Genomic DNA, 72,089 nt, shown 5'->3' with positions numbered 1-72,089 from the left:
TTTGCTAGCACTAAATAGGATCGGAATTTGTCAAACGAAAAGACGATTGCAAGGAGTTCCTTCTCGGTGGTAGTGTAATTAAGTTGGGCTCCTTGCAGTGTCTTACTAGCATAGTAAATGGGCTTGAAATGTTTTTCTATTCTTTGCCCCAAGACGGCACCAATAACAAAGTCACTGGCGTCACACATAAGTTCGAATGGTATTGACCAATTCGGCGATATGAGAATCGGTGACTGCTTGAGCTTTGCTTTAAGAAGATTAAAGGCGGTAAGACACTCGTCCGTAAAGACAAATAGAGCGTCCTTTTCAAGAAGTTTGTTCATGGGGGTTGCAATTTTGGAAAAATCTTTAATGAACCGCCGGTAAAAACCGGCGTGCCCCAGAAAACTTCTAACACCTTTCACATTCGTTGGTGGTGGTAATTTGGCTATTACTTCCACTTTAGCCCGATCCACCTCAAGACCTGCACAAGAAATTTTATGACCCAATACAATTCCCTCTTTTACCATAAAATGGCATTTTTCCCAGTTTAGTACAAGATTTGATTCTTCACACCTAATCAACATAAGCTCAAGATTTTTAAGACATGAGTCAAAAGAATCACCGAAGACTGAGAAGTCATCCATGAATACTTCCATAAAGTCTTCAATCATGTCATGAAAAATAGCTACCATACACCTTTGAAAGGTAGCAGGAGCATTGCATAAGCCAAAAGGCATACGCCGATAGGAGAAAGTACCATAAGGACATGTAAAGGTCGTTTTCTCTTGGTCCTCGGGTGCTATAGGGATTTGGAAATATCCCGAGAAACCGTCAAGAAAACAATAAAAATTCTTTCCCGCTAATCTTTCCAACATTTGATCAATGTAAGGAAGGGAAAAATGGTCTTTTCGGGTAGCATCATTTAATTTCCTGTAGTCAATGCATACCCTCCAACCCGTGATAGTCCTGGTAGAAATTAATTGGTCGTCTTCATTTGTGACAACGGTCATGCCACCCTTTTTGGGCACGCATTGGACCGGACTCCCCCAAGGACTATCCGAAATTGGATAAATAAGACCCGCATCTAGGAGTTTTACAATCTCCTTCTTAACAACTTCTTGCATATTGGGGTTGAGTCGCCTTTGTCTTTGTACACACGGCTTATAGTTATCTTCCATTAATATCTTATGTGTACAATAAGAGGGACTTATACCCTTGATGTCATGAATTTTCCATGCTAGAGCCGTTTTATGGGCTTTTAACATGGAAACAAGCTTAGATTTCTCACTTACAGAGAGTTCGGATGAAATGATCACCGGGAGAGTAGAACCTTCTTGTAGGTAAGCATATTCCAAGTGATTTGGAAGTGGCTTTAGTTCCAAAATGGGAGGTTCTTCAATCGATGTTTTACATCGGTATTCATTCCCTAAATCCAACTTTCTGTACTCTTCATCATTTGGCTCATACCCGTTAGCCATCAAAGTGGTCAACATCTCCACTTCTTCCACCATTGTTTCATCATCACCTTCCGCAAAAATGCATTCTCCTGTACCTTGCAATTCTGGAAATTCCTGCAATAACTCCGAATACGTGTCTACGGTTTGCAAATAATAACATTGATCATCAGTAGACTCGGGGTATTGCAAGGCATGGTCAACGGAAAAGGTAACCTTCATATCCTCAATACTAAGGGTCAATTTCTGCCCATGAACATCTATCATAGCTCTAGCGGTATTGAGGAAAGGTCGACCTAATATAAGAGGCACACGTGTGTCCTCCTCCATGTCTAGAATTACAAAATCAGCCGGAAATACTAGGGTACCTACTTTTACTAACATATTCTCTAAAATTCCACGAGGGAATTTAACAGAGCGGTCTGCTAGTTGGATTGCTATTCGAGTTGGTTTCAGTTCCCTGGGGTTTAGCTTAACATATAATGAATAAGGCATTAAATTTATGCTAGCCCCTAAATCCGCTAATGCTTTAATGCATTCCAAATCTCCTAGGAGACATGGTATGGTAAAACTTCCAGGATCAGCTAACTTTTTCGGTATTTTGTTCATCAAAATTGCTGAACAATTAGCATTCATGGTGACGGATGAAAGTTCCTCCATTTTCTTCCGATTAGTAAGTAAGTCTTTTAAAAACTTAGCATACTTGGGCATACCTGAGATTACATCAATGAAAGGCATGTTTATGTTAATTTGTTTAAACATATCTAGGAATTTCGACCTTTCGGCCTCTAGCCTCTCTTGTTGTTGTTTTCTTGGGTATGGGAGCGGTGGTTGATATGGTTTTACTACGGGTTTTTCTCGTTCTTCCTTTTCAACCACTTTTTTCGGCTCCTTAACCGGTTCATCATTTTGGTTCAATGGAACCCTGAAATCAGAATTTTCGGGCATTTTTGGAGCATCGTATGCTAGACCACTCCGTGTGGTGATAACATTTGCGTGCTCATTTCGTGGGTTTTTACTGGTATCGCCCGGTAAACTACCTGGTTTCCTCTCGCTCAGTAAATTGGCTAAACCACTCATTTGTTTTTCTAAATTTTGAATTGATGCTTGTTGGTTTCTAAATTGATGTTCGTTTTTCTCGTTGGTTTGGTTTATATTTGTGACAAGCTGAGTTTGTGATGTAATTAACTTTTCCAACATACTCTCTAAATTTGACTTTTTCTCTTCCTGTTGGGGTTTTTAGTAAAAACCCGGAGTTTGTTGTTGGAACCCACTACTTGACCCTTGTTGAAAATTGGAGGTTTGACCTTGAGGGTTGTACGGGTTGTTAAAGTTCCGGTTAAATTGGGCTCTTCCCTGAAACTGGTTATTATTTCTTTGGCTTATGAAAGCCACTTCTTCTTTTTGATCCATGGTTAACCCGGCATCACAATCTTTTCCTAAGTGGAGACCTCCACAGTATTCACAACCTACTTTCATACTATGGATTTCTTTGGTGATTTTGTCCATGTTTCGGACAACACCATCTATTTTTACACCTAGGGAGCTTAAGTCATCATAAGCACCGGCGCTTTGGACTTGAGCATTTCGAGTAATTGGGCGTTCTTGATGCCACTCATGAGAATAATCGGCTAGTTTCTCGATTATCTCATAAGCCTCTTGCTCGGTTTTGTCCATAAGAGAACCACCGGCCGCTTGGTCAATTGAAATTCGGGTTGCTACATCACAACCTTTGTAAAAGATTTGGACCTTTTGAAAGGTATCCAAACCATGGTTTGGACAACCTCTTAGCATTTTGGAAAATTGATTCCATGCTTCGTACAGGGTTTCCATCGGCTTTTGACAGAATTGGGTAATTTCGTGTTGGAGTCTCGCGGACTTGGATGCTGGAAAATATTTCTTAAGAAATTTTTCCAACATACCATCCCACGTTTCTATCGTAGCCTCGGCCAATGAATCTAACCAACTTCGTGCTTCCCCTTGGAGTGTCCAAGGGAAAAGTCTTAATAATATGGCCTGGTCAGTTTCTGGTTTAAGTTTAAATAGAAGACATATCTCTTGAAAGAGACGAATATGTTCGTTTGCATCTTCATTCGAACCACCACCAAATTGACACCTGTTATTAATCATTTGAAGAATAGGTCCTTTTATTTCAAAAGTTACCTCACCAGTAGGTGGAGTAATAGCACTACCTTGTCCGGTCCGGGTTGCTTTCATCTTTGCTGCCATTGATTGTCGTGGTACCAACGGTCTTTCTCCTTCCATTTCAAAATTTGGGGGTTGAACGGGTTTACCAAAGTCTGAATATCGAGGCTTGGTCGTACTTGATTCTGAATCAAAGGTTTCTTGCTTTGATGAAGATTCAAAAATTTCAAGTACTTCTTTTGAAATCCTACCAAGCTTTCTATCAGGTTCTGTAAACGGTGTAAGTAATGGAGATTCTGAACTTCGGGTATGTGGCATATGCGACCTATAAACTATCAATCACACAACTAACAAAAATTATTAAACATACCGATTCTATAAGTTTAAAAATCAAAGATTATTAAAAATTTAAAATAATTAAGAAACTACTTAATCACAAATCAGTTAATAATTCTATTTTGACACAAAACTGTCCCCGGCAGCGGCGCCAAAAACTTGATGTGCGAAAAGTGGTATATGAATTATCGTATGGAAAATACCGGTTTTAGAGATTGCTACACACTAACGGGCAGTGTACCCGATCGTGTAGTAGTATAGTAACTGGTTTAGTTCCGTGTATCGTTCCAAGGACAGTTATATCAGTCAAACTAGAATTAGAAACTATATTATGATTAACTAAGTGAATGAAAGTTAAAAGTACAAGTTTTATGTTTTGGTGGCTATTTAACGATTTAGCCAAATCAAAGAAGGTTAAATGTAAAAACAATATTTTTGTCTTTTAAGTTTATGAAATGATAATAAATGCAAATAAAACAAGTAAGATAGTTTTGAATTAAATCAAAGAGATGAAATGCTTATCTAGATATTTTACCCTCGGTATTGGATGTATTTTTAGATATTAAGTCCTGATTGAATAATTATGTGTGTAGTTATCTAATAGGTTCACTAAGAGTTCTCTCGGATAAACACGCAAATACAATAACAAGATCAAGGGTTCCCTTTTCACTATGGTTCTTGTATTTGTAATCAAATAACTATAAGCATGCTAATCACCTAAATCAACTCACCAAGAATTCTCTTTAGCAAGTACTCAAACTATAATTACTAAGCGAGGGTTCCCTATTACTTAGATCTTTTCGTTTGTGACTAGTTGATCAACAAGATCAAAGACTTGAATAACAATTGTCTTTGCGTTCGCTCTACACAATTCATTCCTATTTTGTTTAACCGTTTTAATCTAGTTTACCCCCTTGGTCCGGTTTAGCAAACAATCAATCTAAGACAAGTTGATTGTAAATCAATATGATACATCAACAAGAGTTCTCTTTATCAACAACATATCAATTAACTAGATACAAATGATTTTAACAACAATAAGCATGGTTCTTAATTCAAGCTTCAATCTATCACGCATAATACATTCAATCAATAAGATTACATCCAATACCTTGGTTATTAATCTAGACAAACATTATAGAAACTAGCCAACAATACAATCAAATTATTAACTGAAATCATTGCTGAGAACAAGTAAATAACCTACAAGAACAAGAGTTCTTGGATGAAAAAGGTTTTGATGGATGATGCCTTGATGTTGACCCTCTTCAAAGAGGTTGGAGTTCTCCAATTTGCTCCTGAAAATCGCCTCTAAACTCTCTGGTTCGTATTCTCCTCTGAAACAGTCCCAAAAACTGAAGTTTTAAAGTGGAGAAAGTAGGTAAAAAGTCAAAAAGTCGGCCAAACCTACTACGGGACGTCGTCCCAAAAGGTAGGACGGCGTCCCGTTTCAAAGGTCAAGACGGCGTCCCATATGCCCTATACGGCGTCCCGATTCGAAAGACAGGACGGCGTCCCACCTTCCAGGACGGCGTCCTGTTGTGCTGATTTTGACTGTTTCGTTTTCTTTTTAATTTCCTTTCATTTGGACGAAGTCTAACATATCTGAAACCTTGTTTTATCATTTTAGAGTGCTATCTTGACTCTAACTCGTATCGGGATCAACCAATGTCATAAATCATCGAAATTCTTTGTAAATCATTCTTCCGATACAAATTTGTACATCTTGGCCTATAGCTTGTAGAACACCTTCATTATCTTCGATTCTAGAGCGTTTTTAGTGATATTGCGATAGATATATATGATGTTATTGAGCAATATCAACTTCGATGTTGTTTTATCATGTCCGAAGGATTTCCCGGAATGATAGGGGATATTCTTATATGCATCTTGTTAATGTCGGTTACCAGGTGTTCACCATATGAATGATTTTTATCTCTATGTATGGGATGTATATTGGAATATGAAATCTTGTGGTCTATTATTATGATTTGATAATATATAGGTTAAACCTATGACTCACCAACATTTGTGTTGACGTTTTAAGCATGTTTATTCTCAGGTGATTATTAGAAGTTTCCGCTGTTGCATACTAAAATAAGGACAAGATTTGGAGTCCATGCTTGTATGATATTATGTAAAAACGGCATTCAAGAAACTTATCTTTGATGTAATATATTCTTATTGTAAACCATTGTGTAATGGTAGTGTGTAAACGGTATATTTTAGATTATCATTATTTGATAATCTACGTAATGTTTTTTAAACCTTTATCGATAAAATAAAGGTTATGGTTGTTTTAAAAATGAATGCAGTATTTGAAAAACGTCTCATATAGAGGTCAAAACCTCGCAACGAAATCAATTAATATGGAACGTTTATAATCAATATGAATGGGACATTTCATTTTTCGACTTAGAAGACCCTCAATTATCAACAATTGGCACCGAAGACCCCGTCAATAAACTCTGTTAGTATTCTCACGTTAAGTTTGGTCACGTGCTTGACATGTGAGGGCAATTTAGTCCACTACTATTTTTTGTTGGATACTTGTGACGGACCAAGCACGTGACAGTTAACATAGTTAAAACAAATCCTGCAAACTAACCCAACCAAAAATCTTCTCTACTAGAAGCTGCAGACCATGAATTAAACTGTTAAGAAGCTGTGTGATTGCTAACGGTAGGCCGGTAACTATCTTGAAACCCCATCAAGAATTTTACAATTTTGTCCTGCAATTCCCATATTAGTGAATTATATATGAGACGACCCGCCCAAATCCATATGGACGAATACATCAACATCCGGTCTCATTGCGAGGTACTGACCTGTATATGATACGTTTTATAAACATTGTATTATTTTTAAAAGACACATCGTATATAAATTCAAGGTTTTTGACAACTGATGACTTCTACGTATAAACAATCATCATAAATAACATTTTACAACATAACAACTAAGATGATTTCCAAATATAATACTCGATAATGATTTTGAATGCAACATCTTTTGAAATTATGCCATGAACGCAGTGGCGGAACATTGTGGAGACTGGGCGGGGCACCCGCCCCAGCTGGATTTTAAAAAAAAAATTAAACTAAAAAAATAAAAAAATTACTAAAAAATAAGGTTTTTTTAGTGTTCGCCCCAGCTGTCATTGAAAAATTTAATAAAATTTTAAACGCGCCCCATCTGTGGTCGGGTTCAAGTTCCGCCACTGCATGAACGACTCCATGTAATATCTTTAAAATGAGCAAATGCGCTTCGGAATATTTCTTTAATACATGAGAATAAACATATTTAAAAGTGTCAACCAAAAGGTCGGTGAGTTCATATGTTTATCATAAACAATGATTTCAATAATTTTCAATAGACCACAAGATTTCATTTTCATAAACAACATACAGGAATACCCATCGGTATAAAATCATTCTCACGATAAGTTGTCTGGTAACCGACATTAACAAAAATGCATATAGAATATCCCCAATATACAGGCATCTCGCAATCTGTATACTAAAACTCGAAGTACTAAAGCATCCATACCCTGGATGTGGTTGTTAGGCCCAATAGATCTATTTTTAGGATTCGCGTCAATTAGTGGCCAGTTCACTAATTCTTAGGTTACCAAGCAAAATAAACAGGGATATCCGGTATAACAATTCAGTCGTAAAATGTTTTTAACGAACTTGTGTCTATTTCGTCAAACATTTATAAAAGCAGCGCATGTATTCTCAGCTCAAAAATATACATTGCAAAAGTATTTAATAAAAATGGAGCAAATAAACTCACGATACGATTTTTGTAGTAAAATATGCATACGACGAAACTGAACAATTGCATGGTTGGCCTCGTATTCACGAACCTATATCAGTAATATATATTAACACATATAATCTTAATCGAATAAATTTATATATTATTATTAGTGATATAATTGTTATATTAATAAATTATATGTTTTATTAATAAATTAATTAAATATATTTATTTTATATACTTTAAATAAATAAATAATATAATATTAATATAATTCTATTATATGTGATGCCCCGTACAAAACCATCGTGTACGAATCATCAACAACAGGATCATTACAAGGTTAAGTACTATATGCATGTTCAAAAAGAGTTTGCATTCATAAATAAAGTGATGTCTAAACCAACATCGAATGTTTTACAATTCAAAAGCATGCTTCACTAAGTAGAAGCAAATAATAAGTGTATGTGACCACAATGGTCGTTACAAGTCATAGTTCAAAAGTACTAAAGTTTGAATGCAAGGTAAAGTAGTTCATGCGATGACAACTCTAAGCAGTGGGTGTCTACAGCACGACTAGTACACAGCGGAAGCTAACCTCAAGCACCTGAGAAAAACATGCTTAAAAACGTCAACACAAAGGTTGGTGAGCTATAGTTAAAGTATAACAGTATGTAAGGTAGGCCACGAGATTTCAGTGCTACAAAGAGCGTTTCAAAACAGTATGATAAAGTATATGTTAACCGTGGGCACTTGGTAACTAACTTAACGTTTATACCCCCTAAAAGTACACTTGGCAAGTGCGTATGTCTATGAAGTATTAAACACTCGTTAAATGCTAGCGCGACTAGCCCGAGTGGGGATGTCAAACTGTAACGACCCGGAAATTTCCGACCAAATTTAAACCTTAATCTTTATATGTTTTCGACACGATAAGCAAAATCTGTAATTTTGAGTCTAGAAAGTTTGAAATCTATATTTAGATAATCAGTTACCCTTTGACCATGCCTGACGATTCACGAACAATTATGTGTATTAGATATATAATACTTTATGCGAACGTATTTTGTTTCGATAAAAAAATTTATCATAGTTATCATTATTATTAATTATAATTAAACTTATCAATTAAAATTTATCAATTTTTGTTGTTATTAATATTATCATATTATTATCTTTACCATTTATTATTAATAAAATCTTTATCAAAAATATTATTATTATTAATAATATTATTAATAATTAGTATTATTATTATTAATAAAATTTTTGATATAGAATAATGCAGATAATCATGACCTAGTGATACAATTCATTGTCAATATATATCCCCGTGAACTTTGATGAGTATGTTAAACAGTTAAAAACAAAATTAGTTATTGATCATTATCCAACTTTTATTTTCTTTTTATTTCTTTTGTTTTGTCGACTAAAGTAACTTTGCTGTCAATATCAACTAGCTATAGAACAAGCTGAATATATTTTTCAATCAATGTTCACACCTTTAATTTCTGTAACACGTAGAGATATTTACAAACATTTCAATTTAAATACACATATTTCAGTGTATCCTTTAACTTTAAGAACACATCTCCCATTTCTCTTCCTCATAATTCTACCAAGTACACTCAAAACAGCCATCTCCGGCCATCAAATCAATCACCTCCACCACTTCAAATTTTGTTATTTCCGTTTTAATGAACAACGACCAAGATCACCTTTGATCCCCGTCACCATAAACATTTCCTTGTTCCATTTGTGAATCACTACCATAAACCCACAACTATTAACCGCCACCTTCATCCTCCGTTTAATCACCACTTTCACCATCTCCTATAATAAAACCCACTTCCTCATCCGATACCACCTCAGAGATCATCGCTACCATTAACAATTTGTGTTTCTGTTTTCATCTTGTTCGAATAACAACAAACTACCATAGTCCACCGAGACCACCATCACAACCAAAACGACCTCCCTCAATCCCTTCTATCTCTTTTCTCTCTCACTTCTTTCTCTCTTCTATTCGAAACCGAGAACCACCTTATCTTTCCCTCTCTTTATCTTCAACCACAAAACCCACTTCTGTTTTCGAGTACCATCAAAGCTTGCTACTCCTGTTATTGGTTCAGGTCGCCAACCCAAATCATCATCATCGAACTATAACTTCAGTTTTCTATTCGATCACTGTTGCATGATATATTCTTGCTCAGGAAACTATCGAAAATAACAATTACTCCTACTCTCGTTACCTTCTTTACTTTCCAGTTACCATCGATCACTACTCAAACATACACTATTGTTAAACCTGCAACTATCCTTCGAACACACCGTAAACCATAACCGAAACCACCACCGCTACCTTAACACCTTCACACCACCACTTGTCGCCATCACCAACTAGTCACCATTATTTCTGTTTCAACCACCAAAACAATCAACACTCAGAAAGCCTATCCCTGCAACGTCTCTGTTTAGAATTTCTGTTTCAATCGCCAACAAACCATCTTATTTATCGAATGCTTTTTGCCTTAAAAGAAGGGATTAACATGGAAGAATATAATAATAATAGGTGGGACAAATTAAGGTTATTGGCCGACAAATTGCAAGTGGCAACGAAATTTATGTATCGAAGTGGCTGTACCTATTTTAATTGATATCTGTTTCCGTTTTATAACCCCACACCGATGTGATTACTATATTACGGAGTATTGTTTTGATTCACAAAGAGATAAATTAAACTTTAAAAAAAACGATGTGGCCGTGGATTAAGTGACATAAATGGGCCGTGATTTAGTTTGAACATTAAAACTGTAACTGGTTACACTATTGGGCCGAAACCCAATTTAAACTAAGGTGTTTATGATGAAGAGATTATGCCAAGATAATACGGGTTAAACATATTAATCTGTCATGTAAAAAAAAAACGTGACAGATCAGTTGGTTGGGAGTGTTATCTGCACTTATTCGAGAGGTCATGGGTTCGAATCCCGTTTTGGACATTTATTCTTAAGAGTTAGTTTTAAGGTAGTTTCCATTTTCAAATTTATTATTATTATCATTATCGTTTTAAAATTTATTATAATTACTATTATTATTATTAAAAGAATCATTATTTCTTTTAAAAATTTTATTAAATTCCCAATTTTATTAAAATTATTAATAATATTAAAAGTATCATTATTATTAAATTATTTTTTTAAAAAAAATTATCCTTTTATTAAAAACTATAATAATTATTATTAGAAGAAGGAACATTATTTTCTTATCATTATTATTTTATTTATCATTATTATTAACACTAAAATAATTATTTTCAGTATTTTTATTTAATGTATACATAAAGTAAATATAGCTAAATTAGTAATAAACCATATAACTTACTAAAGTAACAATTAATAATAAAAATAACTAAATTGTTCGATTACGATTATGTGCGCTAATATACATATCTGATATAGGTTCGTGAATCCGAGGCCAACTTATAATTGATTAATGATGTTATATGTATTTTTACTACAAAATACATTAGGTGAGTATATAGTCCCACTTTTAAACTCTAAATATTTCGGGATAAGAATACATGTATTTTATGTTTTACGTTATGGACACAAGTAACTGAAAAATATATTCTATGTTGAGTTGTACCACTGGCATACTTCCCTGTAGCTTGGTAACTAATATTTACAGCGGTATTGTAAACGCGAATCCTGTTGATAGATCTATCGGGCCTGACAACCCCAACCGGACTGGACGACCAGTATTCAACGGTTGCACAGTACTTCGTTTCGTGACTACACCTTGGTACGGTGTAGTAAGATTTCATAATAAAGGGAATATGCGACGTGATTAAATGTTAAGTATGGTTACCAAGTGCTCAACCACTTAGAATATTTTTATTAAAATGTTTATATATGAAATCTTGTGGTCCATAGTTATAACGCTGCTAGCATCAAACCTATATATCTCACCAACGTTATGTTGACATTTTAAAGCATGTTCATTCTCAGGTACGAATTAAGTCTTCCGCTGTGCATTAGCTCATACTAAAGACATTACTTGGAGTCGATCATCGCAATGGAACCAAATGTTGAAGATTTCGTCCAGGGGGATAAGGACGGGTCCTCACAGGTGGTATCAGAGCGTTGGTCATAGCGAACCAGGTCTCCCATTAGTGTGTCTAACTGGTAGTTGTTAGGATACATTAGTGAGTCTGGACTTTGACCGTGTCTGCCTGTTAAAAGTTTTGCTTATCATTTCTAGTCGGAAATCATCTGCTTATCATCCTTAGGAAATTGCCTGATTATCATTCTCAAGTCTAAACACGCTCTACTGCATTTAGTGCATCGATAGTGTATAGACGAAATTCATATCTTAGCGCATCTGTAGACTTGCTTGTCATATGCCGTAGGTTCCTCTGTAGGCTACGAAATCCTTAGTATTATATATAGATATTCTATGAGGTTAGAATATCATTCTATATTCGAAAATCATTTCACATCAAAGATCCTTCTCATTCACCAAATTGCCCACTTGGCGATGAACCGAAAGCACTTACCGGCGAACCTGTTCGAGAAACCATTTACTTTCTCATTTTTAGAATATCCCGTCACGATTATATAATACCCTATATTTTGAATCTTACTTACCTGCTCGTTTCAATCGTCAAACATCCCGACATAATATAAGAAGTTAACGAACTACATGCTCGAGTAATGGCTTTGGAAAATCTGGTGCGGGGGTTACAAATACCAGCAGCAGCACCAGTAGCATAATCCGTACCACCATCATCAACGCCGACAATACTCTTAACACTCAACCACAATCACGTCGTAAATCTCAACATCACGATCTGTATCTCGGATATCAACATCACACGCTTCAATATCATCATCTGTACTTCAAGTATACTCCTTGTTTTACATATCATTCTACATCGATTAATTTCGTTCTACGTATTGTTCTATCTCATTTATCTTCGTTCGACATGGCGATTATGTAATCTTTAATGTTTTAGAGATTATGTAATCTAGTATTAATGATAAATCAAATGAGTTTAATCTCCTATTGACTCATTGAATTCATAATTACATCCGAAGAAAATATATATGCAAGTATATTTTCATAAATATTGTAATTAAAAATTCTTTTGTACAAACTGTTAATGATGAAAATATTTTAACGGGTGGGTAGTACCCGAGAAATATTTAGAATTCACATTAATAAGTTACACTGTACCTTATTCGAATCTGATTCAATGATCATTTACTATCCTACTTACAACTATCGATATACGTATCCGTTCACCACAGAATAACCATTTCTATTCAAATTTCATATTTGGATTTTGATCTATCAGAATCCAACAAGTGGCATAACGAAGAAAACATTGGACAAAAATAAAAAGTGTTAGAAACAAACGAATTAATTAATTGGAATTGTGATAGGATTTCACGCTAACTGTTCCGGCTAACTGTTCCCAGCTAACTGATTAACATTTAATTTATCGCAATTTACATTCTCGCAATTTTATTTATCGTCATTTAATTTCTGTTATTTACTTTTACGCACTTTAAATAACGGGACACGTATGCAAGGTTTCGACTTATCATATCGACCCATCTATATATATATTTCGGAACAACCGTAGACACTCTATATGTGAAGGTGGGAGTTGGCTATACAGGGTCGGAGTTGATTCCAAAATATATATATACTTTGAGTTGTGATCGACACCGAGACCGGTACACGGGTCACGATACGTATTATTTAATTCGAATATTATATATTAATTTATATATGAATCATTGAACCATCGGACTATTGGACTGCTAACTTTGGACAATTAAAATGAATTAAATTAAAATATTGATTATAACATATGAAACTAAATAATTCTTCAAGCTTGCCACTTGATTTCATCTTAAACCTCATTTGTACCTCGACAATTATAATTCGCGTTCAAACATTTCATAATTCTTAAAAACATTTCGATCGAGAGGATGAACCAACCGCGTTTCATCTACGGAAGAAAAGACTTATGCTCCTGTAAGACTCTCGGAGACTGAGTCAACGTTTAACACGCAGCAGTGTTAATTTCTTTAGTGTCATTATTACCCAAAATAACTTTGCAATCCCTTTTCAAATTAGCCAATTTTGTCACAGCTCCAGCAAGTTAACCTCGATTTCTCAGCAAGATTAGTCTTATCATAACCTCGATATATATATATGTCGTTCTTTCGTCATCGTAACCGGAGAAGCTTTTATATTCCATCATATTAACATCAGCATTTAATCATCTAAAACACAAATCTCCTAAAACTACCTCGGTTCGATAACCGATAACCCATATCTGTTAACTTTGAAAATGTTGACGAAGCAGCATGTTGTAGATGGTCTTAATGGCCAAAAGTTGATAGAAAATTTAGTACCGAAAGGCGGATTATGCAAAACTATGAAGAAAGCCGTGGACAAATCACAAAGAATAAGTTTGACTTCAAAAAAAAAAAAAAAAAAAAAATCCAAACAAATTCAGTATCTGCTGAAACCGTTAGTAAGAACCCTACTCGTTATTCTAAACCTTTCCAGATGATACTCTTCATCATCATCATCATATTTTAGATATTATAAGACATCTTCGTATCTTCCGTTATACCTATTCTTCATATTTTTGGAGATATTCTCACAACTAATATTATCATTTATCTCTCTGTAATATCTGCGTTACATCATAAAAGAAACTATTTTAGTTTCTAAATTCCGAAAACCTCTGAGTTTAAAATATGAATGTTTTGAAGTAGTGTTGGGAACTGATACATGAATTAGTATAATATAATGACACTTGATCAACGTCATTATATTACAGTAAGTTATGTTAAGTTTCTAATGGAATGTGATGATTCACAGTACCATCATCATGTGCCATGTTACACGGCTCTTACATTCTATCCAATCTCCAAACATATCAAGAACATATTATCTTGATAGTTCTATCTTTCTGGATATTCTGGTAATTTGACAAATCAAAATCGTTCCATTTCCATTTCTTTCTAAGAGCATCAGCTATGTTCATTCTGAAATTTCATACCTACAAATTCCGGACCATTACTCGCTTGACTCGAAGTCGGGAACAGAAAACAAAAGTATGAGGCTCCGAAAAATAAGGGAAAATATAAAACTCAACAACCACCCAGGATCTACAAACCGTGTATATCAATGCAGATAGCAATATAGAGACACGAGAGAACTAGAAACACTATAAACACAAGAGTATAGTAGAAGTAAATAGATTCTTCTGGGGGTAGATGAAAAAGGAGAATGACAGATGTGAAAATTAGAAGTATAACAAGAATTAGAACGGGATGGAGCATTTTAAGGAATACTTTAAAGTATAAATTAAGGAGAAAAAGTAAAAGATGTGAGTTGCGGAAAATAAAGAAAATGAAGGGTGGATTTATAGAAAAATATCCGACAGAGAAACCAAAACAGATTGCCATATTAAATCAAAGAAGATTCTGATCGCTTAAGAACCAAATCTTATTATGTAAGATTTTCCCTGAATCCCTTAAAATCCGGCAATCAATTCTAATCACGTCATCGGTTAAAACAATTCCATATTTACTCATATCACTCTTTTGTGATAACTTCACTCGTGCGCTTCACATGATCGAGTCGTTTTATCTACATCACTCAATGTTAATAAAACTCCATTATCACCTCATAACTGTCATGAAAACATTCCTATTGTTATCCATGACAACATCTACCAAATTTCGAGGACGAAATTTTTTTAACGGGTGGGTACTGTAACGACCCGGAAATTTCCGACCAAATTTAAACCTTAATCTTTATATGTTTTCGACACGATAAGCAAAATCTGTAATTTTGAGTCTAGAAAGTTTGAAATCTATATTTAGATAATCAGTTACCCTTTGACCATGCCTGACGATTCACGAACAATTATGTGTATTAGATATATAATACTTTATGCGAACGTATTTTGTTTCGATAAAAAAATTTATCATAGTTATCATTATTATTAATTATAATTAAACTTATCAATTAAAATTTATCAATTTTTGTTGTTATTAATATTATCATATTATTATCTTTACCATTTATTATTAATAAAATCTTTATCAAAAATATTATTATTATTAATAATATTATTAATAATTAGTATTATTATTATTAATAAATTTTTTGATATAGAATAATGCAGATAATCATGACCTAGTGATACACTTCATTGTCAATATATATCCCCGTGAACTTTGATGAGTATGTTAAACAGTCAAAAACAAAATTAGTTATTGATCATTATCCAACTTTTATTTTCTTTTTATTTCTTTTGTTTTGTCGACTAAAGTAACTTTGCTGTCAATATCAACTAGCTATAGAACAAGCTGAATATATTTTTCAATCAATGTTCACACCTTTAATTTCTGTAACACGTAGAGATATTTACAAACATTTCAATTTAAATACACATATTTCAGTGTATCCTTTAACTTTAAGAACACATCTCCCATTTCTCTTCCTCATAATTCTACCAAGTACACTCAAAACAGCCATCTCCGGCCACCAAATCAATCACCTCCACCACTTCAAATTTTGTTATTTCCGTTTTAATGAACAACGACCAAGATCACCTTTGATCCCCGTCACCATAAACATTTCCTTGTTCCGTTTGTGAATCACTACCATAAACCCACAACTATTAACCGCCACCTTCATCCTCCGTTTAATCACCACTTTCACCATCTCCTATAATAAAACCCACTTCCTCATCCGATACCACCTCAGAGATCATCGCTACCATTAACAATTTGTGTTTCTGTTTTCATCTTGTTCGAATAACAACAAACTACCATAGTCCACCGAGACCACCATCACAACCAAAACGACCTCCCTCAATCCCTTCTATCTCTTTTCTCTCTCACTTCTTTCTCTCTTCTATTCGAAACCGAGAACCACCTTCTCTTTCCCTCTCTTTATCTTCAACCACAAAACCCACTTCTGTTTTCGAGTACCATCAAAGCTTGCTACTCCTGTTATTGGTTCAGGTCGCCAACCCAAATCATCATCATCGAACTATAACTTCAGTTTTCTATTCGATCACTGTTGCACGATATATTCTTGCTCAGGAAACTATCGAAAATAACAATTACTCCTACTCTCGTTACCTTCTTTACTTTCCAGTTACCATCGATCACTACTCAAACATACACTATTGTTAAACCTGCAACTATCCTTCGAACACACCGTAAACCATAACCGAAACCACCACCGCTACCTTAACACCTTCACACCACCACTTGTCGCCATCACCAACTAGTCACCATTATTTCTGTTTCAACCACCAAAACAATCAACACTCAGAAAGCCTATCCCTGCAACGTCTCTGTTTAGAATTTCTGTTTCAATCGCCAACAAACCATCTTATTTATCGAATGCTTTTTGCCTTAAAAGAAGGGATTAACATGGAAGAATATAATAATAATAGGTGGGACAAATTAAGGTTATTGGCCGACAAATTGCAAGTGGCAAGGAAATTTATGTATCGAAGTGGCTGTACCTATTTTAATTGATATCTGTTTCCGTTTTATAACCCCACACCGATGTGATTACTATATTACGGAGTATTGTTTTGATTCACAAAGAGATAAATTAAACTTAAAAAAAAACGATGTGGCCGTGGATTAAGTGACATAAATGGGCCGTGATTTAGTTTGAACATTAAAACTGTAACTGGTTACACTATTGGGCCGAAACCCAATTTAAACTAAGGTGTTTATGATGAAGAGATTATGCCAAGATAATACGGGTTAAACATATTAATCTGTCATGTAAAAAAAAAACGTGACAGATCAGTTGGTTGGGAGTGTTATCTGCACTTATTCGAGAGGTCATGGGTTCGAATCCCGTTTTGGACATTTATTCTTAAGAGTTAGTTTTAAGGTAGTTTCCATTTTCAAATTTATTATTATTATCATTATCGTTTTAAAATTTATTATAATTACTATTATTATTATTAAAAGAATCATTATTTCTTTTAAAATTTTTATTAAATTCCCAATTTTATTAAAATTATTAATAATATTAAAAGTATCATTATTATTAAATTATTTTTTTAAAAAAAATTATCCTTTTATTAAAAACTATAATAATTATTATTAGAAGAAGGAACATTATTTTCTTATCATTATTATTTTATTTATCATTATTATTAACACTAAAATAATTATTTTCAGTATTTTTATTTAATGTATACATAAAGTAAATATAGCTAAATTAGTAATAAACCATATAACTTACTAAAGTAACAATTAATAATAAAAATAACTAAATTGTTCGATTACGATTATGTGCGCTAATATACATATCTGATATAGGTTCGTGAATCCGAGGCCAACTTATAATTGATTAATGATGTTATATGTATTTTTACTACAAAATACATTAGGTGAGTATATAGTCCCACTTTTAAACTCTAAATATTTCGGGATAAGAATACATGTATTTTATGTTTTACGTTATGGACACAAGTAACTGAAAAATATATTCTACGTTGAGTTGTACCACTGGCATACTTCCCTGTAGCTTGGTAACTAATATTTACAGCGGTATTGTAAACGCGAATCCTGTTGATAGATCTATCGGGCCTGACAACCCCAACCGGACTGGACGACCAGTATTCAACGGTTGCACAGTACTTCGTTTCGTGACTACACCTTGGTACGGTGTAGTAAGATTTCATAATAAAGGGAATATGCGACGTGATTAAATGTTAAGTATGGTTACCAAGTGCTCAACCACTTAGAATATTTTTATTAAAATGTTTATATATGAAATCTTGTGGTCCATAGTTATAACGCTGCTAGCATCAAACCTATATATCTCACCAACGTTATGTTGACATTTTAAAGCATGTTCATTCTCAGGTACGAATTAAGTCTTCCGCTGTGCATTAGCTCATACTAAAGACATTACTTGGAGTCGATCATCGCAATGGAACCAAATGTTGAAGATTTCATCCAAGGGGATAAGGACGGGTCCTCACACAAACCCTATGGATCCATATCTAAGATTCGCGTTCATGGTTCAAAAACCAATGATTAAACGTTACCGAGCTAAAGGGAATGTTTATGCCTTTGTATAACCCACACATATATAAGTTTAAGTACTCGTGCCTAGTATGTAAAATATAAAATGCGCATGTATTCTCAGTTCCCAAAATAGTTAAAGTAAAAAGGGAATGCTATAACTCACAATGATAATGTAGTCGTAAAGTCGAGTCGGGAAAAGTGTGCAAGTAATCGGTCCGAAAGGTCCAACGAGTCCTCAACCTAAGTCAAATAGTACTAAGTCAGTAAATCGTCTGAATAGGTTTAAAAGTATGTAAATAAGGTCTTAAGGGTCATCATCATTCATCATCAAACAAAAGGCGTAAAGTAAGTTTTGTTTATGAAACTAGTTTAAAACAAAGGCTGATTACGATCAGTCACCACGGCCTCTACCCTTACTGAATTAAGGTGAGACCAGTGGCCATGGCTCCGTATATGAGTCCTTTAAGTGTGGTAAAATTTACAGAAGCAAACTCGTCTTCGTTTGACCGTGGCGACGGTCTAAGTGCGAGTAGGTCAGAAATTTATGCACAACGGTAAAGGACATAGTGACGATCGGAGGGCCATAAATCCTAAACCGTAACTCGGATTAAGAAGAGTCTTAAACGAAAAATTATCTACTCAAAAAGACCTATTTGAAAATCAAGGTTACAGCAGCCCAGATTTACTGGTATGTTACAGAAACAGCAGAACAGTAGGCTGTAAACAGAAACAGAAAGATAAATGGGTTCCGGTGGGTTTGGTGTTTGATGTTCATCATGGTTCTCATCCTTGATGCCTATAGCTTCAAGTGTACAACTCATTGATGTGTTTACATCATCTTTATCAAGGTTTGACCATCATAACCCAAGTGTAAGTCTAAGACATGAAGCACAACTCACTTAAGTGTTGCAAGTGTTTTGATGAACCAAAGTTTCATCAAAGTCTTAGATTTAGCACATACATGAAATATAAAAGTAATATTAACTAAGTTTTGACAATTATGACACAAGTGTGAGTCTAGGACATGTAGATCAACTTATTTAAGAGTTGTATGAAGTTGATGAACCAAAGTTACATCAAGGTCTTTGATCTAACACTTACATGAACTTTAAAAGTAAAAACAAGTTACAAACTTGAAGTAAACTTATGAAATCAAGATCTTAAGTAGTAGAACATAGTTCTTAGTTAGATCTTGAAGATCCAAGACTCAAAAGTCTAGATCTAACATAAGTGTACAAAGTTATAATAATAGAAAGTTTACTTACATGTTCTTGAACTTTTAAAGTTAACTTTAAGTTTCAAGAAAGTATGAGATCAAGACTAACTTGTAGTACTTGACAAACAACAACAACAAACATGAAATTAAAGTGTATAAAATGAAGAAGTAAACTAAGTAAACAAGTAATTTGTTTATGGTTGTTCATACTTTAAAGATTCAACCAAAGTTTGATCTTTAAGAAAGTAAACATTAAGTTCACTTCATGTACTTCAAGTATGAGTTACAACACAAGAACTTTCCTTCTTTAAACAAGTATTGGAGATCATAAACTATGAAGTTTAGGTCTTGTATGTTCTTATTATGAACAAGATAATATGAAGAATGAAACTAAGTAGTTTGATTCTTGAAACTAATAAAGAATAACAAGTAAGTAACAACAACTAGTAACTACAAGTAATCCAACATTAAACAAGAACAAGTAACAAAAGATGATGATGATGATACATGTAGCATATGCTACGGTTTTCATGAAGAATCAAAGAGAGAAAAGAGCCTTGTTACTTACTAGTTTAGAGAGAGAAATGAGAGAAGAAAGCTAGTAAGTTTTGTGTTTTGAAAATGAGAGAAACAAGCAAATGAAGTGATGAGAAAATGAAACAAAAAAAAATCCCTCCCTATGCACTATAGGGCCACAGTTTCTGCAGAAAAAAAAGGGAGGGGAGTTGTTTAATGGTTACTAGTATGTAAAGATGTTAAAAGGTGGTTAAAAGAGGTGGTTACATGGGGATTAAGAGCCAACTAGATTCCAAATGCAATAACTAACTAGTTCCTTTCACTAAATGATACTTACAAGTTCTTAGTGGGCTAACTAAGTCCATTAATAATGTAGGGTGGGCTTATAAGCCCAAAGTCATAAGTCCATAACACTAATAAAGCCCAAGTTCAATTAATTAACAATTAAATCCAATAAAAGTCCAAGTAATTAACTAATAACTTTAGTTAATTAAAATGATTAATAAACTTAATCATGAATGTAAATAATACTTGAAAATATTATTCGTGCAAGTTTCGTGTGTCATAAAGACGTTTCGGGCATTTAAAGTCAAGTACGGGCAATCATGGCAACATATAAATGTAATAACATACATTCGTTTAATCACACGTATTAATAATAATAATTATTAATAAATAAACGTTGGAAAATCCAGGGTCGTTACATTATATGTATTAAATATATTTTTGTATAACTAATATTTACTTGTTATAATATTAATAATAATGATACTTAATAATAATAATAATAATAATAATAATAATAATAATAATGATAAAAATATTAATAATAATGATAATAAAAATGATAATACTTATAATAATAATAGTAATGATAATACTAATAATAAAAATAAAAATAAAATAATAAAAATATTATATGTTAATAATGATAATAATGATGTTAATAATCCTTGTAATAATAATAATATCAATAATATTAAAAATAATAATAATAATAATAATAATAATAATAATAATAATAAAAATAATAATAATAATAATAATAATAATATTATTATTAATAATAAAAATAAGAATGATAATTTTAATAATAATGATAATTTTAATAATAATGAGAATTTTAATAATAATGATAATTTTAATAATAATGATAATTTTAATAATAATAATAATAATTATTATTATTATTATTATTATTATTATTATTATTATTATTATTATTATAATGATAATAAAATGTTATACCATGAATCATCATCGTCATTTCATTATCATCATCATCATCATTCACGTTCATTATCATCATCTTAATTCATTTCGTGATCATCATCATACACATCATCACCATCATTTTAACCATCATCATCATCACTTTTATCATCGACATCATCTTGCTCGTTATCATCATCATCAATCAACATCATCGTTCATCATCTACATGTAACATAATCATCATCATCATCTTATTCATAACATAATTATTATTCGAACATCACAATCATCAACATCATTGACATCATTGTATCATCAACTATCGTCATCACCTTCATGATTTCATGTATCATATTACTCATCATAACCGTTGTCATCACCTTCATACTTCACGATCATCATTCATTATCGTTATTACCATCGTTATCATCATCAATTTATCACCATGAACATCATAGTCACCATCATCGTTATCATTTTTGTATCACCAACACTATTCATCATCTTCTTCGATGTACAAGACAGAGATCAAACATAAGTAGCAGGTGGAATGGGTTCGGTTGGTGGTTTTCGTGTGAATATAAACAACGACAACAGATAGGTACAATAGCAGTAGCAGACAAAGAGAGTGATATGGCCAAAACGGACGGTTTTATTTGTGCGGTGTCGTTAGGTCGCAACACGTCAGAATCAACTATCAAAAGAGAGTAAGGGTTTTATTATTTATATTTAGCTGGGGTTTCCTAGCTATAACTCACATACTTGTCTTCCTTTTAATGATTAAGTGGTAAATATAACTCATGTTCGTATTTTTGTATGTTTGCTCAGTAACGTGGGACAAAAGTGCCTAAATAGTTAACCTAGTGACAAGTGGTGATAGTTTGAGATTAACTACTAATATTATAATATAACTGTAAAGATAAAGATGGATAGGTATGAAGAACAAAATCCTGATGGGGAATTATCACAAGAGTTGAACTTCCTAGAATAAACACTAAACCTCAATCAACTGGGCGATGAACCTAACTGATTTGTCACTAAGAGTTTAGGCCTTGAAGATTCTGGCTAAGACGGATATTCCTACTCCCAACGTTAACCTTAGAAGGTTTAAACGACCTTATGGATAGAATCATAGGTACATGAACAAAGTGGTATATCCCTAAAGGAAAGTCTCAGCTTTTCTTAATCCTAGTTAGTCTAACTAAAGTAATATTCCACCACTTAGTACTAAGTTATGCCTTAACATTATCAGATTTGCATTCTTAGATATTCTAAAGTACTGCTAATTGGATTAGAAGTCTCTCCTTTGCGATCACTTACTCAACCCCGGATCATCTTACAACATCTCAAGAACGTTGCTTCTGACGCAAATCATGCTTCTGAGCAAGCTAGTGTTAACTGAACTCTATATTGCCTACTCTAATCACAACCTAAATGGGCAGCTCTTATTTGACGAATAAATGGTTATTCGTACGTAGGTACTATATCTCTATTGTGACGTTAAGCACACATAACTACTTACCCGTATCCTAGGGTTGATCAAGTCCTAATACTAGGTTATAGCAACGTGAATAAGCGAAAAGGGTGATCCGTAAACTAAGCTTCTAAACCGTCAAGGTTTTAGCATAATAATAGCATAAGTTTCAGATAAAGTATTCAACACGTAATAAACATTTGCAACAGATAAATAAGAATGCAAGATGAAAGCAACTTAAAGTAACAAAATAACTTTATTAAATTAAGGAAAACGTTCACCGTTTACAGACGAGATCCGGACCATTACAAGTGCTGACATCCTCTAGACCGCTCCTATTATAATCTTCGGCGTTCGCCTTCGGGTACTTAATTTCCCACTCGAAGGTGAGAAGACCTTGAAAGCTCAAGTGAGAGAATGTTGTAGTGAGAGAGTGAACAGAGGTGTGTTGAAATTGGATGACAAAAAGCCTTTAAATAGAAGTGAAAATGGCCTGCAAACGGCTGGCAGGCCATTTGGCAAGCCGTTTGACAATCCGTTTGGTGAGGCCATTTGCCAGCCCAGCCCGTTTGTTCTGCACATTTCCTTTTGCCGTGTGGCAGGCCGTTTGCCATACTGGCAAGCCGTTTGGCTTGCTGATTTGCTGGATCGTAACTTGATTTCTTGTCTTTCACCGTTTTCGCTCTAGAATCTTCATTTTAGCTCCGATTCTCTTGATTATTTTTGCATCATCTTTGTAATTACTTTATGTACAAATTTAACCGAAAAAGCGATTATTTTACCGACAAAGTTTTGAACTTTAAGCTTTTTGGGACTCAATATCGGGGGTAAAAACGTGACTATTTAGCCAATATCAGAGAGTTAAAGGGTGGTCTGCAGAAGCGTAACAGTATAATCATAAAACATTACGCGGATCGCGTACTTCAACACACGAACCACGTAATCTCCTTCATCGTTTACTGTTTTAAACAGGAAAAATAATGGAATAGTAGCAGCAACATAAGGATCAAAAGTAGCAGCAGCAGTCGTTAGTTGCAGAAGAGAGAGAGAGAGGAGAGAGAGAGAGAGAGAGAGAGAGAGAGAGAGAGAGAGAGAGAGAGAGAGAGATGATGAGGTGGTTGTGTTGTGGTGGTTCACGGCTTAACCTGGACAGAAAAATGGAAACAGTTAACGAGCACCACAGTTTTGAGGATGCTTTAATTGGTGGTCGATGGTGGTGATTGTATGATGAAATATCCCGTTCATATTGATTATAAACGTTTCATATTAATTGATTTCGTTGAGAGGTTTTGACCTCTATATGAGACGTTTATCTTTATTTTACCGATAAAGGTTTAAAACATTACGACGATTATCAAATAATGATAATCTAAAATATAGCGTTTTCACACGACCATTACATAAAGGTTTACAATAATATTACACATCAACTTAAGTCTTCGAATGCAGTTTTAAAACAATATTATACAAACATGCAGACTCCAATCTTGTCTTTATTTAGCATGCAACAGCGGAAGCTCTTAATAATCACCTGAGAATAAACATGCTGTAAACGTCAACAAAAATGTTGGTGAGTTATAGGTTTAACCCATATATTTATCAAAACATAATAACAGACCACAAGATTTCATTTATTCAATAATCTTACACTCGCAAGTGTATAAAAATCATTCATATGATGAACACCTGGTAACCGAGATTAACTTTAATGCATGCAGAATATTCCCTGCATACTCGCAAGTATGCCATAAATTGGCAATCACAATCACCATATAAATTGAAGTACTAAATCCATTCATAACTTGAATGGGGGTTGTTAGGCCCAATAGATCTATCTTTAGAATTCGCGTCAATTAGAGGCCATTTCCCTAATTCTTAGGCTACCAGACTTGAAGGGGCAATATTCAATTTAATAATCCAACCATAGAATGTAGTTTAGCGTACTTGTGTCTATTTTGTAAAACATTTATAAAGCTGCATGTATTCTCATCCCAGAAATATTAGATTTTAAAAGTGGGACTATAACTCACTTTCACAGAGTATCACTTCGTCGGAAAGTAACACTTGGCCACTGGTCGATTCACGAACCTATAACAAATATATACATATATATCAAAGTACGATTGAAATATATTCATACCATATTTTATTACGTTTTAACGATTTAAGTTTGTTAAGTTGATTGTCCAACGTTAGTAATCCACAATTAATTGTCCACAATTAGTAGTACATAAATAAATTAATATATATTATCTCGAATCAATCCACGACCCAGTGTATACAAGTCTCCAGCTAGATCACAACTCAAAGTATATATATTATTTTGGAATCAACTTCAACCCTGTATAGCTAACTCAGGCATTACTGCATATAGAGTGTCTATGGTTGTTCCCAAATAATATATATAGATGGGTCGATATGATATGTCAAAACATTGTATACGTGTCTATGGTATCCCAAGATTACATAATATATGTTAGAATACATGTATAATACGATATAAGTTAGTTAAGTTATGATTTGTATAGATTTGTTACAAATTTCACGTAGCTACAACAAGCAAAAATTACCCAATCTTGTTTTACCCATAACTTCTTCGTTTTAAATCCGTTTTGAGTGATTCAAGTTGCTATGGTTTCATAATGAACTGAAATTTATGAAACTAAACAGAAAAGGTATAAGTTTATAGTCAAAAATACATGTTACAAATTAATATTGTAAGAGGTAGTCATTTCAGTCGAAAGAACGACGTCTTGATGACCATTTTGAAAAACATACTTCCACTTAGTTTAACCATGATTTTTGGATATAGTTTCATGTTAATAATAAAAATCATTTTCTCAGAAGAACAACTTTTAAATCAAATTTTATCATAGTTTTTAATTATCAAACCCAAAACAGCCCGCGGTTTTACTATGACGGCGTATGTCCAGTTTTACGATGTTCATCGTGTTTCCAGGTTTTAAATCATTAAGTTAGCATATCATATAGATATAGAACATGTGTTTAGTTGATTTTAAAAGTCAAGTTAGAAGGATTAACTTTATTTGCGAACAAGTTTAGAATTAACTAAACTATGTTCTAGTGATTACAAGTTTAAATCATCGAATAAGATAGTTATGTATATATGAATCGAATGATGTTATGAACATCATTAATACCTCAAGTTTAGTAGGTAAACCTACTAGAAGTGATAAGAAATGATCTAGCTTCAAAGGATCTTGGATGGCTTGAAAGTTCTTGAAGTAGAATCATGACACGAAAACAAGTTCAAGTAAGATTTTTACTCGAATTAAGATAGTTTATAGTTATAGAAATTGAATCAAAGTTTGAATATGAGTATTACCTTGAATAAGAAAGATAACCTACTATAAATAACAAAGGTTTCTTGATCTTATATGATTACTTGGAATGGATTTGAAAGCTTGGAAGTAGACTTGCAAACTTGAAAGTATTCTTGATTTTATGAAACTAGAACTTATAGAATTTATGAAGAACACTTAGAACTTGAAGATAGAACTTGAGAGAGATTAATTAGATGAAGAAAAGAAAGTGTTTGTATGTGTTTTTGGTCGTTGGTATATGGATTAGATATAAATGATGTGTAAATTTGTTTTCTTGTAAATAATTCATGAATGATTTATAATACTTTTGTAATTTTGTGAGATATTTCATGCTAGTTGTCAAATGATGGTTCCCACATGTTTGATGACTCATTAAGGGCTGCTAAGAGCTGAACATTGAATGTATATACCAATAGTATATACAATTGGAAGCTGGGTATTGTACGAGTACGAGTACCAAAAGAATACGAGTAGAATTCTTGATGATAATGTATGAGAATGCAATTGTAACCAATTTTGTTAAGTACAAGTATTTTGATATGTGTCTTGAAGTCTTCCAAATGTATATTAATACATCTTAGTACACTACATGTATATACATTTTAACTGAGTCGTTAAGTCATCGTTAGTCGTTACATGTACATGTTGTTTCGGAACCTATAAGTTAACAATTTCGTTAAATGTAATTAATCCCATTGTTATTATATCTAATGAGATGTTAAATTATTACATTATTATGATAACATGATGTACTAATATATCTTAATATAATATATAAATATTAAGACGTTATTACAACGATAATCGTTACGTATAGATATCGTTTTGAATTTCTTATGTTAGTAGTCTTGTTTTATGTATAAGGTTCAGTGTTAATATACATAATAAGATACTTACTTATCATTTCATCATGTTAAACATATATATATATATATATATATATATATATATATATATATATATATATATATATATATATATATATATATATATATACTCATGTCATATACAAGTTATAACGTTCGTGAATCATGCGGACAAACTGGGTGGTCAAATGTTAACACAAAATCCGTTTCAATTAATCAAGTCTTAACAAGTTTGATTGCTTAATATGTTGGAAACATTTATTCATGTAAATATTAATCTCATATAATATATAATCATGGAAAAGTTTGGGTCACTACATATGATGGTTGGAGGTGATCCACGTTATATATATATATATATATATATATATATATATATATATATATATATATATATATATATATGGAGGTGGTTCATGGTGGTGATGGTTGTCGAGCAGTCACGAGGAAGAAGGTGGAAACAAGGAAGGTGGTGGTGGTTTAGTGGCCTAGGGTGGCGATTGTTATGGTGATGGTGGTGTTCTAGTGGTGGTATTCGGTGGTGGAAGCTCACGATGGAAAACAGAAACGAGAGATGGTTTGTGATGTATTGTGATCACGTTTATATATATATATATATATATATATATATATATATATATATATATATATATATATATATATATATATATATATATATATATATATATATATATAATATCATAAAGAATATACAAACGTGTAACAATAGTAAAGCCATCTTAAATTTTGAATTTTAATTACTGACAGTTTTTTTACGGATGATATTTCGTGCTCTGTTGCTAAATAGTTACAGATAAAAGTCTTCAGAAAAATCTCATCTTTTTAAATTAAATACATTTATTTATTTCGGTCATTAACTGTGTGAAACCTTATCAAAAAGGTTCGTCCATTATTTGTTTTCAGTTCCAAGTAATATGTACAGAGTATTAAAACTCAATTCAACAAAGTAAAAACATTTTTAATAAGCCTAAATTTTACATAACTTAATTTTGGAATGACGTTAACTTTTATATTCTCATAAGTTCGAATTAAACTTATTTAAATAACGATCGAATGACCAGCGTGTTAATATCATTTAACAATTAAATTCAAAATATACTATATTTATATAAATATGTTTTTAATAATAGTTTTATTTATATCTTAATGTTATTTTTCATAATAACTAAATCATAGAATAGTTTATTAATATATTTAAAATCATTATATATAATTATTTATATATAATTATTTATATATACATATCTATTTACAATTAATTGTTCGTAAATCGTCGGAAATAGTCGAAGGGTAATTGAATGTATAAAAACTTTTCAAAATTTTTGATACTCAGGATAACAGGCTTTGATTATCATGTCGAATATATTAAATCATATAAAGAATTGATTGAAAATAAGTCGAGATTTTCAAAATAGTGATTCCTCACCTATCATGTCAGTTGAACGCTCGAGTATAGATTCTCTATGCACATCGATCGGGTTTAAATATAGTTTTTATGAAACAATTAGTCGGTTATCACACGATACTACTCTATACGATGAGAGAAATACTACATCTACTTAGAAAAAATAATTTCACAAGTTAAAGGAAGTTTATCAATCACATTAACTAATATTTTTCTTTTATATTTCTCTTCCATCATTTCAATGATACAACTCATTTATGAATATGTCCTAAATATCCTTTTAATTATAAAAATTCCCTGTATTTTTTGTTTAAAAAAAAAAAAACAAAAAAAAAGAAAGAGGAAAGTGGGACATTTAACATGTTTCATTGCTGGACTAATAGGATTTGGGTTCTCAAGTAGGTTTACTAAAACAGCCCAACAACAAGCCCAATTTAACTTATTGGCGCCAAAACAACCGTTTGCTTCCCGCCAAATGCTCTGATTCCCCCCATTTTACCCTCCGACGGCGCTACTCTTTCATCATTTTCGATTCTCAATTCTCCAGACATGGCTCGAGGTGCTGCTAATAATACTCCCCGTCGTACTACTCGATCCCGTTCCGGTACACCTGGCGGTGCTAACACTCCCGGTAGCATTGCTAGTACTCCCGGAGGTAATCTTCAACTATCTGTTTGTTTAATTAATTTAATTAATTAACTTTTAGGTTTTCATTTTATGTTTACATAAGTTAGGGTTTGTAACTGTATGTATCCGATTTAGGTTTTAATTGAATTAAATTGATTAATTACAGTACCTTCATCACCTGATGATATGATTTCAAGTCCAATCGGAGACACATTTTCGTCTCCGAACACCACTCCAAACAACCGCCGCAAACGCGGAAGGCGATCGGCGCTGGATGATACTCCTCCGCCACCGCCATCACAGTCTCGATTTGCCGCTACTCCTGATGGTGGAATCGGTGGTGTTCCTCACCGCCGTCCTCCTGGCGGTGATACTCCCGGCGGTAGTACGCCGTCGTCTCCACCACCTCCGTCGTCGGAAGGCGGAGAACCTGATGAAACCGATGCGCCGCCGATGTATGTTTGGGGGACAAGTATCAGTGTTCAAGATGTGAACGCTGCGATTTTGAGGTTTTTGAGGCATTTTCGCGAGCATCCGTCGCACGATGAGGGGAAATACATGAAGGCTATTAATCATGTGATTGAGATGGAAGGGGAGTCACTTGAAGTTGATGCTAATGATGTTTTTGATTATGATAATGATTTGTATACAAAGATGGTGAGGTATCCATTAGAGGTTCTTGCTATATTCGATATCGTGTTGATGGATATGGTTAGTAGAATTAATCCGTTGTTTGAGAAGCATATACAAGTTCGAATATTTAATTTGAAGACCTCGACCTCCATGAGAAATTTGAATCCATCTGGTTAGTTTTTTTTTTTTTTATTAAAAGTCCTTTTGAAGCTTGATTAAGTTTATTTTGATTTTATATTAATATGTGAGTATTTGTACATTATCAGATATTGAGAAGATGGTGTCACTGAAAGGAATGATTATTAGATGCAGTTCAATCATTCCTGAAATCAGGGAAGCGGTTTTTAGATGCCTTGTGTGTGGCCATTTTTCTGAGCCCATTGTTGTTGACAGAGGTAAGCTTATGACTTGTGACTTATTTGGTAAATTTCATTGTCAGATGGTAGACTTAAAAACTTAATCTTTATATGTAATAATTTAAGTTTATGGTGTTATTAGGGAGAATCAGTGAACCAACTATGTGTATGAAGGAAGAGTGTAAAACAAAGAACTCAATGACATTACTTCACAACAGATGCAGGTATATCAGTGTAACTCTATCATGCCTTTGTTCTTCTTGTAGTCTTTATATTTATATGTATGCAGCAAGCATTATGTCTCACTTATAAATTGTTCCTGTGCATATATTTGACCATATGTGTTACACCATTGGTATGCCTAACAGGTTTGCTGATAAACAAATTGTAAGAGTCCAAGAGACACCTGATGAAATCCCTGAAGGGGGTACACCTCATACGGTTAGTTTGTTGATGCACGACAAATTGGTCGATGCTGGGAAACCTGGTGACCGAGTTGAGGTAAGCTTCAACTTGAATATATAGGGTATCCAATACATGCTAGGTGTATCTTTAATTACAATGGTTGGATTCTTGCTTGTTCTAATTGTTTATTTATTTTTTATTGAACAGATTACTGGGATATACAGGGCTATGAGTGTGAGAGTTGGTCAAACTCAAAGAACTGTGAAATCTTTGTTTAAGGTAATGTTGATGCTATGTGTCTACTAGGACCACTATTTAAACTGAACATATAATTGAAAAAAAAAACTGAAAACCTTTTTTTTGCGTTTTCAGACATACATTGATTGTCTTCATATAAAGAAAACGGATAAGTCTAGAATGAATGCAGAAGATCCAATGGAAACTGAACAGCAATCTACACAAGATGATCAAGGAACTCCTTTAGACTATGAAGAGCAGGCAATGATCTCAAACATGGTTATCTTTGGACGCTTTAGCATTTTACATATTACTTATATATGTAGATCTATCTGATACTGCAGGTGGAGAAATTGAAAGAGCTATCAAAACAGCCTGATATCTATGAAATGCTTACGAGATCGTTGGCTCCAAACATATGGGAGTTGGATGATGTAAAGAAAGGACTTCTTTGCCAGGTATGTTCAGTAATCCACTGTATAATTTAAATGAAATATCATGTATAAATTCTGGAAATGGACTTTATAAGCTCTCTTTTTTTATTTGTAGCTGTTTGGCGGGAGTGCTTTGACGCTGGAATCGGGTGCTAGTTTCAGGGGAGACATCAATATCCTTCTAGTTGGTGATCCTGGTACCAGCAAATCTCAACTTCTTCAGTACATACACAAACTAGCACCTCGTGGTATCTACACAAGTGGACGAGGGAGTTCAGCTGTTGGATTAACTGCTTACGTTGCCAAAGATCCTGAAACTGGTGAAACTGTACGTGTTAACTTGTGCTTGAACTTATTCGTCCATTTTGCTTTCAGAAAGTATGGTGGGCTTGGGCTTACAATTATACATGCAAACAAGTCGTGTTGGGTTCTGAACTGGTTTGGGTCAAAACGGGTCATGTGTTGAACATGTCAGCTTTTTTTTGCTGGGTCAAACAGGTCTGATATAAATGAATCGGTTCGGGTTGGGTCCTGAACTCGTTAAGACCCATTAAGGACCCGTTGGACCTTATATATTTAAGGACCCAATTGGTTAAGTACTAAACCCAATGGACTCTTTTTTCAAGTTATGGGTCTCAACTACTGGGTATACTTACAATTTATGGCTGCTCATCAGGTTTTGGAGAGTGGGGCCTTGGTTCTTAGTGACAGGGGTATATGCTGTATCGATGAATTTGATAAAATGTCTGAAAATGCAAGGAGCATGTTACATGAGGTGCAGTATTATTCACTGTCTATCATTAAGTCTCTGATTCATTTTTATTTTTCAGTATATTAAGTGTTTGTTTGCGTGTGCTAAAAATTTGATCTTTCAGGTTATGGAACAACAGACTGTATCAATAGCAAAAGCTGGGATTATTGCTTCTCTAAATGCAAGGACTTCAGTCTTGGCTTGTGCAAATCCAAGTGGTTCGCGTTATAATCCTCGCCTGTCTGTGATTGATAATATACATCTTCCCCCTACATTGCTCTCCAGGTTTGAAAATAGTTTTTACTTTTCCTGTTGTAAAAATAAATACAATTTTGTTACACGTAAAATATGTCCCAAGTTTACAGATTTTGACCACTTTGATGTTTTCCAGGTTTGATTTGATTTATTTAATCCTCGACAAAGCTGACGAGCAGACAGATAGACGTCTTGCCAAGCATATTGTTGCTTTACATTTTGAAAATCCTGAGGTATGCTTTTTCTTTCTTTTTTTTTTTGGGTGAAATATTGGGGTAGTTATAAAAATAAATAATGTACTGAATATGATTATTTTAAGAACTATTTCATCACGTGCATAATATAGCTCTCTTACTAAAGTGATTTACGAGCTATTTATGCATTTGAATACTTTTTGGATGACTATTGATTGGATGTGACCCTTCTATTAGCTAATGTTTATAACTTAACTAGTTTAAATTGTTAAATTAAACATAACCGAAATTTAAGTGCTAACATTTGCAATTATGCTTGTAGAATTCGGAGCAGAATGTCATTGATCTTCCTACATTGACTGCTTATTTGAGTTATGCTAGAAAAAACATACACCCACAGTTATCTGATGAAGCTGCTGAAGAGTTGACACGTGGGTACGTTGAAATGAGAAGAAGAGGAAATTTTCCAGGAAGTAGTAAAAAGGTTGTCAGCATCTACGTGAATTATATTATATAAGATATTACTTTTTTTTAATGATCGGTTAATAACTATTATCATGTAATAAGCAGGTGATAACAGCTACTCCTAGACAGATTGAAAGCTTGATACGTCTCAGTGAGGCCCTTGCTCGGATTCGTTTCTCAGAATGGGTTGAAAAGAAAGATGTTGTAGAGGCTTTTCGGCTTCTCGAAGTTGCACTACAGCAGTCTGCAACAGATCATGCTACTGGTAAACATTGATTCAATACATAATAAATATGTCACAATTATATGTAACTAGTTACGTATGACAAACATGTTATCTTTACAGGAACCATCGACATGGACCTGATAACGACTGGTGTTTCTGCAAGTGAAAGAATGAGAAGGGACAATTTGGTCGCGTTGGCTCGCAATGTTATTATGGAAAAGATGCAACTAGGAGGTCCATCTACTCGTATACTAGAGGTGAACATTGTGAACATTTTTAAATAGCATAATTAAATTTAAATTTAAATTTAAATTTAAATTATTCATAAATCTGTTATCATAAGTCTCATTGAACTTGTAATTACTCTGTAGTTGCTGGAAGAGTTGAAGCAGCGAAGCAACAATGCTGAACTACACCTTAATGATGTAAGTTTTCCTTTCTTTTTGTTGTTAGAAATAATAATGCATTGTACAGTATTAAGATGCACTTTTCATGTTATTTATGATGAAGCATTTGAAATCTAAACAGACACTACAGATATACAGTTTGAGTTTCACATATTAATCGATAGATGGTTTTTTTCACTTGTCAGTTACGCAATGCACTTGGTACCCTTGCAAGTGAGGGATTTGTGGTTGTCCATGGTGACAGTGTAAAGCGAGTCTGAAGAAACAAAGCTGATCACTCAAACCTATGCTTTATAGAAGAGAAAAGTGAACACAAGGTACAATTAAAATGACGGCTTATTAACTTCAAGGCATAAATATCGTTGCCGATTTGTGGTACTTTTTTATGTATCTTCAAGGAGATTATAGTTTAATATTATTATTGTGATGTTAGAAAGTCTGTATGGACCATGGTCGCTCCAATCTCGTACCTGTATTACCTAGTAAACTTTCTCCAGAATTAAGTTATTGGATATTGTTATTGTGACAGTTAGTATGCTATAGTTTTGGATCGGTAGAAAAAATTGCGACTGCGTGCTTAAACATTTAAAAATGTCTTTGACTTCTTGATGATGTGTCTTATATACTTGGCTTCTGTCAGCTCCTTGCAGTTGTGTATACGAGGCTGTATACCAGTCTATATTCTTTGTTTCTGTTTAAAGATATGCTGATATTAGATATATTAAAATATATACATAATAATCGTTGATTTTGAAATGACAACCAGAAAGTTATAACCTTTTGTTTGAAGTATTATAAAATATAAAATATATTTTGCATTACTTGGTAATCAGGATAGGTATCTTAAATTCAATCTACATTTGTAATGCTGAAAAATATGCAGATAATGTGATAAGGTTTCTTTCACAATTCTTATATAGTTATATACATGTTGAACGATAACTGTAATATAAAACGAACTAGTGATGATGAACCGCAGCAACTGTGGACACCATTGAATCGACACCACAAACATTGCGACCTTTGCAGATCTTGTAATATCCTTTTTCACCCCAGTTCTCTCCCCATGAATTCTTTATAATCCAGTATGGTTTGTCCTTCATTCGTATTGGAGAATAGCCAGCTGCACCATACCCGACCAATAAGACACCATGGTCCAACCTCTTTGAACACACAAAGGGGCACGAAACTCCCCCGATATATGTCTGCATATAAGCCGCATTGATAGCCACTGCAAATTCACACATAATCAACATTATTGTCACCCTATCTATAAATGAATATAGAAACTTACATATTGGATTAATAAGAAAAAAGATGGTTAAAGGTTATACCAGCAAGAGGACCATGTTTCACAAGATTTGCAGCGATCTGATCTTTGTCAAGTGAGACCACACTGAAGTTACTAACAGACGCTACGACCTTACTTTTGTCGAATTTACAGGTTCCATGATCATTGGCAGTGTAAGGATAGTCTTTTTCCCTCATAAGTCCACCGGCTTTAAAAGTGTACTCGAAAGCACTATTCATGAGACCTCCATTGCACCCTGAGTCACACGATCCTTGTTCTTCCGGATCACACTACAAGAATCAAAATCTTGATCAATTTAACATCTAAAAAGACTTAAGTAAAAAGAAAAACGAAATAATACTCAAATCGAAAGTAATCAAACCTCGTGATCACAATCAACAAGTTGCTGTTCACTAAGGCTCTCGAGTTTCCCGGTCGCAAGGAAATTCGCTCCTTCCAATGCTCCAGTTGTACTAAAGGACCAACATGATCCACATGAACCCTGCTTGCAAAAAAACCACATCAAAACCAACTTCAAAATCGCGCTAAACTACGATATATGATATGTCCCAAAACAAAAATTGTTGACCCAACTTTTTTTTTTTTTTTTTGAACTTCTTTTGATTTCTTTTAACAACGTATTTTTAAATTATACAGGACACCTAATTTTAATGTAGGACACGTGTGTTTTTAGAATTTATGGTTTTTTGGAGGTAAACAACCACAAAATTTAGTTAGTCCACCTAAGGATCCCATTCGTATTTGATCCTAGATACGCTAATGTTTAAATAATTATATGTTTTAAAGTAAATTACTTAGAACCCTAGCTACAAATAATTTTACATGAATTTTGTTAAGCGTTTGTGTAAAGTTTAAGAATTAATAGCATTAATTCTTAAACTTTACACAAACGCTTAACAAAATTCATATATTAATATAAAAAAGGAATAAAAAGAAGAAAAAAAAAGTACCTGATTCTTGACACTAGTAACAGCGCCATGATCGCGCCAATCGAAATCTTTAGGAAGATTATCAGTTGGAAGGATGGGCGCCTTACCAGCATCAGCAGGAAACTTAAGATTATTAGATCTTAACCCAAGGTGTTTACGGAACTCATCAGGAGTCATATCAGAAAACTGAGTGATTCCATGTGTGGCAGATTGATCAAGTAATTGGTGACGTTTAGCGCGAAGTAAGTTACCACTAAAAACCGATAATCTATAATCATGCTCTTCCTTAGTAGAGTAGGATTTACTAAACTTGTGTTTGAAGGCACCAAAGTGGTCCTCAACATTCAACTGATCATGATGGTTTTCATCGTCAACTACTTCACGAATGAGCATATCATCGTGTTCGAGTTCGGCGAATGCGGTAGTGATGAAGAGAGCTAATGCGAAGATGATAAAGAATCGAAGATCCATGAGATCGAATACGTGAAAAGATGGAAAATATTGAGTTTTATGAGTTGGGAAGGGCGTGTTTATATACATGAAAATCTAGGTGGCAAGTTGGTTGTTGATTGGGTGGGACCCAGGATTCTTGAGGATTCGTGTGTGTAGAGGAAACCTATTGGTCGAGTTTTGCGATTAAAATTAAAAATAAAAAATCTCTTTACAAAAATTCTTTTTACATGTAAGCTATAGTGCAATTGGGGTAGGAGTGTTAAATATTTGGTTTCAATTGTTTAATTTTAAAAATCAAATATAATAATATTAATTAAATTTGAATTCTCCTTTTTGATTTAATTTCCATTTTTATAAATCTGAATTCAATTTTAATTATTTGGAATTCGGTTAAATTGAATTCGAATTAACTAATAATATATTAAATTATTATTATTATTAGTTTATAAAGATCACAAATAGATTTCAAAGCTAAAAGTTTATTCAAATGATATTATTAAGGTTATTATCTGTTTATACTCATATATTAAACATTTTGTTTTCAGTTTTGAATGAAATCGAACTAAATTCAAACTCGATTACTCGATTTTCGTTTTGATTTCAGTTTTGAATCTGAATTAGGTATCAGTTTCAGTTTTAAATCTGAATTAGGTTTCGATAACAGTTTTAAATCTGAATTAGGTTTCAGTTTTACTTTTAAAGAATCAAAACCGAATAAATAAAAAACCGGACCGATCAACGCCCCTAACTTCGAGGGTTGGTAATTCAATCTATTGGATGTACAATGGGGTATTCTTCATTTAAGCTAACATAATAATATGTCATGTAAACATATTCGAAATATATGAACTAAATATTATCACGATTCTAGCAATTGATAGATGAAATGTACATTAATTAATGTAATGCTTTTTACATCACTTGAATGTGATTTATATTTAGGTGTAGTAGTTTAAGGCAGGTTGAAACTTAGAAGTCTTGTGATATTGCTTTAGGAGAACATTGGTTGCTACATTCCCTACACTTAACTCTCAAGCCTAAACCACAAGATCTCAGGTGCACTCAAACTTATGGTCTACATCAACAATCAACAAGTTTAAAATATAAGTAAGCTTTTTGAAGATGATTTCGAACCAAGCCAATCCTAACCCGTTTGGTTCACGGAAATCGAATGGGATTCTGGCGGAATTGGAATTGAATTTAGACACTCGTCATGTCTAATTTCAATTTCAATTCTGCCGGAATCCCATTGGATTCCGTGAGCCAAACAGGGCCTATTCTACTCATAGATATTCTACTAACAAACAAAGAAGGAACCAAGCAACAGCCCTATAAACACATTTGTGACGAGTAAAATGCATGCAAACTGCCTCTTATTATAGTTACAGATTATACATACATGTATCTAAGCAAGACCACACAAAAAAAGAAGTGGGAAATCCTAAATTACATAAACTTGACAACCAAAAGCTTTCTTCAGAAACATATATAATATATACACAAGATTCCTGTATTAGATTACATTTACCATCTTTTACATGAAACTTCGTGTTGCATTATACCGTTGCTGCCAATTTCATGGTCCTATGATATTACCTCCGGCGACGTTTTGTCCCCACCTGAAATATTTGTAATCGATCACATGGTTAGCTTTGTACATCTAAACTATGTCACTTGGATAGAGTTGATATTATTCTTATACGGAGTAATTCTTATGAACAAATTGTGAAACATAACAAAATGACTCAGATATATGATTAACCATGCGCAAAGCTGTGCGCCTAAATACTTTGTGCTAATGAGCTTTACTATTAATTCGCAAACGCATGATCATGTCATCGTGATTGTGCACGTCTTATAGAGCGTCACTAGCACACCTAATTCCTATGCACATATCCACTGTTGCAAAACTCGGGGAGAAATCAGCAGATCGGAGGAAACGAGAAATCGGCCACAAACTCGGTCAAAACTCGGTCAACCTTGGTCAACTCGGTCAACGCGGTCAAACCTGCAAATTTTTTAATTTTTTTTTTTTGTTTCTCACATTTTCATATTCTTGGGGGTTAGAAAATGAATTTTGATGGCTGAAATTGTAAGTTATTTGTCGGAATTTGAGTCAAGGAAGAAAAAGTTGAGGAAGAAAGAGTTAAAAATATAAATAAATGGCATGAGAATAACATATATGAGCTCTATAAGTTAATAGATACTATTATAAACTTAAATATATATAAAATATACTAAAAAACTAAAAAGTCAACGAAAGTCAACATCCGAGTTCTCCCCCGAGTTCTCTCCGAGTCGCCGAGAACTCCTCAAAAACCTCCTGCCGAGTTCTCCCCAAGTCGCGAGTTTTACAACCTTGCACATATCACGCACCTCTTGTAGCCATGCGGACATTCAACGACTAAACACTTTTCTATTGGTTTCATTCTTCAATTCAATCGTTAATCGAACTGATCCACAATTGATCGACATCCTTTACTATTTTGTAGGCAAGAATCACACGCGTCGGTTATGAAAAAGATCACAACTGAATATTTTCTAGAGGCTAAACCTTCATTCAAGAGATTTAACAATTCTCTCAAAATTACATACTTGCAGTTGAGGTTTTTAGCTTACAATTTCACATATAGTCCAAAGACTGCTTTCCGCCGAACTGTTTAACCATTCGCCAGTGAACGATGAGCATTAACCACCCTCGTATCCCTCCAATCAATCAGTGTTGTAAAACTCGGCCAACTCGGCCGAGTTCTCGGGGAGTTCGGCTTAGATCACCATCCGAGTTCTCGGTGCATAACTCGGTCAACGGCCGAGTTTCTCGACCAACTCGGTTAAAAACTCGGAAACTCGGCATATTGGTCAAAGTCTATTAGAACTTGTATTTGAACATATATATTTATATTAAAAAACTAAAAAGTCAACGTAAATCAAAGTTCTCTTCGAGTTGCCGTAAACTCCCCAAAATTTCCGACCGAGTTACCTTGCAATCAATCTAGGGTTAGACATGTAACATTTTTGGCCGAGTTTGGGCCCGAGAACTCGCCACCCATTTGAAACCGAGAACTCCCCGAGTTCTCGGCCGAGTTGGCCAATTTCTACAACACTGGTCATGTTATCCGGAGAGTTGAAGTCTAGGATTAGTCATGTTATCCGGAGCAGGGGCGGATTTATGAAGGGGCAGTGTGGGGGGCCCCCTGTGGATTTGCAATTTTTAGTACAAATTTTTTCGATTTTGCCCCCGGTGGATTTTCTTTTGACCCAAACCCTCCATATTTTGTCCCAAAACCTCCATATTTTGTCCCTAAACCTCCATATTTTGTCCCAAAACCTTCGAATTTTGACCAAAAACCTCCAAATTTTGCTAAAAAACTCTAAAATTTGCCCAAAAACCTCCATATTTTGCCAAAAAAATTCCTACGTTTTAAAAAAATTTTCGCCCCCGGTAAATAAATTTCCTGGATCCGCCACTGATCCGGAGAGTTAAAAGTCCTTTCTTAACCCTTATTATTGCAGTCAAATAAATATTCACTTGATCAATAAACATGTTTATCGTTTTTCCATGAAATTTCCTCTGCAAAACTTGTCCACAAACACTTTTTATTATCTCATATTACCTTCATATCCGTATGCCGAGAAGTCGCATTACCATTTTGTAGCAGCCTTTGTTCTTCAGTCGAACAATTCTCACAGAAGAAATGCTCGATTTTCTTCGCCTCCTCTGGCGCCATATTGATACAAGCCGGATGAAACCTAAAACCAAAAAACAATCACAAATTTATCAACTTTTTTCTACAAATCATATATCCAAAAAAACCACACGTTAATTCAACTTAAAGTTTCAAACTTTTAGTAAAATACAACTTACCAATCAGTACAACTATCACATTGAACCATTAAATCATCCGGATTATAAGGCATTTCACACTTACAATACCTGCCATATATATTAATCATAAACCAATTTAATTAAACCAGAAATCAACAATAAATAATAATAAAAAACTAAATTAATAGATGGATGGTCTGATACATACACTGCAACAGTATCAGGAATAAAAGCACCAGTGATAGAGTTATACTCAAAACGACAAAAGAAATCGTCGTTTCCAACAGCATCAAGTTTAGTATAATCTTTAAAGCTATAAACAATACACTTTCCTTCAATAGTATCAGCACTCTGTATATCATGATGATCTGAAAGAAACAATTCTTTAATTCCATGAAACTGTCGACGTCCACCGATTGATTCTTCAGGTCGATAATACCATTGAACATGAACTTTAATATTTGTTCCTTTAACATCTGATTCAATTTTTTCAATTTTAGCAACGTATGATGCTTTTGATGAATCTGATGGACGCATCAACACGCAATCACCAGCTGAATCATGATCAAAAAGAAGACAAAAATTATGTTAGTGATTGAAGATGAATTGAAACAGATGGTAATTGAATTTAATTAATTAAGATTAAGATTAAAAGAGATGGATGGATGGATCGATTAGTTACGTTTGATGGTTTTATTGGTTGATTTGATGGTGTAAGAATCTAGGGTTTTTCTGGGTTTTGCCATGGATGATGATTATTGACTTAGAAAAAGAATAAAACAGAACAGTAAACAGAGAAATCTGAGACCAGGAGTTTTCACGTATTCATTTTTATTTTTTATTTTTTTTAAGTAAAAATAAAGTTGAAGAAACAGTAGTCAAAGTGTGTAGACGTTTCTTAATTAATACGGTAGTAATAGTAATGTACTGTCTACAGAATTAAATTATAATAAATTAATCATTTATATGATGTAAAACCATTTGTAACTGTGTCTCATAGATTCATACAGAGTCGGTGTACTTTTTAGTTAAAAAGTAGAATATATTTTTGACATGATAATGTCGGTTTTTGACCCTTTTTAAACTCTGTGTCATTTTTTTATGTTAAATATTTGTATGGTGATCTGGTAAAATTTTGATTGAAAAATGTGTGAGAAAAAATAAATTAATAATAAAAATATATTTTTTATTAAATCATTAAAATTCATTGATTGGTTATTGAGAAACTCACGCCTCTTTTTTAAATTCGTCAGAACAATGACTAACGGATTAGGAAGTGACTAACTAAAGCCTTGTTAACCTCGTCACTTTCCGTCACTCTGTGTACATCTCATCTCACGGATAAAAGTGACGCACCGATATATATATAAAGAAGTGACTAACATAAAGACCTAATTGTATCAGATGGTGATACGGAACCCCTTATGATTTACCTAGCGAAGGACCCCTGTTGATACTCAATCTGATTGCTCTCCAGTTGGTAATTGATCATCTTTTTTCGTGTAACTATAAAGAGCGTGAAAAGAAATGCTCAGGTGCTTGGAACTTCGTTTTAGATCATAAGGTTGCGTTTAAGTGTTTATTGAGAAAAGGTAATCCGGGTCCAGTTGACAATAGTGATTGTTTTTGTGGTAAAGTTTGTTTTAATGGTTGTAAAACGAATGTTTTGGATTCTGCTCATGTTGGTAATCCTGTTTTAGGCCACGATTCGAATCCTAGCGTTTTGTTGCCGGCTTCGAAGTCACCGTATAGGAATTTGTTTGTTGGAACCACACCTATGTATCCCCCGGTTGTGGATTTGGATAACGTTCTCGAGGTTGAGCGTGAAGTGGCTACTACTCCTATTGTGTCAAAAGTTTTTTTTTTCTTCGATGGGTAAAAACGGTTGGTTACTTCCGAATCAATTCCGGTGTAAGGTTGGTTTCGAGACAATCACATCCAAATTTGGTAAAATCTTGTAATACTCCGACTTTAGTATCTTCGAATTTTTTCACGGTTGATGGTGTTTCGGGGTCAGTTCAATCTTTTGCAGATTTTGATACATTAATGACTAATGTGGCGGCCAAGACCATTAATGTGATGACTCCGTCAAAACACTTAACGGCTCCGTCACTTGGTCCCACAGCTTGATCGAAACTCTATATGAATTTAATAAAACAACCTTGCATTCTTTATTTAAAAATGATTTCCTATAAAGGAAATCTACTAAAATGTATAAGTTTAGAAAAACTATACAATAATACTTTAACCAAAAGTTGACCAAAATAAAGTCAACAAACAACCACTTTTTAATGTAACAAAATAGAATGCAAGTTAATGTTTAACAAAAGCTGCCATCATAAATATGCAGACTCTCTAAGCACAGCGGAAGCAATCAATCATGAACCTGAGAATCAAACATGCGAGTAACTGTCAACAAAAATGTTGAGTGAATTATAGGTTTAATATTGCCAACAATATTTAATTTAAACAATAAAAATTTATGTTTGAAAACATAAAAGTCCTTTTTAAACCACCAAATTATATGCTAGAAAACATATAATAAAACATTATTCCATCTTCCGTGAGCCACCTGGTAACCACTTAACCCTTTATTTACCCTTGCCAAACACAATAAATAATATACACCGAACAAGTGTATCTACAACAAAATACGAAGTACTAAACATTCCGATTATAAATTGCTAGCGCGACTAGCTCGAAATGGGGTTGTCAAACCCGATAGATCTATCCGTAGGATTCGCGTTCACCAGTAGAAACCAGTGATTACAGTTACCAGACTAGGGAATATTTTTGTTCAACTCACAATGAATAATTTAAACCAACTTCCACTTATGTCCAAAATATAAAATAAATTGCATGTATTCTCATCCCAAAAGATTTAAAATAGAAAATGGGACTATAACTCACCTTAAATAGCAACTGAAGAAATCTCACAAACAAGCGAACAGCAAGTAAAGTAAAGTGACCAAGAAAGATCACAACGCCGACCTATAAATAAAGCAGGTCGAAATAAATAACTAACTTAGGTCAAGTCTTAGTATGATAGCTATTGTACATGTTGCAAGTAGACATAGAACATTACTCAGCAAGCATCGGTTTGATTGGAACAGCATAAGGACACACACTTTCTATTTTTAGAAAGTTTCTATTTTTAGCAGGTTTCCATTTTTGGAAAGTTTCTATTTTAGGAAAGTTTCTATTTTTGGAAAGTTTCTATTTTAGGAAAGTTTCTATTTTAGGAAAGTTTCTATTTTTGGAAAGTTTCTATCTTTGGAAAGTTTCCAAATTTAGAAACTTCTATTTTTAGAAAGTTTTGAAGTTAGGAAAGTTTCCTTATTTAGAAAGTCAACTGAAAGTCAAAGTCAACCGAAAGTCAAAGTCAACCGAAAGTCAACTCAAAAGTCAAACTTGGTCAACATAGTCAACATTAATTTGAAAAGTGTAAGTTATAATAATAACATAGGTTATAATGTTTATTAAAGTCAAAAGTGTAAAGTTATGTCATAACATAAGTTTAATTAAATAAAATGAATTATTATAGTTAATATAAGTTGAAGTGTTATAATTAGTATAACATAAGTATTTAATTAATTAAATATTAATCATAATATAAGTTTTATTAATTAATAATGAATTTTAATTCATATCATAAGTATTATAAATTAATAATGAATTATTAATTATATCATAAGTTTCTAATTAAAATTATTAAATCATAAGTATTTAATAATTAAATCATAATTAAATAATAATTAAGTCTTATAATAATTAAATAATTATTTAATCTTTGTTATAAGTCTTATAATAATTTCTCAAAAATAAATTTAATACTTATCATAAGTATTTTCCTTTAATAATAAAAGTATTATTAATCATAAATTTAATTAAAATGTTAATTAAATCATAATTAATAATTAAATGATATAATAAATATTTATATCATAAGTCTTAAATAATAATAATTACTTCTTTTATCATAAGTAATTAAATGATAATGAAATCCATTATTTTTATCATAAGTTCAATAGTTAATCATAAATTTTAAATCAAAAGTTCATCGGGTCGTATCTTGAGCCCCGGGTGTCGGTTTTCGGCGAGCCTTACATATATCTCTGCCTAATCAAACCACCCGACACTTTGGTACACTCAAGAACACACCAAGAACAGGCCACAAGTCGTGATATACAGCCAATACACTACTTGGAACTTCAATTTAATCAAAAACGTGTTTTAGACGTAACGGGTGATTCGTGGCTCGGATTGAGATGACCCGAACATGAAAGTTCGCCCCACCATCAGTCCTAACACACTAACACTCCCTAAAGTCACCAAATATGATCACAAGGTCGGACCAAACCTGGTTCATACCAAAATCACATTCAATCTTAATAAAATACCACTTTGATCATAACTATGGTTCCGGGAATCGAAACGACATGAATCCGGTGTCTAAAATTAATGTTTTGATGAGAGGAACTCATTTATATACTTTATTTTAACTTTTATATCAGTTACAAAGTCAGAAACACACGAAAAAGCTGCTGTCCAAATTATATCAAACCGAAAACATATGTTTACGAGTAATTCTATGCATACAAACACCATTACAACAACAAGTAATCATCATACTATTAATTTATAATCAAAATACAGAAATATAATGAAAAATCAAAAGTTCTAGGGTTAGGGTTTATACCCTATTCAAGAATTGAATGGTATGAACGCGTAGAGATCGTTGTGTAGAATCCGATTATGCAATCTATTTGATGATCCATGCAAGATTAGATGAAGATGATGATGATTTGGTGGAGCTAGGGTGACGGCTCAAAAAAAAAGAGAAGAGGAGGAAGAAAATAAAATGGGAGTAATTAGGTTTGAGAGGAAATGCTAGTGTTTAGAAAATGAAAAATGGAATAATGAAATAAAATCACAAACCACCCCCTCCCTAAGGGAATTTTCGGCCAACAACTGAATGGGGTGGGCCCCACATGGCCCACAATGATAAATATGTAATTTCTTTTAGCCCGAACGCCCGATCGAAGCCCGAAACGCGAAAACGCTACTACGCGATTGATTTTTCGGAGAGATAACAACTACGCGACGGATAAAATATATAAACACTATATATAATCATATGACATCAAAATATCATAATTAAAATAATTAGGACTTAAAAATCCCAAAAACTCGACCGTTGGTTTGAAAACCGAAAAGATTCGCCGGATAGAAATTCGCGACTCTTAGGAACGTATAATTTAAAATATGAATACAAATATTCATATAACACATAATAATTAATATATTATTTCAAAAATAATAATATAGGTCATAGAAATGACGTGGCACGAATAACAATTAACGATCGTTAAATAGTTAACGGTAAAAGATAATGGAAAAAGTAGGGTCGTTACAGTACCTTCCCGTTACGGAAATTTCGTCCCGAAATTTAAGCAGGTGCAAGGGTTGACTCAACATTTGGGAACAAATGCGGGTACTTCTGCCTCATCTAATCTTCACGCTCCCAAGTGATCTCGGGACCGATTCGTTCCATCTAACCCGAACAATAGGAATTCTGCTCTATTAAAGAGTCTTAACCTCTCGGTCCATGATTTCAACAGGCTCCTAAATAAAATGCAATTGCTTATCAACTTGAAGTTCCTCCAAAGGAATAGTCTGATCAAATTCAGCCAAGCACTTCTTTAAATTCGAAATATGGAAAACATCGTGAACAGCACTGAGTTCTTGTGGCAACTTCAAACGATAAGCCACTGGTCCAACTCCCTCAATAATCCCAAAAGGTCCAACAAATCGAGGATTCAACTTTCCCCTTTTACCAAAACGTACCACACCCTTCCAAGGTGAAACTTTCAACATAACACGATCACCGACCTGAAAGTCGATATCGTTCCTTCTCTTATCAGCATAACTCTTTTGCCTACTCCTGGCAGTTCTCAATCTTTCCTTAATCTGTGCAATCTTCTCGGTTGTCTCGTGAATGATCTCTGGTCATGTGAGTTGAGCATCCCCAACCTCATTCCAACAGACAGGAGACCTACACTTTCTACCATACAGAGCTTCAAATGGTGCGGCTTTAATACTTGCATGATAACTGCTGTTATAAGAAAACTCATCCAGCGGCAAATATTTATCCCACCCATTTCCAAAATCAATAACACACGCTCTTAACATGTTTTCTTCGTTTGAATGGTCCTTTCACTCTGACCATCCGTCTGTGGATGATAAGCGGTGCTCATATCCAATTTAGTTCCTAGAGCACCTTGTTAGGACTGCCTCAGTCCAACATAATCGATACGGGAACACCATGTCTCGAAATAATCTCCTTCAAATATAAACGAGTAAACTTCTTCATTGAATATGTTTCCTTAATTGGCAAGAAAAGAGTTGACTTAGCGAGTCGGTAACAATCACCCAAATGGTATCATAACCACCCACAACTCCCAGTAACTTCGTAATAAAGTCCATCTTAATACCTTCACACTTCCACTCGGGAATTTCAGGTTGCACCAAAAGTCCAGACGGTTTTTTTTTTTGATGTTCAGCTTTAACCTTAGCGCAGGTCAAACACTTAGCCACATACGTAGCCACATCAGCTTTCAAATTAGGCCACCAATACAGCTCCTTAAGATCATGATACATCTTTCCTGAACCAGGATGAATAGAGTACCTAGACTTATGAGCCTCATCTAAAACAAGTTTTCGTAGATCACCAAACTTCGGAACCCAAAGGCATCCCGCAAAATACCGAGTACCATCGGTTTGTACCTCTAACTGTTTACTCAAGCCTCGGACCTTCCCGTTACAAAATTTTCCTCCTTCAAGGCTTCTTATTGTGCCTCAAGGATCTGCCTAACGAGGTTTGTTTGAATTGTCATATTCAAGGCCCTAAACCTGCGAGGTTCAGCCCTTTCTTTACCACTTAATGCATCAGCCACATCATTGGCCTTTCCCGGATGATATAAAAGTTCGCAATCATAATCATTTAACGTCTCAACCCATCTTCGTTGCCTCATATTTAACTGTTTCTGATCAAGAATATGTTGAAGACTTTTGTGATCAGTGTACAATGTACCTTTGACCCCATATAGATAATGTCTGCAAATCTTAAGCGCAAACACAATAGCTCTCAACTCTAAATCATGGGTTACGTAATTCTGCTCGTGAATCTTCAACTGACGTGACGCGTACGCAATAACTTTCTTTCGTTGCATCAAAACACAACCAAAGTCTTGACACGAAGCATCACAATAGATAACAAAATCATCATTACCCTCAGGTAGTGATAATATCGGTGCAGAAGTTAACTTCTTCTTCAGAGTTTGGAAAGCAGACTCTTGTTCACTCTTCCACTCGTACTTCTTCCCCTTATGCGTTAAAGCAGTCAGAGGTTTCGCTACTCGTGAAAAATCTTGAATGAACCTTCTATAATAGCCTGCTAATCTTAGAAACTGGCGAATCTGAGTAGGAGTTTTCGGAATTTTCCACTTTTCAATTGCCTCAATCTTGGCGGGATCAACTAGTATTCCTTGTTTACTAACAATATATCCAAGGAATTGAACTTCTCTTAATCAGAAATTACACTTAGAGAACTTAGCGTACAACTCTTCTTTTCTCAATAAATCAAGCACCAACTTCAAATATTCTTCGTGTTCTTCATCACTCTTAGAATAAATAAGGATGTCGTCGATAAAAACAATAACGAATATGTCCAGATAGGGTCTGCACACACGGTTCATGAGGTCTATAAACACAGCAGGTGCATTTGTCAATCCGAACGGCATAACAAGAAATTCAAAGTGACCGTAACGGGTGCGGAAAGTAGTTTTCAGAATATCAGTTTCTTTAGCGCGTAATTGGTGATAACCGGAATGAAGATCAATCTTATAATAAACGGACGAACCTTGAAGTTGATCGAACAGATCATCAATTCTCGGAAGAGGGTAACGGTTTTTAACAGTAAGCTCGTTCAATTCACGATAATCAATACACAAACGAAATGAACCATCTTTCTTCTCAACGAACAAAACGGGAGCTCCCCAAGGGGACGAACTGGGCCGGATGAAATAAAGTTGCAATAATGAAGGAAGAAATAAATATGGAGTAGTCACATCGGTGGCATAGATATTTAAGGCAATTCTCTCAAAGGAGTTAACGAGGATCATGGACTCCAAAGTAAATTTTCATTATATTTCCAAAAGGAAGACGTATGAAAGGTGTGATAATTCAACGAGAGTGAACTTCCTTGTACAATGAGCGAGGAAGTCTAGGATTAATCCATATTCTTAAATTTATGTGCGGATGAAAAGAACGCGAATCATAGGTTATAAAGAATGGCCGTCTCCAGGTGAGATGAATCTCCAAAAATAATTTCGTGCACCCTAAAGTATCGAATCCTAGGATTGATGTTTACGAGGGTGTTGCGGTTGACAGCGAAAATTGAGAGTAGAAACTCCTCAAACGGTCTAGAGTAATATATATATCCATGATACCCATTATAACAACAGTTGGGGTAGAAACCCACCTAGCGCCTTTTCTACAATAAGGTGACCATCGAGTGTACCCCAGAAACTTGATTTATCGGTCTGCGTTTCGGCCATGTCCAACCATAAGAGGGAAAATTCTATGAGCGCAAAGACTTTCCAACAAATTTTATAAAACCGGCATCCAAACTGGTGTAAGAATTTCTATCAATGGACTTAATGGTAAATTTTCATCCTTAAACGGAGGATGAGAAGAAATGTGATCCAAACACTCTGTAGAGTAATGCGAAAATTCTAATGTAATCAATCAAAGAAGTTTTGAAAAAGCTTTAAACGTCTAATGTAACCCCATAAATGGAACGAAGCTCTTAGTAAATTTAGAAGTATGTACAACGTGTACCATTTTACGTAAATCAATTTGAGTTAACTAGACAACTCAATAAGAGTGGTTTTAAAATAATTTTGAAGGTATAAATTAGTGTATACTAGCCAAAATAGGTAAGGGTAAATTTGTCCATTTTAATTCATACGTACATATATGATTTTATAAATAGTATACATGACAAAGTATTTCATTACTTCTATTCGCCCATAAATCTCGTGAGAACCGCCCAATTACACAAATGTGTAAAATTTTTAATGAAAAGCAGGGTATCCGCATCACAGAGGTTATGAGTTGAAGTAAGATCGTTAAAGCTCGGGTGATGGACTTGAATCGTCTTGCGACATCTCTTCAATAAATGCTACGAGGTCATGAAAACCAATGAGTTAAATAATGTCTTGACTTTTATCAGAACACAAGTCCTTGGGTCAAAACTATTCACGTGCGAAGCTGTCACTAACAAGCGAGTTATAAATGATAAAACATGGGGTAGGTAGTTCGGTTAAGATGAGTCTCTCGCATATCAACAAATAAGATAATGAGTATCTTCCTTACTCATGTAATAACGTTAGAATTTCCGAATGAGTGGTGTACAAATTTTCTTTGACTCGCTTTCTATTCCTCATGTCACAATATTGGGACTTCTTTATGAATTAACGTAATATAATCACGTTGGCCTGACGCCATTATATTTCACTAAGTCATAGTTCCATTCCAATAGCACTACATGAGGTCAGGACACGCGGTCAACCTCGAATTTCAACACAATTTCCCTAAAACAATTTCTTAACAATGTGCTAAGGATAGCACAAGAGACAAGGACATCAAAAGTAATGAATAGGAGTAACGATGACATAAAAATGTCTTCGAAGTACCAAGAATCTCTAAAAGTAAGAATGACGTTTTCCGTTTCAACAACCAAAGCACATAGGCACAACGGCACAAATGCACGTAATATAACAAAAATGTTATATACCTAAACATAATAGCTGACATTGAAATGCCGAGCATTTAGAAGTCAAGAATGACATCTCGCGTAATATAACTCAAACGTTATATACATAACCATAATAGATGACATAGAAATGCCGAGAATTCTTGAACACGTAATGTAACTTAAACGTTATATCAATAAACACTAATTATGACATAGAAATGTCGAGAATTCCAGAAGTCAAGAATGACACCCCCTCGGTTTCACTAACCGAGGTGTTCCTTTAAAAGATGAACTCGCATGAGTTGGAGAATACGTTTAAATCGGAATGGGAGTTCCTCCCGGATTCAGAACATAATAGAAATGTATGTATGATAACAATATACATACCAACACGACACAAATAATCACATATAATAATATATAATAGGCCGGGCTGTAGACTAGACTCACTAATGCACCCTATTGACCCGGGTAACGACATCAATGCAGCCTAATTCCCTACAACCAGAGCTCTGATACCAACTGTGATGACTCCGTCAAAACACTTAACGGCTCCGTCACTTGGTCCCACAGCTTGATCGAAACTCTATATGAATTTAATAAAACAACCTTGCATTCTTTATTTAAAAATGATTTCCTATAAAGGAAATCTACTAAAATGTATAAGTTTAGAAAAACTATACAATAATACTTTAACCAAAAGTTGACCAAAATAAAGTCAACAAACAACCACTTTTTAATGTAACAAAATAGAATGCAAGTTAATGTTTAACAAAAGCTGCCATCATAAATATGCAGACTCTCTAAGCACAGCGGAAGCAATCAATCATGAACCTGAGAATCAAACATGCGAGTAACTGTCAACAAAAATGTTGAGTGAATTATAGGTTTAATATTGCCAACAATATTTAATTTAAACAATAAAAATTTATGTTTGAAAACATAAAAGTCCTTTTTAAACCACCAAATTATATGCTAGAAAACATATAATAAAACATTATTCCATCTTCCGTGAGCCACCTGGTAACCACTTAACCCTTTATTTACCCTTGCCAAACACAATAAATAATATACACCGAACAAGTGTATCTACAACAAAATACGAAGTACTAAACATTCCGATTATAAATTGCTAGCGCGACTAGCTCGAAATGGGGTTGTCAAACCCGATAGATCTATCCGTAGGATTCGCGTTCACCAGTAGAAACCAGTGATTACAGTTACCAGACTAGGGAATATTTTTGTTCAACTCACAATGAATAATTTAAACCAACTTCCACTTATGTCCAAAATATAAAATAAATTGCATGTATTCTCATCCCAAAAGATTTAAAATAGAAAATGGGACTATAACTCACCTTAAATAGCAACTGAAGAAATCTCACAAACAAGCGAACAGCAAGTAAAGTAAAGTGACCAAGAAAGATCACAACGCCGACCTATAAATAAAGCAGGTCGAAATAAATAACTAACTTAGGTCAAGTCTTAGTATGATAGCTATTGTACATGTTGCAAGTAGACATAGAACATTACTCAGCAAGCATCGGTTTGATTGGAACAGCATAAGGACACACACTTTCTATTTTTAGAAAGTTTCTATTTTTAGCAGGTTTCCATTTTTGGAAAGTTTCTATTTTAGGAAAGTTTCTATTTTTGGAAAGTTTCTATTTTAGGAAAGTTTCTATTTTAGGAAAGTTTCTATTTTTGGAAAGTTTCTATCTTTGGAAAGTTTCCAAATTTAGAAACTTCTATTTTTAGAAAGTTTTGAAGTTAGGAAAGTTTCCTTATTTAGAAAGTCAACTGAAAGTCAAAGTCAACCGAAAGTCAAAGTCAACCGAAAGTCAACTCAAAAGTCAAACTTGGTCAACATAGTCAACATTAATTTGAAAAGTGTAAGTTATAATAATAACATAGGTTATAATGTTTATTAAAGTCAAAAGTGTAAAGTTATGTCATAACATAAGTTTAATTAAATAAAATGAATTATTATAGTTAATATAAGTTGAAGTGTTATAATTAGTATAACATAAGTATTTAATTAATTAAATATTAATCATAATATAAGTTTTATTAATTAATAATGAATTTTAATTCATATCATAAGTATTATAAATTAATAATGAATTATTAATTATATCATAAGTTTCTAATTAAAATTATTAAATCATAAGTATTTAATAATTAAATCATAATTAAATAATAATTAAGTCTTATAATAATTAAATAATTATTTAATCTTTGTTATAAGTCTTATAATAATTTCTCAAAAATAAATTTAATACTTATCATAAGTATTTTCCTTTAATAATAAAAGTATTATTAATCATAAATTTAATTAAAATGTTAATTAAATCATAATTAATAATTAAATGATATAATAAATATTTATATCATAAGTCTTAAATAATAATAATTACTTCTTTTATCATAAGTAATTAAATGATAATGAAATCCATTATTTTTATCATAAGTTCAATAGTTAATCATAAATTTTAAATCAAAAGTTCATCGGGTCGTATCTTGAGCCCCGGGTGTCGGTTTTCGGCGAGCCTTACATATATCTCTGCCTAATCAAACCACCCGACACTTTGGTACACTCAAGAACACACCAAGAACAGGCCACAAGTCGTGATATACAGCCAATACACTACTTGGAACTTCAATTTAATCAAAAACGTGTTTTAGACGTAACGGGTGATTCGTGGCTCGGATTGAGATGACCCGAACATGAAAGTTCGCCCCACCATCAGTCCTAACACACTAACACTCCCTAAAGTCACCAAATATGATCACAAGGTCGGACCAAACCTGGTTCATACCAAAATCACATTCAATCTTAATAAAATACCACTTTGATCATAACTATGGTTCCGGGAATCGAAACGACATGAATCCGGTGTCTAAAATTAATGTTTTGATGAGAGGAACTCATTTATATACTTTATTTTAACTTTTATATCAGTTACAAAGTCAGAAACACACGAAAAAGCTGCTGTCCAAATTATATCAAACCGAAAACATATGTTTACGAGTAATTCTATGCATACAAACACCATTACAACAACAAGTAATCATCATACTATTAATTTATAATCAAAATACAGAAATATAATGAAAAATCAAAAGTTCTAGGGTTAGGGTTTATACCCTATTCAAGAATTGAATGGTATGAACGCGTAGAGATCGTTGTGTAGAATCCGATTATGCAATCTATTTGATGATCCATGCAAGATTAGATGAAGATGATGATGATTTGGTGGAGCTAGGGTGACGGCTCAAAAAAAAGAGAAGAGGAGGAAGAAAATAAAATGGGAGTAATTAGGTTTGAGAGGAAATGCTAGTGTTTAGAAAATGAAAAATGGAATAATGAAATAAAATCACAAACCACCCCCTCCCTAAGGGAATTTTCGGCCAACAACTGAATGGGGTGGGCCCCACATGGCCCACAATGATAAATATGTAATTTCTTTTAGCCCGAACGCCCGATCGAAGCCCGAAACGCGAAAACGCTACTACGCGATTGATTTTTCGGAGAGATAACAACTACGCGACGGATAAAATATATAAACACTATATATAATCATATGACATCAAAATATCATAATTAAAATAATTAGGACTTAAAAATCCCAAAAACTCGACCGTTGGTTTGAAAACCGAAAAGATTCGCCGGATAGAAATCCGCGACTCTTAGGAACGTATAATTTAAAATATGAATACAAATATTCATATAACACATAATAATTAATATATTATTTCAAAAATAATAATATAGGTCATAGAAATGACGTGGCACGAATAACAATTAACGATCGTTAAATAGTTAACGGTAAAAGATAATGGAAAAAGTAGGGTCGTTACAATTAACAGGGAGGACATCCCCAATAATACCAACGTTACTTCCGAAGTAAACTCATCAAAGACAACTAAACCAAGGGTTTCGAGAAGAAGACGTAGGGTTCAAGGAGCCGTGATGGAGAAGTTTGAAGAGTTTATCAAGGACGCTTGAGTTCTTTTCTTCTGTTTATTGTCGTATATTTGTGATGGAGATGGTTGTTAATCGTTTGATTGACCACCTTCTTTATTTTGGTTGCTTTCTTGTCTTTATTGTATTCTTCGATATTTTTGTCTGGTACATGCTTGTTTAGTTTTAGGTTATAGTTTGAGCTCGATTTTCTTTGGTTGTACATTTATTCGGGACTTCAATTTTTGTTGAAGTTCTTTGTTTAATCCAAGTTTATGTGTTTTCGCCAAAAAATAAAATTAATCAATTCAATTTCCAACGAATGAATTGGGCCGAGGTATACAGATATAAATCTATTTAGGCCATATGCAATGGTCCGTTAAAGCCCACCGCCACTAGCCGCCACCCTTTCACGACCACCACCAGCAAATCGTTAAAGGGGCCGCTAGTTGGGACTGCAACGTGAATAACGGACGGTTTGTGGGGCCCACTCCAGTTTTTGAATTAAAAAATTGAACCGTTATTTTTTTTTTCAATCCATTTCCTATATATATACACCATCTGATTTAACCAAAGCCATTTCCAATCTATTTCCACTCTCAATTTAAAATACATTTTTTTAAAACTTCCAAAAATGTTGACGATACCTCCGATGCTTGTTTCTTTCGACGTAACTTACGGTGGTTCGTTTGATCTCGACTACAAAAAAATTGAAGGATAACACATGTGGTAGCAAAGTTTCGTTCGAAAATGTTGATGTGTGTGTTGAGTCCCCAAAATAATTAAGGATTTAATTATGACAAAACTGTAATTTATTTGCACTAAAATATTATGTGCAGTCAGCACAAGTTTGTTTATGTATAGACAGCAGATATTGCTGTGTCGAGTATTTAGTTTACTGCTCAGTCTACCAGCACAAGGTAGACAGTGTTCTTCAATCAGCACAGGATGTATACTCAACAATTCAAGAATATCAAGTGACTCAGCAATGAAGAACCAGCACAGCTGAAATGCAGCTTACTACACAAGACAGTTATGCTCCATTATAAGCATAGTAGTTTCTCGAGTGGTCTACATCAATGGTACTATTCAACAGAAGTCAAAGACAAAGTTAAACAGAAAAGGACACGCGTCGGCGCCTGACAAGTGACCTTATAAGACCACGTGGGAATGCAGAAGTTTAACTGTGACACCGCTGAAATTTTTTTTTTTATACGTGGCGGAAGCATTTATTTATTAATTACAAAATAAACATTAACTATTGCTAAGACAATCAGTGTCATGTGTCATTACAAAATACATGTTTATACGGAGAAGATGTAGTTACAATCAGTTTACAAAAGATTATTATTTTCATAAAGCAAGACGACATCAGAGTTGACTCCTGTCAAACATAACATCACCATGCCCGTCTTCTCCCAATAGAAATATCTACAAGCTACAACCTGCAGGGAGGAGATGGAGGGGAGTTAGCACGAAGCTAAGTGAGTACGACTAACTACAGGCCATAGCATACAGAAGTGTTATACTAATCATGTCACATAGTCTAACACACAAACATCACCCAGTAGTGCAGTCTACAGAGACTCTGGCGGTTCGGCCAAACCATTAACCTCCAGTTGATCAGGCTGGGGTTTACCGGAAGTTCCTCCTACATACCGTGCTGCATAAATCATCCACATGCGACGAACGCGTCATTCAAACATATACTACACGGATGCAAATAGGCTACCACATGAGGAACCCAACCCGCAGGTTGATCTCTCCTATCGAATTAGGCTACCACAAGATAGAGACGCACTGGGTTCCAACAGACAAGCATCAACCAACATGCAGTCATCACAAGGAACTAACTAATTACAATAATAAGTATATTTAACAAGCATGACAATCATAATATAATATGCTACTATATACTATATTCTCCAGTTAGTCCCACTCACCGATTACCAGCAAAATAGAAGGTATTCAGCTATCTAATCACTGAACCTTCTCTTTCTCCTTTTCTCCTGAGAAAAACATATACACAAGTTAGTTTCTGTCCGTTAACCCAAATAACACAATACAGAAATTTTTGTCAGAAAAAGTGTCCGCTAAAAATTTTTGCTTAACACTTGTGCACTTTCAAAATTTACATCAGATCATCAAAATACAAACGGACAGCATAACGGCTAAAAATCAACACTTGGTAAAATATTTCACTGCCAAAGACACTCGGTTGACTGTCAGAGACAGTCGACCGACTGTCTACACTCACTCGGCCGAGTGTCTAGTCACTCGGTCGATGGTCTCTCACAGACACACTCGGCCGTGGGTCTTACACACTCGTTCGATGGTCGAGTCGGTCGGTCGAGTGTCTCGAGACACTCGGCCGACTGTGTTCATCTGCAGAAGCTGAAGACAAAGTGACGGGTTTCACCCAAAATCGACCAATTCTTGCACTAGAGCTCGATCATGACCTCAAAACTGACCAAATCAAAGACATTATACATTAAGAAGCATAAACCCACAAGATTTGGACTCAAACAACATCAAATCTATCCACTTTGACCCAAAATACACACTTTATAAAAACTAACACAAAAACCCAATTTTCTCAAAGATTAGAGCATGAAAACTTGTGAATCTTACCTTGTTAGAATCAGTAAATCACAAGGAACACAAAGATGTAAATGATTCGAGCTCTAAAACAAGGATTAGAAATTAGGGTTTGATTGTAGGTGAAAGGAAGGTACGGGAGTGTTTGGTGAAGAAGGGTCTAGAAATGGTAAGAACGCAGCCCTCTAGTCACTTAAGTGAGGTTAATTCTCACACTGTGCAACACACGGGTATTTATCAGTTATCTGATATCTTTCGTACATCATTTGGCAACCCAAACGAAGTCCAAATTAAATAAACAAACCCGTTCTGTGACCCTTGTCACAAACTGGTCCTAACCACATCATCAAATAATAATAAATGTTAAATTAGAATAATAACATATAATAACACAATACTAACTTAAGGGCAAAATAGTAATCTTACAGCTAGGCCCGGTTGAGGATGTTACATTAACGCATGTGCAGACATGGGTTATACTTTGTCAACACCTAGGGAACACAACATTCTATTTGTTTAATCAAATAGTGGTGCCAAACCGAATTGTGTCCTGACTGTTTCTATTTGTTGAGGATGTTTCTATTCACAACAACTGATACTTGTTTCTATTCAAAGGCAGCAGACAACCTGAAGTGGTTATGGCACAAGAGACTCTCACATCTCAACTTCAAAGATATTCACAAATTATCCAGTAGAAGTTTGGTGTCTGGGCTACCCACCATGTCTTATGTAAAGGACAGATTGTGTCCTGACTGTGAAAAGGGAAAACATCACCATGCCTCATTCAAATCAAAGCAAATCTCATCTGTTGAGAAACCATTTCATTTACTTCATATGGATCTTTTTGGTCCTGTTAATGTGGCCAGCTGTAGTGGGAAGAAGTACACACTGGTTATTGTTGATGAATATTCCAGATACACCTAGGTATTCTTTTTGAAGCAAAAGAGTGAAACTGCTAATGAAATTATCAATTTTATCAAAAGAATGGTGCTTTTGAATGGGCAACTGGTGAAATAGCTAAGAAGTGATCATGGTACAGAATTCAGAAATGCTACATTAGAAGAATTTTGTGCTGACAAAGGTATTTCACAGAACTTTTCTGCTGTGAGAACACCTCAACAAAATGGTGTTGCAGAAAGAAGAAACAGAACTCTCATTGAAGCAGCAAGATCTATGTTAGCTGAGTCTGGGCTGAAAAATTCATATTGGACAGAAGCTGTGAACTCTGCATGTTTTACCCAGAATAGATCTTTAATAGTGAAAAGACATCAGAAAACTGCTTATGAAGTTCTCAAAGGAAGAAGACCCTTGATATTGCTCAAATTAGACATATCTTTAGTTGCAATATCAAGTTCTATCGTTGTTTATTTCGTGTGTAAACATAGTATTTTCGTTTGTATACCATTTTATTGTAAAATAGTTAGAATCATTGTGTAATTGAAGAAATATGAAAGATTTTGGATGATACTACTCAGAGATCGAAAACAAGTCAAAAAGTCGATGAATAGTAGAGTGCGCCAAGGAGTGCGCCATGGGTGTGCGCTTAGCTCACTCGTCCAAATTTTGATCAGAGAATTCTGGGATCGAAAACAAGTCAAAAAGCATGAATAGTAGAGTGCGCCAAGGAGTGCGCTCAGCGCACTTTCTCCGCGCACTCTGACGTGTAAAGCAGATCTGAACATGCAACTCGAGCTGTAAAGTAAAATTGTGGTAGGTGAACAGTGCGCGCCGCGCACGTGCTTTTGTGCGCTCGGCGCACCCTACTTTCCAGCTACTGTTCAGCCTTTTTAAACCCCTTTCCAGCTTCATTCTTGACACATCACTACACAGTCATTTTCAGAGGCAGAGGTTACGATTCAAGGTGATCCTTGGAGTAATCCAGGATCACCTAATCCATCATTTCAATCCGGAATCAAGAATCATCAGGATCATCATCCAAGATTGCTTCAAGAGGTCGATTCTTGTTAGTTCAATGAATTCTATCTTTGTTTCCAGTTTGTTATTGTCTTTAATTATGATTGTTAGCTAGTTCTTTTTATGCTTGTCTAGATAAATAACCGAGATGTTGATTGTTTACTTTTGTTGATTGATTGTTCTTATGAATGATAGTTTGATGTTTGAATAAAAGAACCATTCTTGTTAAGTTTAATCTTTTCGATTCAATTAGTTAGTATACTTATTCAACTAAGAAACATCATCTTGTTGATTTAGTATATCGGTTTACACCTAGTGACAAGTGTTTGCCCGTCTTTGACCAAAAGGGGTAAGTTGCGTTCAAGCGGTTAATCTCTATAGGAATGTAAGAACGACTCTTGTAGATACTTTCGGATAGCTTAATTGATATGTGTAGTTGTCTAGGAGAACGATCAATTCCCTAGAATATGTTATACATATTTTCACTACTCAATTCCATATAGCTAATAGGTGTTAGAAATTTGCCTTATCTAGTGACGTTTATAGGGATCATATTACTACACTTAATTGATTACTTGGGTTGGGTGAATTGAGCATTTAACCGGACCAAGGGAATGAACTAAGCTAAACCATTAGTTGACATAGGAGTGGATCATGATTAACACATCATTGGCATGATCATCATTCAAGTCTTTAGGCTAGTTGAATTAATTGATTACAAATAGGAGGTCTTAGATGACAAGAACATCACTTGCGTCGTGTAATCCCATTTGAGTGTTTGAACAAGACTACTCTTGGTAAACCAATTAATTAGTTCTCGTACATGGTCAATCAATCCAGTCTTAATCCTAAAACAACAATCAACATTCGAGGTTAAAAAGTCTAGACGAGCATATTTGTTTAATTTGATATAAAAACTATCTTTTCATTTTTTATAAATCTAAAATACCAAAAATATTGTCCTTTAAACTTATTCCTTTATTGATTTGTCCATCGTTAAACGGCAACCCAATATCTTGTATTTGTTTGATTTCATTTTATCTAGTTAAAACTCAATTTAGTTTATACAATCTTAACTTGCACATATAACTGTCCTTGGAACGATACACGGATTTTACCATTATCTATACTACTACACGATCGGGTACACTGCCCGTTAGTGTGTGTAATCTTTAAAACTGGTATTTTCCATACAACACTTCATATACCACGTTTTGCACATCAAGTTTTTGGCACCGCTGCCGGGGAGAGTTGTGTCAAGATAAGAATTGTTTACTAAGTTGTGATTATTTTTTTATTTTATTATTATTATTTCTATTTAGTGTCGGTGCTTTTATTCTTTTCTAGTTTTTTTCAGTTGCAGGATGATGCTTAATTACTTGATTAGCAAATTGGAGGATGAAACTAATGAGCTTGTTAGAAGAGATGAAGAACGTGGCCTTTCAAACAGATTAGAAGATATGATGAATGAGCTTATTGCCTCTCAAACAGAACTTATTGCCGCTCAAACACAAAGTAGTGAGAGGTATGCACAAATGTTTGGAGATCAAGAAATCTTCTTTCAGAACATAGGGAAACAAATAAGCAACATATCACAGATGTTGGTTCACCTTCCGAGTGGGCAAGAGTGTGCTGATATTGGAGATGAGTCGATAATAAATGAAGTTGATCATGAGCCAATCCCAATAGACACACTTTCTGAGTTAATGATGGAATTCCCAGAATTGCAGGATTTGCATTCCCGTTTGTTTGGTGATGAAGAAGAGGTTGCTATGATTGATGAAAAAGCATTGTTAACCGTTCTCATGGCTAATGGCTATGAGCCTACAACTGAAGAATTAAAGGAATTGAAGCTGGAAATTGAGCCCCGCTCTATAGTTGAGATTCACAGCAGGTCCACGCTTGTTCCAGAGGATGTCAATTTGGGGAAGACAATCTTTAAAGACCCATTTGACCAAGATCCACCAATAAGAATAAAAGTTTTACTGAAATCCGCACTTGGAGAGGAGTCATATTTTAACTCTCCGGTTAGGTCATCCTTTTTCGGGAAACTAAAAAAGGATTTATCACATATAATATACACCACCCGAGGTGTAAATGATTGGCTCACTATTTTGATTCGTGGAACTTTTTCCACCGACTTCACGTCTCGTCCGATAAAGTGTGGAGGAGTTTAACCCCACTAGGCATTAAATTCTGGGGTCCAGTCGAGTGCATGACGCGTTGATAAAAGTGTACAATGTTTTTCAAAGGTTTTAGTGACACTAGCATTAAAATTCAGCAAGGTGCCTATCAAATTAGAATTTGTGTGATGAAGATCAAGGAATGAAGGATGCGCCATCGCTCACCTATATTCCACGATCTCCGGTTTTTGAACCTAGGTTTTTCGAACTCCTTTTTCTCAATATTGTCCTCTCGAATTTAAATTTTACTGATTTTAAGTAATGAGGGCATTACTTAATCTTAAGTGTGGGGGATGGTATAAATTCTCGCGGGTATTCAAACAGTATTCAACTTGGCTCATTTTCATAATTTAATGGAAAATTTTAAAAGTTTTTGAAATAAAAGTCTTAACGAAAAAGCCAAGTGTGGGGGATTTTACTAATCTTTTCGAATTACTATCACCAAATTTTGCTAAGAAAAATGTTTAAAATACTTTTGGATTGAAAGGAAAAAGAATAATGTCACTAAACCTAAAGGATGTATCTAGTCCATCCTTGAAGGAAGTAAAGTCTTCCGAATGTTACCTTACTTGATATAGCAAACTTCCTAAACTATGTCATTTCATACCAATATCATTTCACGATATAAAGGTAAAGTGGGAAGGGAAAGTCTTGAACTTTCAAACCCGAAAATAAACTTGGTAGGGTAAATCCAAGTCGCTATCCAGTGTAAGACCGATTACGGTGAATAAGCTGGAGCAGGATCTTTCCCACGCGATAGCTTAGTCTTCGCAGTTTTAACCCTTGAATTAAAATGTATAAATTGTCATGAAAGACCGATATTAATATCGCATCAGGGGGCGCCCGGTTAAGAGTTCCATGATACTACAATCATGGGGGCGGATAGCTTGCTAATCGCCAACTGAGACTTCAGTTTTCAGTTACCCTCAACCGGAATTTGAGGTTAAACCGGAAAACGTGTCTAATTTAAAACTAGCATTGACATTTTCAAAAAAAAAAAACACTTAAAACGTTTTCTCAAGATCCACTTTTCCCTAAGGATCCAAATTTATAAGAACTTTCACCAAAGTTCGTTTCTCCCAAAAATCCAAATGTGTGCGTGTGATTCATAAATTGTGTGTGTACCTCAACGTGTGAGTATTCCATTTGTGTATTATGTGTTTCATATAGCGTGAGTTTGGTGTTCCAAAAGAACGTGTGTTTCGTGTACTTCGTGTGACTAGTGTAAACTTGTGTACTATATCGTGTGAGTATGATTCCTATTATTGTGTTCTCCAATAAATTTGTGTGTATTCTATTTTGTGCTATGTATTAGTATTTTTGAAACAAGACTTGCTTGAGGACAAGCAAGAGTTAAGTGTGGGGGATTTGATATTGCTCAAATTAGGCATATCTTTAGTCGCAATATCAAGTTCTATCGTTGTTTATTTCGTGTGTAAACATAGTATTTTCGTTTGTATTCCATTTTATTGTAAAATAGTTAGAATCATTGTGTAATTGAAGAAATATGGAAGATTTTGGATGATACTACTCAGAGATCGAAAACAAGTCAAAAAGTCGATGAATAGTAGAGTGCGCCAAGGAGTGCGCCACGGGAGTGCGCTCAGCTCACTCGTCCAAATTTTGATCAGAGAATTCTGGGATCGAAAACAAGTCAAAAAGCATGAATAGTAGAGTGCGCCAAGGAGTGTGCTCAGCGCACTTTCTCCGCGCACTCTGACGTGTAAAGCAAATCTGAACGTGCAACTCGAGCTGTAAAGTGAAATTGTGGTAGGTGAACAGTGCGCGCCGCACACGTGCTTTTGTGCGCTCGGCGCACCCTACTTTCCAGCTACTGTTCAACCATTTTAAACCCCTTTCCAGCTTCATTCTTGACACACCACTACATAGTCATTTTCAGAGGCAGAGGTTACGATTCAAAGTGATCCTTGGAGTAATCCAGGATCACCTAATCCATCATTTCAATCCGGAATCAAGAATCATCAGGATCATCATCCAAGATTGCTTCAAGAGGTCGATTCTTGTTAGTTCAATGAATTCTATCTTTGTTTCCATTTTGTTATTGTCTTTAATTATGATTGTTAGCTAGTTCTTTTTATGCTTGTCTAGATAAATAACCGAGATGTTGATTGTTTACTTTTGTTGATTGATTTTTCTTATGAATGATAGTTTGATGTTTGAATAAAAGAACCATTCTTGTTAAGTTTAATCTTTTTGATTCAATTAGCTAGTATACTTATTCAACTAAGAAACATCATCTTGTTGATTTAGTATATCGGTTTACACCTAGTGACAAGTGTTTGCCCGTCTTTGACCAAAAGGGGTAAGTTGCGTTCAAATGGTTAATCTCTATAGGAATGTAAGAACGACTCTTGTAGATACTTTCGGATAGCTTAATTGATATGTGTAGTTGTCTAGGAGAACGATCAATTCCCTAGAATATGTTAAACATATTTTCACTACTCAATTCCATATAGCTAATAGGTGTTAGAAATTTGCCTTATCTAGTGACGTTTATAGGGATCATATTACTACACTTAATTGATTACTTGGGTTGGGTGAATTGAGCATTTAACCGGACCAAGGGAATGAACTAAGCTAAACCATTAGTTGACATAGGAGTGGATCATGATTAACACATCATTGGCATGATCATCATTCAAGTCTTTAGGCTAGTTGAATTAATTGATTACAAATAGGAGGTCTTAGATGACAAGAACATCACTTGCGTCGTGTAATCCCGTTTGAGTGTTTGCACAAGACTACTCTTGGTAAACCAATTAATTAGTTCTCGTACATGGTCAATCAATCCAGTCTTAATCCTAAAACAACAATCAACATTCGAGGTTAAAAAGTCTAGACGAGCATATTTGTTTAATTTGATATAAAAACTATCTTTTCGTTTTTTATAAATCTAAAATACCAAAAATATTGTCCTTTAAACTTATTCCTTTATTGATTTGTCCATCGTTAAACGGCAACCCAATATCTTGTATTTGTTTGATTTCATTTTATCTAGTTAAAACTCAATTTAGTTTATACAATCTTAACTTGCACATATAACTGTCCTTGGAACGATACACGGATTTTATCATTATCTATACTACTACACGATCGGGTACACTGCCCGTTAGTGTGTGTAATCTTTAAAACCGGTATTTTCCATACAACAATTCATATACCATGTTTCACATATCAACCCTCAATTTCATTTCTTCATGTATTTGGCACTCCCTGTTTCATTCTAAATAATAGGGATCAGCTAGGAAAGTTTGATGCTAAGGCTGATGAAGGTATATTCTTGGGATATTCCAACATGTCAAAGGCATATAGGGTTTTCAATAAAAGAAGGGGCTATTTTGAAGAATCAATTAATGTTACATTTGATGAGACCACCCCAGCTTCATCTCTTAGTCAAGAAGATGAAGAGTTATTGTTTGAAGAGCCTACTCAGCAAGCTCTTGATGATGAAGAAGAACCAGCTGCAAATCCCTCACCAATCCATGTTGCTGGGTACTCTGTTGATGAGATGGAACACTCTGTTCCATCTGTGTCTAAACCAAGTGGACCTACTGGCTCTACTGAAGTCCTACAACTTAAGCATAGGTCTACTGGTTCTAAAGGATCACAAGCTGGTACTGGTTTCATTAATAATGAACAGCTGTCTCCAACTGCTGCTCATACCTTTGAACCAGCTGGTGATCAAGATTCTGTGTGTTTCATGACAAGATCACCTGTTCATAACACTAGATGGACAAAAGAGCATCCAATTGAGCAAGTTATTGGTAATCTGGCTAGTGGCGTTAAAACAAGAAGGCATGCAACCAGCAATTTTTGTATGCATGTAAACTTTGTGTCTACCATTGAACCTACATGTCCTGATGAAGCAATCAAAGATCCAAGCTGGGTAGGAGCTATGCAAGAAGAGATCTCCCAGTTTGATAGGAATAAGGTTTGGACATTGGTACCTAAACCTGATGATGAAACTAAGAAGATCATTGGTACCAAGTGGGTTTTCAACAACAAGATGGATGAAGATGGGATTGTGATCAGAAACAAAGCTAGGCTGGTAGCTCAAGGGTTCAAACAGGAAGAAGGATTGGATTATGAAGAGACATATGCTCCAGTGGCTAGGATGGAAGCTATCAGATTGTTCTTGGCATATGCTGCTAAGATGAACTTTAGGGTATTCCAGATGGATGTTAAATCTGCATATCTAAATGGGAAGCTGCAAGAAGAAGTTTATGTCAAACAGCCTCCTGGTTTTGTAAGCAGTAAATATCTAGACAATGACTACAAGCTAGACAAAGCTCTTTATGGCCTCAAACATGCTCCAAGAGCATGGTATGAGACACTTCATGTGTATCTCACTGGTATAGGTTTTAAAGTTGGAACAATTGATACCACTCTGTTCTCAAAAGAGACAGATGGTGATCTCTTACTGGTATAGATATATGTGGATGATATTATTTATGGATCTAAAAATGAGAAACATTGTCAAGATTTTTCAAAACTTATGTCAAAGACATATGAAATGAGCTTACAAAGAGATTTGCAATACTTTTTGGGATTGCAAATTAAACAACTTGATAATGGAATTTTTATAAGTCAGGATAAATATATCAAAGATATTTTAAAGAAATTTGGTCTGACCTGTTTGAAAGATATAGGGACCCCAATGGCATCATCTATTAAAATAGATGCTGATCCCAATGGTGAATCAGTCAATATCACTGAATATAGAGGTATGATTGGATCCCTACTTTATCTCACAGCCAGCAGACCAGATATTATGTTTGCCACATGTCTCTGTGCCAGATATCAAGCTGATCACAAAGAGTCACACTTGCTAGCAGTAAAAAGGATATTTAGGTATCTGAAAGCTACTGCTAAACGTGATCTTTGGTATCCCAAAGACCAGGATTTTGAGCTAATTGGGTATTCAGATGTTGACTTTGCAGAGTGTAAAATAGACAGGAAAAGTACTACTGGTGGTTGCCAGTTACTGGGTGGTAGGCTAGTCAGCTGGACGAGCAAAAAGCAAAATACTGTATCCACATCTACTGCTGAGGCAGAATACGTTTCTGCTGGTAGTTGTACTGCTCAAGTACTATGGATGCAAAGCCAGCTGAAAGACTATGGTGTTCATGTTACAAAGACTCCAATCTACTGTGACAACACAAGTGCAATTGCTATCACCAACAATCATGTGATGCATTCAAGAACAAAGCACATTGACGTTCGATATCATTTCATAAGGGATCACGTTCAAAAAGGAGATGTGGAGCTACATTTTATTTCAACAGACCAGCAGTTAGCAGATCTATTCACAAAGCCCTTAGATGAGAAACATTTTAACTATCTCATCTCTGAGCTGGCTATGCTTGAACTTTAAATAAAAGACAATTTTGTTGGTGTGCTGGCTCTACAACATGTAGGTCAAACCAGTAAGTCACATTTATTAACTTACTGCCTACATGTCAAACACTCAGCACAACAAGGTCTTTTATACTTTGGTTACTCAAAATGTTTTAAATGAAATAATAAATAGCTCACCAAATTAAATGATTCCTTAAATCTGAAACTCATTTACTCCCAATGATTTAAATTAAATTCATGACATATTAAATGTAACAAAGTATTTTGTATTTAATACAAAACTTATTTTGTTGTCTTTAAATCAATTTTTAAATTAAAACCTGCTGCATTTAATGCTGAATGGGAGGTATGAGTGTTCAAGCCGTATATAAGTCATGTCAACAGTCTGTGTCCCTTCGAAAGTATGCCAGTCTGTCACATCTGCCCATGCGCCTGCAGATGACAGTTGCCATTTTCTCTTTCCTGCACTTTTTCATCCAATCACAACGGTTAAAAGAGTGTTTTATCTTCCATAATAACCTTCGGTTATTCATTATTCAAAATCACATACTCTTTTCTCTCAAGATCTTCAAATCTTCCAACTTTCACAACTTCATTTTCATCTTTATATTTCATCAATGGCAGACCAACCTCAATCACCACATGTTGAACACCAGCCAGAGGAACAACAGCAGCAACAACAACCGGCACAACAACCTGATTAGCAACAACAACCGGCACCGGAGGAACAGGCTGTTCATGGACCACTGTTCAATCTTCATCCAGCTCTGGTTAGGGCTAATAATGCACTTGATCACACGACTATTCACCTATCAAGAGGCAATGCTGCTCACTCTCTCTCCATTCCCAAATCAAAGGTCAATATGGGTTATAAAACGCTAATTAACTACACCCGGCAATCACCTCTGGCTAGGGCTATCACCGGTGTACCTTCACGCCTTTATGCTGCCTGCTTGGCAAGATTTTGGTATACTGCTACCACTCCCCAGAATGTTCCATGTATTCGTGGCATGGTAACCGAAACCCTAACTTGCTCCGTCACCGCTGAAGCCATCCGTCGTGCCCTTCAATTACCAGATGGACCGTTTGTCGATTCACCAACCAGCGATGTATTCAGAAGGGAGGTGCTAGAAATCATTGGGTTTACTCAACCAATTGCTCATACACCTTTGAAGAAGCATATGCCACCTCTTTGGTACTACTTCTTTGGGCTGCTGACCCAGTGCATCAGCCAGAAATCTGGAAGTTTTGACCAGTGCTCAGATTGTGAGCTTAAAATTAGTCATGGTTTGTTGTTCAACAGGAACATTGATTATGCCGGGAAAATTTATTTGAGGCTAAGGGAGATGGTGCAAGCACCTAAACGAACACATTTAATCCCCTTTCCAAGGTTCTTAAGCCTGGTTTTTGAAAGTGAGCTGGGTGAAGCTTACCAGCAGATTGTTGATCAATCATATGACCTACCTCTAAAACAAGGGGATATGCCAAAAGATGCACCTGCTGCTCCATATACTGGTTTGACACCAGGCATGCTCGAGTATCTTGCTGCTCGGGGTGGAGCTAACCAATCGACTGCCTCTGGTTCTGCACCAGCTGAGGGGGAGGGTCCTCAGCGTAAGCCAGCTATGCTTAGGAAGCATCCAGCTACCTCAACTAGAACAGCCACCGTCTCACATACTGGTAAAGCAGTAGTTGTATTAGAATCTAGTGCTCTCTGATAATAATGAACGGCCCTAGTCTTATATACTGACTACCCAATTCTAGTATTGGAATCCGTTGCTTATCTATTTCTTGGTAACAGGCAAATCCAAACGTGCAAAGGCTGGCTCCAAGCAAACCACGGGGGAGATTTGTCACACCCCCAAAAAGGGCCTGGGGTATTTGTGACTAATTATATCAAATCACAGTTGTATAAACGAGAACGACTCTATATGAGACATTTTATTGAGTTTTGTAGCGGAAGATAAATAGATTACATTGTATTTAATAAACAATGCATTAAATGTATTTAACTGATATGATATGTAATGAAGACTCCAAGCATAGCAAGCAATCATCATCAAATTAGCAAATGCAAGTCCTTCAAATTATCCATGAATGACTCGTTGAAATGTTGCTTTCAATTAGCAAATACACAACGGAAGCATTATGTAGGACCTGAGAATAAACATGCTAAAGAGTGTCAACCAAAAGGTTGGTGAGTTCATAGGTTTATCAAAAATAATGATTTCAATAATAGTGTTAAACCATAAGATTTAATAAAGTTGATATAGAAATATCAATATAAAGTGTTGATTGATATAGAAATACCAATCTAAAAGTAATGCTGAGTTTGTAATATCGCGACTAAACAAAAGTTACCCCGTGACACTTGTTATTCGTATCGTTGAATCATTATTATGTAGTCAAAGACCAACGGTCAACTAACTAGAGACGTCACTCTCAATAGCTCTACTCACAATAACTAAGCTTGCATCTTATACCTCAGCAATTAACGATATTACTACAGGGATTTAGCATGACAAAGCATGTATATAGCATAAAAGTTTTAGTACTTGTGTCTAAACGTAAACAGTTATAAAAGTTACGCATGTATTCTCAGCCCAAAAATATAGATAAAAAGGGAGCTATGAAAACTCACGATACTGTATTTCGTATTTTACGAGTATGATGGCACTGAACAAGTGCAGAGTTGTCCTCGAATTCACGAACCTATATCAAGTATATGTATTAACACATATATTCGTAGTCGAACAAATTTATATATATATAAATTTATTAGTTATGTCAGTTTTATATTAATAGCATATAAGTTTCTTATATTCATTTTATATATATTTGAGAATATAAATTTTATTATGTGTGTATATATATATATATATATATATACATACATATATCATTTGTTTGTTAAAATAGTAATTGTAATAATACTAAAATAATATTAGCAATGATAAAAGTAGTAATGATAATACTTAATAATTCTATTAGTGATAAAAATAATGATATTAATAATAGTAATTGTAAAAATATTAATTTTACTGTTAATGTTAGTTATGATAATGATTTTAGTAATTACATAATAATAGTACTCATTATAATATAAGTAATAATACTTATAATGATAATAATAATATATTTGTAATAATAATAATTTTTAATAATAATAATGTTGAAAATAATAATAAAATGTTATATGTTAATAATAATAATAATAATAATAATACTAAATGATATTAATACTTAGTAATAATAATACTAACAATATAAAATGATACTAATACTAATAACAATGATAATAATAATAATTTGTTTTGTTTTCAAAATAATAATAATACTAAATGATACTAATACTTAGTAATAATATTACTAGCAATAATAATATTACTACTTAATAACAATAATAATAACAATAATAATAATAATTATTATTATGAGAAGGAAACTACCTTATATAGGTTTTTCTAAAAAAAATGTCGAAGACGGGACTCGAACTCAAGACCTCCCGAATACCCAAACTTCCTCAAACTATCCCTCTGTCTCTACATTTCTGTTTTATATTCCGAATTGAAACTATTTAACCCATTTTCTGTGTTATCTTCTTCTTCAATAAAATCAAATCAACTAACTAACCCAAGAATAATTTCAATCAATTAGCTAAATGGTTTTATAATATAATCAATCTATATATATCTTTGAATTACTTGAAAATGGAAGAAAAAAAATAATAAAGAAAACCCACTGCTGTTGTCGCAGCTTTTAAAAAAAAAAATTCGTGATTTTGATTTCGAGGATGTTTTAGCTCATGATTACAACACAAATTATGTTTCAAATTACTCTTAAAAACTATTGGAATCTTCAATTTGACAGGAAACATCAAAATCGTTTCGAATTTCTTGATGAACCGAAAGTTTGACCTTTGAAATTAGAACCTTTGACTCCAAAATTCGAACTAGATAGAAGGAATTAGAATTTGAGATTTTGCAGATAGATTGAGTAAAGGATTCCTAACATGACTACAATTATAGATTTTGAAGATTGATAGCAAATCGAGGTTTTGATAAAATGCATATATAACAGAGATATCGACTTAAAAAAAAAAATCTATTTTTAATTTGTGAATTGCTGTTAATGCAGTATTTGTAACTAATCAAACTTTGTTGTATATTGATTATTGATTAAAAAACAACAAATTTGTGACCAGTAGAAATTAAAGTATCTATTCAGGATATATAAAAAAAATTTAAAAGCTGAATCGTGATAACAAAAAAAAATTAAAAGCAGATCTGTTTTAATTAAAATACTTAAAGCAGATTCAGTTTTTAAAAATATTAAAAAGTAGTTCGTACATAATTTTTGACTTTTATTTTTAATTGAAATTGATAATTAATATTAATAATAATAATAATACTATTAATAATAATTATATTAGTAAAAATAATAATAATAATTGTATTAATAATAATAATACTTTTGATACAACAATTATATACATACCAAGAATAATGATATTTGTTAATGATTATGTTAATAACAATAATATAAATAATAATAAATGATATTTTTATAATAATACTTATGAATGAATGATATTAATATTAATATTAGTAATCATATTATTATTATAATTATAATATTGATGATAACAATATTAATATGATAATAAAAAATGATAAGTTTAATTATAATTAATAATAATGATATTAATTATTGATATATTGTTAAAAAGGATATTAATAATAATAATATTAATATATCAAATAATTGCGTAATTATTTACAAATAATGGTTCGTGAATCGTTGAAATTTGTCGAGGTTAAATGAAATCATATAAAAATTAGGTTTAAATTTAGTCTGAAATTTTCAGGTTGTCATAGTACCTACCCGTTAAAAGAAATTTCATCCCGAAATTTAGTTGTTGCCATCAATCGGCGTTGTTCGTACATAGACAAGGATATTTACGTTTTGTTTGGTCTTCACGTTCCCAGGTATGCTCGGGGCCTTGCGTGAATTCCAACAGATAGAATATTGTTCTGTTTCAAGAGTTAAAATCATACAAACCATAATTTCTACAAGTTCTTCGATGAAGTGCATTTTATCATTAATGCAGAGGTTATCTAAAGGATTAACAAGAGTGTCATTTGACTAGGTTATCCTCAAAAGGAATGATGGTGCTATACAAGCATTTCAGTAAACTGAACACATGAAATGTGTTATGAATAGTATTGAGCTCATTTAAAACCTTGAGCGTTTATGCCACAATATTAGGGTAGACAAAATAGAGAGGAATTCATGAAAAATCATAGTCATGAAATTTGATAAAGATCGTCATTGTTGACAACAAGAATATTTAATGAAGAATATGAGTTGAAAAATAAAGTTTTATCACCTTTGAATAGTATGGATAAAACAATTCGATTATAGGAAGAGTATAAGCGAAGCTATCACAAAAGAGTGAAATGAGAAAATTAAATGTTCTCCTTAACTTTTGACGTAGTCACGATTGATTTCCGGAATTCAAGGGATTAAAGGAAATCTTTGTAATCTATAAGATTTGATTCTCCGGTAATTAAGGAATTTTGAGATTTCTTTGATTAAATGCGGTGAATTGCCTCGATTGCTGTGTTTGGAATTTTGCTATAAATTAGCTTCTTCCGTTTCATTATCTTTATCACTTCTATACTTTCTTCCTCAATTCAAACTTCCAAAAGATTAAGGAAATGCTTAATCCAGTTCTGATCCTGGTTATTATATTGACCATATATACAGTCATTCTTCTTTTTCATTTACCACAAGAGGAATTTGTTTCCTTCTACATTTCCCTTGGGGTTATAATGTTTCTAATTCTCCCGTGTCTTTACGTTGCAATACGTATTG

At 34.0% G+C, this 72,089-nt stretch overlaps 3 protein-coding genes across 3 annotated transcripts; 1 reads left to right on the top strand and 2 right to left on the bottom strand.

The window, feature by feature from the left end:
- Window positions 1-29,393: 29,393 nt before the first annotated feature.
- Window positions 29,394-34,386, top strand: LOC139871200 (DNA replication licensing factor MCM4). Its single transcript, XM_071858936.1, has 17 exons — window positions 29,394-29,499; window positions 29,638-30,276; window positions 30,371-30,499; window positions 30,603-30,684; window positions 30,829-30,961; window positions 31,073-31,144; window positions 31,238-31,363; window positions 31,447-31,560; window positions 31,652-31,864; window positions 32,213-32,311; window positions 32,412-32,572; window positions 32,679-32,775; window positions 33,059-33,220; window positions 33,307-33,466; window positions 33,548-33,684; window positions 33,799-33,852; window positions 34,020-34,386. The coding sequence occupies exons 1-17, from the start codon at window positions 29,394-29,396 to the stop codon at window positions 34,092-34,094; spliced, it is 2,559 nt and encodes an 852-aa protein (XP_071715037.1). The 3' UTR covers window positions 34,095-34,386.
- A 282-nt stretch (window positions 34,387-34,668) lies between these two features.
- On the bottom strand, window positions 34,669-36,546 carry LOC139872293 (probable cysteine protease RD19B). Its single transcript, XM_071860136.1, has 4 exons — window positions 36,097-36,546; window positions 35,508-35,627; window positions 35,169-35,415; window positions 34,669-35,065 (listed from the first exon to the last, which is right to left on the bottom strand). The coding sequence occupies exons 1-4, from the start codon at window positions 36,544-36,546 to the stop codon at window positions 34,794-34,796; spliced, it is 1,089 nt and encodes a 362-aa protein (XP_071716237.1). The 3' UTR covers window positions 34,669-34,793.
- Window positions 36,547-37,877: 1,331 nt separating this feature from the next.
- On the bottom strand, window positions 37,878-41,182 carry LOC139871824 (chromatin remodeling protein SHL-like). The gene is made up of 5 exons (XM_071859569.1): window positions 41,037-41,182; window positions 40,563-40,908; window positions 40,394-40,462; window positions 40,143-40,278; window positions 37,878-38,147 (listed from the first exon to the last, which is right to left on the bottom strand). Exons 1-5 carry the CDS (start codon window positions 41,098-41,100, stop codon window positions 38,121-38,123), a joined length of 642 nt encoding a protein of 213 aa, XP_071715670.1. The 5' UTR covers window positions 41,101-41,182; the 3' UTR covers window positions 37,878-38,120.
- Between the last annotated feature and the right edge of the window lie 30,907 nt (window positions 41,183-72,089).

This window comes from Rutidosis leptorrhynchoides, chromosome 10 (genome assembly GCF_046630445.1).
Source record: "Rutidosis leptorrhynchoides isolate AG116_Rl617_1_P2 chromosome 10, CSIRO_AGI_Rlap_v1, whole genome shotgun sequence".
NCBI classification, from domain to species: Eukaryota; Viridiplantae; Streptophyta; class Magnoliopsida; order Asterales; family Asteraceae; genus Rutidosis; species Rutidosis leptorrhynchoides.
Note: the sequence above shows the minus strand (reverse complement) of the source record. Positions and strands in the feature narration are given on the sequence as shown.

Excerpts from the sequence above, each read along its gene's own strand:
- LOC139871200 (XM_071858936.1), top strand. The coding sequence starts at position 29,394 with ATGGCTCGAGGTGCTGCTAATAATACTCCCCGTCGTACTACTCGATCC. Across the intron at positions 31,145-31,237 it reads CTGTGAAATCTTTGTTTAAG|ACATACATTGATTGTCTTCA; the intron begins GTAATGTTGATG and ends TTGCGTTTTCAG. Across the intron at positions 32,573-32,678 it reads CCCCCTACATTGCTCTCCAG|GTTTGATTTGATTTATTTAA; the intron begins GTTTGAAAATAG and ends GATGTTTTCCAG.
- LOC139872293 (XM_071860136.1), bottom strand. The coding sequence starts at position 36,546 with ATGGATCTTCGATTCTTTATCATCTTCGCATTAGCTCTCTTCATCACT. Across the intron at positions 35,628-36,096 it reads TTACTAGTGTCAAGAATCAG|GGTTCATGTGGATCATGTTG; the intron begins GTACTTTTTTTT and ends TTTTGCAAGCAG. Across the intron at positions 35,416-35,507 it reads TTGTTGATTGTGATCACGAG|TGTGATCCGGAAGAACAAGG; the intron begins GTTTGATTACTT and ends TGATTCTTGTAG.
- LOC139871824 (XM_071859569.1), bottom strand. The coding sequence starts at position 41,100 with ATGGCAAAACCCAGAAAAACCCTAGATTCTTACACCATCAAATCAACC. Across the intron at positions 40,463-40,562 it reads ATTCCTGATACTGTTGCAGT|GTATTGTAAGTGTGAAATGC; the intron begins GTATGTATCAGA and ends TATATATGGCAG. Across the intron at positions 38,148-40,142 it reads CTCGGCATACGGATATGAAG|GTGGGGACAAAACGTCGCCG; the intron begins GTAATATGAGAT and ends CAAATATTTCAG.